This window comes from Episyrphus balteatus, chromosome X (assembly GCF_945859705.1).
Source record: "Episyrphus balteatus chromosome X, idEpiBalt1.1, whole genome shotgun sequence".
Classification (NCBI taxonomy): Eukaryota; Metazoa; Arthropoda; class Insecta; order Diptera; family Syrphidae; genus Episyrphus; species Episyrphus balteatus.
In genome coordinates, this window is record NC_079138.1 from 1862399 (window position 1) to 1934487 (window position 72089).

Here is a 72089-nt window from a genome sequence, read left to right on the forward strand (position 1 = left end):
TTCTGACTGTCCGTTTGTTTGTTTTTCTGTCTGTCTGCCATGCCATCCATCAGGATTACTTATAATATTTTTTAATCATTAATTAAATTACTATCATTAATTAAATTAACCAACACTGTCCGCAAACAACAAAGAATAATTAAAAAGGTATGTGTGTATTTAATTAAAACAATAAAAAAAGCTTTAAGTAATAAGAATTTGGCATCACTGATTACAGAAGTTAATTAAATGCAAATTTGTTGCGTAAACCAAAAATGTATACCTCGCATAGTTTTTGAATTATTGAAGTTAGCGGACAAAATCTGAAATGATTAAAATTAATGAATTAAGTTGACCTCCAAATTTGTAGCTTTTTAAATGCTTTTCAATTCCCTAAACTTGGTTTTTGTAGCCTCAACTGTTTTAAAAAGATACCTCAAAAGTAATCTTACAAAATCAAAAAAAAAAAATTCGAAATTAAAAAATTCAAAATTTTGTTTTGCAAATCTTAAATTTCTAGAAAAGGAAAAAATTAAAAAATTCAACTTTTTTGAAATTTTTTACCGTTACATGTGAAATTGAATATTGAATAATAAAAAAACTATTCGAGCTTCCAAATCGAGGTTTTTGGATTTCGTCTAAGTTTAGGTTATACTTCAAATTTCTGCAAAAAAAAAATTGAATTTCGCATTTTTTTGGATTTTGAAAATTTAGAAGATGAAAAAAAAAAAACGAATGTAGCTTTTACATGCTTTTTGTTTTGTCATAATACAATAATTTTTACTTGCGATATAGGTACTATACAGGGTGTCCCAAAAGTAATGGATCAAACGAAATATGCTGATTGGGGAACTTAAGGGCTCTCAGAATTTGGTAACTTGTTCATCCCAAATCCTTACGGTTTTCGATTTAATGCAATTCTTGTGAAATTTCGAAAAATCCCTACTTGGCAACAGTACTTTGCTTCCTGCGCCCATTATTGATTTTTGTTTTTTAAAATTCTTTTACGAAAACATTGCCATATAATTAGAAACAATTAATTAATCAAAATATTTTGTATTCCATACGCCATTTCGCTGCAAATTAACTAACAGTTTCAAGTTTTATAAAAAATCTATTTCTAACTTTTATTTGAGAGCAACACCACAAAAAAAATTTGTACGGTGTGAGAATGGTTTATTATTTTAAAAAGTTGCCCTGTTATTGTGGTTTTCAAAAAAGTATAAAAGTTTCCAAAGTTGCAGTTAGATCGCAAAATATTACAATTTTAATTCAACAAAACAGGGTTTTTCAGAGCAGAAATACGAACAAAAATAGAGACTTTTGTTCAAAGAAAAATAAACAAATAACAGTTCGAGAAAATGTATTTATTTTTGGTTGTTTTTTGTTCTGAAAAACCCTGTTTTGTTGAATTAAAATTGTAATATTTTGCGATCTAACTGCAACTTTGGAAACTTTTATACTTTTTTGAAAACCACAATAACAGGGCAACTTTTTAAAATAATAAACCATTCTCACACGGTACAAATTTTTTTTGCGGTGTTGCTCTCAAATAAAAGTTAGAAATAGATTTTTTATAAAACTTGAAACTGTTAGTTTATTTGCAGCGAAATGGCGTATGGAATAAAAAATATTTTGATTAATTAATTGTTCCTTATTATTTGGCAATGTTTTCGTAAAAGAATTTAAAAAAACAAAAATCAATAATGGGCGCAGGAAGCAAAATACTGTTGCCAAGTAGTGATTTTTCGAAATTTCACAAGAATTGCATTAAATCGAAAACCGTAAGGATTTGGGATGAACAAGTTACCAAATTCTGAGAGCCCTTAAGTTCCCCAATCAGCATATTTCGTTTGATCCATTACTTTTGGGACACCCTGTATATCAAGTTATGCATTCGTACAAAAAAAAAAAGTTGAGATAACATTTTTCCATGACATTACGATGGTAGAGAATGCCAAAAAAGTGGGTCCCGGAAGTCCGTCTGTCTGTCTGTCTGTCTGTCTGTCTGTCTGTCAGTCTGTCTGTCTGTCTGTCTGTCTGTATAAGGAGCTACAGCCTAAACGGATGGACCGATTAATGTCATACTTGGTATGTAGCGTTATTTGGCGACTCTCCAGAGGGGTTTTTAGAATTAATTTTTTGGACCAAAAATAACGGTACTTGTCATATACCGATTTTAGTAAAATTGAAATGTCTCAAAAACGGCTCCAACGATTTTGTTTAAAAAATTCAAATGTAAGTTTTAAGCTAAGGCCTATCTTTCAATGAAAAAATTTTTTTTGAAAATCATTATTAACGGTACCTGCCATAGAACGGTTTTTTTCAAATCCGATTATCTCCGAAACTACTTTTTCGATTTCAACAAAACTTTTTGTGAAGAAGCATTTATATCATTTAAATATAAACCAAAAATAAAATTTCCAAAAAAATAATTTTTGGATTTTTAAAAAAAATTTGAAAATTTGTTTTTGAAAAATCAAATTTTCGAAAACGGGACATTCAATTTTTTTGAAATTTTGTTTTTAGATGTTGATTAGTGATTTCTACAAAATGGCATACTAATTTTATTTTAAAACTTTTTTTCCAAAAAATTATTTATAAAAAATTAGTTTTTTTAAAAACGGCTCTAACGATTTTGAAAATTTTTTTTCTAAAAATGCATGTTAATATATCAAACAAAACTGCATACTTGTTTTGGAGGGCAATTCAATTTTAGATTTTATTTAATTTTTTTAAAAAACGAATTTTATTTTTTTTTTCCAAATTTCTATATAAAAAGTCTTAAAAAATTAAGCAACTTTAACTCTAAGAGCAAGTTCGTGCGACCCAGTCGTGCATTTTATTTTATTGAGATACAGCCTATCGAAAATCACGAATTTTTTGTGTTCCTTTAATTTTTTTTGGGGTTAGTGTATTATTGTATGGGTCGTCAAAATATCAACTCAAACAAAAAATGCATTTGAAATAAAAAAAAAATAAATATAAATATAAAATAAAAAAAAAATTTCGTTGAATTTTTTACCATTTTTTACCATTATTTGACCATATATTGAAACTTATAGGCGTTTTTTTTTTTTGGTATGAAAAATATTTTTTATTGCAATAAAAAATTTTGTATGGATTTTACTTGCAATACATATTTTTTTTAAATTTATAATAAATAACACAAAAAAAAAGGAAATCGAAAATTCTCATTTTGTCAACTAAGTATCTACCAAGTGCTATTAAATTCTTTTATACTTGGGTAGTTAGTTTATATCGACTATTGATGAAACGATTTGATCTAAAAATCCTAAATTAAGGTTCAATGTCAAACAATAAACGTTAAAATTGAAGAATAAACAGAAAAAAAAAATACCTCTTAAATAAATGTGCGGACGTAATTCAGCTTAATTATCCTACGTTATCCAAGGAAAACTGTTGACCAAAAAAAAAAGAAATGTACACACACACAAATAATTCAACCGGAATAAATTTGTCCGGGAAATCTATCACTTACACACACTTATCACAAATTTGTCTCATTAATTAAAATATACAAAAAAAAAAAAAAAAACATGTCCAAAAGGAAATTGAGAACATAGTGATGAAGGATATTTACTCGATTTTGATTTTTACCATTAACAAATAATATACAAATATAGGTATGCAATTTATAAAAATTAAGATGTAGTAGAATTTGTAAAAAAAAAAAAAATAAAGGATAATCACAATTTTATAACACTTCACCTTCAGAATTATAACTTGAAAAATATTTAAAAACAAATAGCTAACTGGTTGGACAGAATTGAACACAACGAGATCCGACAAACTATGGTGGTATTCTCTCCTTTAAGAATCATTTGCTTATGAACGTTTGGGCTGCAGTTTGGGTTGTTTGGAAACGAACGTTAAGATTCATTTTTATTATCATTACGCTGTAGCACACATGGCGCCCATCGGTATGGACACTAAACCAATCTATTTTTAACAAAAAAAAAAAAAAAAAGAATATAATTTTTTTTATTACCACAAAGCATTGGGTCTTTTTGAAATTAATTTATTAGTTTGTGACACATATTTTGTGTGGTTTTTGTCAAATCATAAAAAATTCCCCTTTCACTAAGTTTGGGTAAAATTTAGTGGCGTATGTTGAGTTGTCGGGGCCCCGGGGCAAGACTAAATTCTGGGGTCCCTTTGGTACTTGGGTCCCATTTGATATAGAAATTAAGAACAAATAAAAAAGTACGTATACGCCCTACTCTTTTTTTTTGGGTCCTTGATGTATGTATCATTCGTTGGCCGCTAAGATTATTTAAGTAATATTTGATTCATCTTAAACATCTTATCTTTTTGCTTCGTTCATGTATAAAAATTTGCCTTCAATGCATTGTCTCCATTCATGGCCCTGGGGCGTGACGGGGGCCCCGGGGGACCACCCCGCTTGCAACAATGGTGTGTACGCCCCTGATAAAATTTAATGTATTTAGCCTTGTAAATGCTTTAACTTTTGTTTAAAGCAAATGATGGAATACTAAGCAGTATGATAATAATGATTATAATGAATACGATTTAAAATACAAATTATGTACATTACTTTTGAAGATCTGAGTTCTTAAATGGGAGGAAACAGAGCAGAGGCAAGTAAGGTAGTTCTATATCCGCGTACCGCGTAGTGCGGTTAGAAAAAGAATTCGCGTCCGAGATTGGATTGTTTGTTGGAAGTATAGCTTATTTTCAAATCACTTTTTCTTTAAAGGCGCGATTAAGAAAATTTGTTCATAAAGACAAACAAATTTTATCTTCTCCTTTATATGTTAAATATTTATAATGGTTTATTTTTAACCCTCTGTCGGCAAACGGGTGCGAATTTGGCACGACAAAAATAAAAAAAAAAAAATTTTTAAAAAAAGTAGGTGCAAAAAAGTCTCTTTATAATAGTGTAAATAATTTTTTTTTTAAATGTGAATAAAATATTCGAATTCGTTGGAAAATTCTTCATCAATTTCATATACGTTTTCTCCATAAAATATGAGACATAAAAAAGTTCTACATACATGAAGCCAAATTTGCACCCGTGTGCCTATCAGGTCACAAAAAAAGAGGTGAGTTGGACTTTTTTTTTTTTTACAAAAATGTAAAGATGAAAGTGACTTTTAAAATTAAAAAAATTAAATCGCAACCTAAATCCTTAAAGATTATTTTTTAAAGGAGAATAAAAAAAAAAACCATCACCCCTTGAGTGTGATGCGCCTTAATAATAATTATACAACGCACAATTAGGGAACATCCAGATATAATATGTAAGTACATAGATACATTACATACATAGATATTTTATTTAGAATCACTTCAATTAGAATTGTTTGCCAGATATACAAACATTGTGACACCTTTTGAGGGTCATTTGTTATTTTTCTTCCTTCTGCGAAATAACTTGCTTTCATTCTATCATATTATCTATTTGGATTCTGATTTTTTTCCTCTTCAATGAACAATTTACAGCAATACTGCCATGATTTATCGACTAAATCACCTCCGGGATTATTAATAAAATTATTTTGCCCTAACGAGGAGAGCAATCAGACACCATAATTGGCCAGCAACAATACAGTCAATGACTTCCGTCAAGTTTCAATTATTATGTACATTGATATAAATAAAAGTACGATAGTAAGAACAGTCTGCGTTGGGATCGCAGATTCAGATTTTTGTAAAAATCGATTTTTATGGTCTAGGTTTGTGGTAGGTCTACGCAAGTATTGCACTTTTAACTTTGAAGAATTTTTTTTGTCGAATTAGTGGCATTTAAAAATTTTTTTGTTTGACTTAATTTTTTAAAGAAATTTCACAAAAAGTATATCTTTGGATTTGGAAATAAATATTGTTTAAATTAAAAATAAAATGGGTAAAGAAATAGAAAAAAAAATTTACTTTTAAGGTTTTTGCGTATGTTAACACATGACACAAACAAGCAAGATTTGAAAAATAAGGGCAAATGTCCCGTTTTTGAAAAATTGATATATTTTTTTCAATCTAAAAAATTCATTCTTCAATATATTTTATTGTTGTTTAATTTTAGATAAAACAAAGAAGAATTTAAAATTTCAAAATAAAGAAAATTTGTATCCAAGTTTTTTTTTTTTTTGCAAAATTTAACTTTATTTGAAAACTTAAAATTTTTCTTTTGTTTATATCTAAAATTTAAACGTTGCTAATAAATAAAATGCTCAAATAAACTAAAAAAAAAATTGACTTTGCTCATAATGTAATAGTGATTAGGAGCACTTTATTTTTTTCAACTGCAAAAAATATGATGTTTTATGAATAAATCTGTATATTTGCAGACTTATTTCAGGTACATTATAAGCTTACAAAATTAAGCCTCATTTTAATCCTAAGGCCATAGTATAAGAAGGTGGTAGATACAATAGACTTTATTCATTTGTAGAGAACTAAATGGAAATAATATTTATAAAAGTTGCCTTGATTTTTTTGTAAAGTGATCCGTTGATGGGTCAAAAATATGGTTTTTAATTTGATGACTAATAATGCAGTCTAAGAAAATCGAAGAAATAACATAAAAAGAAATTTGAAGCTTGACAAAATAATAAATCATTGAATCAAAAAAAAAAAAAAAAAAAAAAATACTTTTTTAATTAAGGAAATATATTGTTGGAAATTTTGTTTTTAGAATATTTTCTAAAAATTACACTGATCTGCAAGGAATTCCTCCCTTTCTAAAGGATTTTTGTATGCTGATTCCGAATTCGAAGTCAGAATTGACCTAGCACGTCACGTTTTTTTAAATATTTCCGTTAGAAAATCTCAAAAACCCATTTTTTTGCTGTTTTCGAAGAAATATTTTTGCGAATATCTTAAAATCTGAATTCTAACTCAGCACATCAAGAACTATAAGAAAGTATACTTTTGTGTCTAGGAGAATAAAATCTGCAGCTTTACAAGGCAGTTTATCGAATGGTTTATTACAAATAACATATTTCTAAATAAAAAAATAGTACATAAAATTACAAAACACGTAAAAATTTTGTTTAATGTTTTTCATTTTGGTTTTCTTTACATATTTGACTTTTTAAATATAGTGGGCATTGATATTTTACATTTTCCTTAATTAAGGTGCTTTTGTTCTTGTAGGATTTACTAAAAAGTGAAGGATTTCGAAATGTCTGCTTTTTTTGTCAATCAGTATTCTAAAAAATGAGTAAACATGAATGTAAAAGAACATATTTGGTGTCAATCGATAGGTCATATTATGAAGAATAAGTCCTTAAAATTTGAGCTCAATGCGACAAATAGTTTTAATTATATACAAGTTCAAATGAATCTAAAAGGTTGATTTTTTAGAAACTACTCACATTTTTCAAAAATCATTTTTACAAAAACGGTACCTGATAGAATTTTTCTGAAACCAGATTTAGATTCATAATATCAAAAAATTATTTGAAGGAGAAAAAAAAGTTACATTTTGCAGACCAGTGTTATACTAAAATCGTAGAAATAGAAGAATGTAGCTTTCACATATATTCTTTTTTATCAGTCCAAATATTTTTGTCCATATGAGTCTAAGACTAAAATCATCTAATATAAGCTATGTAGCTTAAATGACACTTCATACATATGTGTCTATAAAAAAATGCTAATTTCTAATGTTTGTCAACGTCAATGTACCCCTCCTCCCCCTTTACCTATTTCAAATAAGAACAAATTGACTATCTCTTATTGAGGTGACGACAATATATTTTCTTATTTTTGGTTGGCCGTTGTGAGCTGTTGTTGGTGGACCATTTTTTGGATGTCATCATCAATCATGGGGGTAGGGCATTGTGTCGTTTAATGCACATTCAAGTTTGTACATAAAAACATTTTTGTTGCTACTTATTGGCTAGCTATGATAAAACACTAAGAATATTAAAATATGGGGTGGTAAATATCTGTATATATAAAAAGGCCCACGAGTTCAAATTTGGCCCTCAGCCAGAATCAGAACGTTGGGTTGAGTGAAGGGGTGCGCCCGCCGCACGCTGCGCATAGCTAAATTAAATTTGAAATTTCGTTCATACAGAAAAAAAAAATAAATAAAAGGTCTGTTATGGCTTAGAGAAATTTAATTAAATTTTGTAATCATTCAGAATAAAGAAGTTAACAAATAAAGGTTTTCTGATTAAAAAAAAATAGGATCGAACCAATTATGAGGACGCACGCCTCATTATCACCATCTGGATATTTCCAAAACATCTTAAACATGCCGCAATACAACTTAAAAAGACCGGCCGCAACTTAACCAGTGCCAGATAAATGCCCTAGTATTTATAAATTTGTTTTTGAAAACCATAAAAGGTTAACCAATATTGTCATAAATATTTTCTTCTTCTAAATACCCACTTGTTCGATCCAGCAATCGTTAATCGCTCAACAAGTATTATGTGTAGTGTACCAAAACCAAAAGGCCTGCGTTTAAAGTGTTTCAGTATCGGCTGGCTTCGGCACATGCATGCATAAATCAAGCATTGTAATTGTGATCCCTTTTCTTTTGTCACCATTTGAAGTGAAACTAATTGGTCCCATTATTATGAACACTCAGTTTTTCCTAAATGCTTGTCGTTAGTCGAGCTAACTTTTAGCTGGTTTCTGTTTGTTTATCGATGGTAATAAAAAAAAAAATAAAATCCAAGACTGGTTGTAAGTACTTGAATGTATGATCTGCGACACCACCATACGCCAACACCGATTGCATAACGCTCAACGTAACACATTTCTTCTCAATAATAATTCTGGGATACTGAGAATTTGTTATGAAGTATGACGACTGGACTTCAAGTGTGGTCTCTGTGTTTACTTAAATTTTGGTTTCAAATTTATTTTTTTATTACTTTTCGAGATGAGAAATATTATACACATGTGGATGATCTTAAAAAAATGCAATAAAATACAATAATTATTGACTGATACAAAAATTCTCTATAATAGTTCCTTTTTCCTACAGCCGAAACAACAAAAAGTATTTATTTTCATCAGCGTAAATTCAGATAAGTGTGATATATTTTCTTAGCATGGCTTTCATGAAGAGTTGTCTCATTTTACGATTATAAGAAAACCACAATAGCTATACTTGACTTAAATCAAACAGTGTCCGGCAATTCTTTGGCAAAGGACTTTGGCGGGCCATCCCGCAACCAATCTGAGCCAAAGGATATCATTGGCAAAGAAATTGATGTTTTGGGTGACAGATATGAGCTCACAATGAATAGGCCTATCCATTTATATAAAAAAATTGGAAATTTATTTTTTAAGGATTTTCGAGAAAAAATTGTATTTTCAAAAAAGTTCTCCAAATCCATCGAGTGATACATCAAAAGAAAATCCTCTTTCATCTCTATTCATAACCGAAACCCAAAAGTTTCTACTACGTCTGGTTGCTGAATTATTTATAGGTAATCGAAATAATTTTTTTTCTTACATTTGGAAGCAGATATTTTCGGATCAAGGTCTCGAAAAATGTTTTGGTTAGCAGATATGAGCTCACAATGAATAGGCCTATCCATTTCTGTAAAAAAAATACAAATTTATTTTTTAAGGATTTTCGAGAAAAAATCAAGGTTAACCCCTTGCCTAAAAAAATTGTATTTTTAAAAAATTTCTCCGAATCCATCGAGTGATACATCAAAAGAAAGGCCTCTTTAAACTCTATTCATAACCGAAAACGAAAAGTTTCTTGGACGTCTGGTTGCTGAATTATTTGCAATCGAAATATTTTTTTTTTTTTTTTCTTACATTTGGAAGCAGATATTTTCGGATCAAGGTCTCGAAAAATGTTTTCGTTAACAGATATGAGCTCACAATGAATAGGCCTATCCATTTATGTAAAAAAATTGGAAATTTATTTTTTTAGGATTTTCGAGAAAAAATCAAGGTTAACCCCTTGCCTAAAAAAATTGTATTTTTAAAAAATTTCTCCGAATCCAACGAGTGATACATCAAAAGAAAGGCCTCTTTAAACTCTATTCATAACCGAAAACCAAAAGTTTCTTGGACGTCTGGTTGCTGAATTATTTGCAATCGAAATATTTTTTTTTTTTTTTTTTTTCTTACATTTGGAAGCAGATATTTTCGGATCAAGGTCTCGAAAAATGTTTTCGTTAACAGATATGAGCTCACAATGAATAGGCCTATCCATTTATGTAAAAAAAATTGGAAATTTATTTTTTTAGGATTTTCGAGAAAAAATCAAGGTTGCCTAAAAAAATTGTATTTTTTAAAAATCCATCGAGTGATACATCAAAAGAAAGGCCTATTTAAACTCTATTCATAACCGAAAACCAAAAGTTTCTTGGACGCCTGGTTGCTGAATTATTTGCAATCGAAATATTTATTTTTCTTACATTTGGAAGCAGATATTTTCGGATCAAAGTCTCGAAAAATGTTTTCGTTAACAGATATGAGCTCACAATGAATAGGCCTATCCATTTATGTAAAAAAATTGGAAATTTATTTTTTTAGGATTTTCGAGAAAAAATCAAGGTTAACCCCTTGCCTAAAAAAATTGTATTTTCAAAAAAGTTCTCCAAATCCATCGAGAGATACATCAAAAGAAAGGCCTCTTTAAACTCTATTCATAACCGAAAACGAAAAGTTTCTTGGACGTCTGGTTGCTGAATTATTTGCAATCGAAATATTTTTTTTTTTTTTTTCTTACATTTGGAAGCAGATATTTTCGGATCAAGGTCTCGAAAAATGTTTTCGTTAACAGATATGAGCTCACAATGAATAGGCCTATCCATTTCTGTAAAAAAAATACAAATTTATTTTTTAAGGATTTTCGAGAAAAAATCAAGGTTAACCCCTTGCCTAAAAAAATTGTATTTTTAAAAAATTTCTCCGAATCCATCGAGTGATACATCAAAAGAAAGGCCTCTTTAAACTCTATTCATAACCGAAAACGAAAAGTTTCTTGGACGTCTGGTTGCTGAATTATTTGCAATCGAAATATTTTTTTTTTTTTTTTCTTACATTTGGAAGCAGATATTTTCGGATCAAATCTCGAAAAATGTTTTCGTTAACAGATATGAGCTCACAATGAATAGGCCTATCCATTTATGTAAAAAAATTGGAAATTTATTTTTTTAGGATTTTCGAGAAAAAATCAAGGTTAACCCCTTGCCTAAAAAAATTGTATTTTTAAAAAATTTCTCCGAATCCAACGAGTGATACATCAAAAGAAAGGCCTCTTTAAACTCTATTCATAACCGAAAACCAAAAGTTTCTTGGACGTCTGGTTGCTGAATTATTTGCAATCGAAATATTTTTTTTTTTTTTTTCTTACATTTGGAAGCAGATATTTTCGGATCAAGGTCTCGAAAAATGTTTTCGTTAACAGATATGAGCTCACAATGAATAGGCCTATCCATTTATGTAAAAAAAATTGGAAATTTATTTTTTTAGGATTTTCGAGAAAAAATCAAGGTTGCCTAAAAAAATTGTATTTTTTAAAAATCCATCGAGTGATACATCAAAAGAAAGGCCTATTTAAACTCTATTCATAACCGAAAACCAAAAGTTTCTTGGACGTCTGGTTGCTGAATTATTTGCAATCGAAATATTTATTTTTCTTACATTTGGAAGCAGATATTTTCGGATCAAAGTCTCGAAAAATGTTTTCGTTAACAGATATGAGCTCACAATGAATAGGCCTATCCATTTATGTAAAAAAATTGGAAATTTATTTTTTTAGGATTTTCGAGAAAAAATCAAGGTTAACCCCTTGCCTAAAAAAATTGTATTTTCAAAAAAGTTCTCCAAATCAATCGAGTGATACATCAAAAGAAAGGCCTCTTTAAGCTCTATTCATAACCGAAAACCAAAAGTTTCTTGGACGTCTGGTTGCTGAATTATTTGCAATCGAAATATTTTTTTTTTCTTACATTTGGAAGCAGATATTTTCGGATCAAGGTCTCGAAAAATGTTTTGGTTAACAGATATGAGCTCACAATGAATAGGCCTATCCATTTATGTAAAAAAATTGGAAATTTATTTTTTTAGGATTTTCGAGAAAAAATCAAGGTTAACTTAACCCCTGCCTAAAAAAATTGTATTTTCAAAAAAGTTCTCCAAATCCATCGAGTGATACATCAAAAGAAAGGCCTCTTTAAGCTCTATTCATAACCGAAAACCAAAAGTTTCTTCGACGTCTGGTTGCTGAATTATTTGCAATCGAAATATTTTTATTTTTTTTTCCTTACTTTCATGTAAAAAATTACTCATACGCCACACTTTTTTTTTCTTTTTTAAAAAATAATTTTGGTTAGGTCCTTGATGCAAATTACTCTTACCACACATAAGTGCATTGTTGTCGTTGTCCAAAAACATCAAAGACTTACCTTTGTCTAAGAATTTCAATCCAATAGTTCTTAAACTGCCATTTTGAAAAATAAAAACAGTAATTTTTAATAATAATTCATAAATATTTTTTATTAACATAAATTAAAAAAATAATAGAAAAACTAGGAAACATAAATATCTTCACTTTTTTTTTTTAAACAAAAAATACTTAAATACTAATACAAATATTAATTTTAATTATTATTAGTATTAACATAAAATTGAATAATTCATTTGATTGTATTTAAAAAAAAAAATAAAAAAATAATAAAGTTGTATTAACTTTAAAACTTATTTTAAATAAATTTGTTTATTATTTTTAATTTAAACATTTTATAATATAGAAAATAAATAATTTTCGATTATTTTGAAATTTATTTTCTGAAATAAATTTTTGTTTTATAAGTTTTATAAACATGCAGAAATAAGTATATTTTTTTTTTGTTTTGTTGTTGTTATTTTTCACAGTTACTTTGGTAAGATATTTTCAGTTAATTAAATGCTTTTATATAAAATTATTATAAATAGAAAATAAATAATTTTTCATTATTTTGAAATTTTGTAGAAATACACATTTTTTTGTTTTGTTGTTGTTGTTACTTTGGTAAGACATTTTCATTTAATTGTTTAAAATGCTTTTATATAAAATTAAATTTACATACACAGATTTTATTGTTATATAGGTTGATTATGCATTCTTTTTAAAATTTTTTAATTAATTAATAAATAAAATAATTAACTTCAGAATCAGTTTCATTTAATGTTCAAATTTAAATTTTAATCCATATTGAAACATACAAATATCACAAACATATTAATTTTAAGTAAAAATTGATACCGTTAATATTGCGGTTAAATACAGTCTCTTGTAATTTTGTATTTACAAATTATTGCACGTTTGATTAAAAATTTATCGTTTTTTTTTTTTAAACAAATTACATTCACAATTGATTTTCAGGTATAGTTTAATTGATATAAAATTGAATTAAAATGTAATAATATTTAATAAAACTTTTGATCTCAGTGTAATTTATTTTTTATAATATTAAGGCATATTCGGGAAAGATCATGTTTTAAGGTTATTAGTATTAAATTTAATATTTATTTCAAATAAAATTAGTACATAAGAAACAAACAAATTGAAATGGATATGAAAACAGTAAATACACCCTACCAATCATCAGAATCATCTGATGAATCATATTGTGGATTTTTTTTATCAGGACCCCTTATTTTTTTATTTGGAACTTCACAGTCGGGCATATTAGGAGCTGGACGCTTTCTTGTCGTGCGTCCACCGCTAACAATGCCCGTACTGGTACTTGGGCCATCGATGTCAAATCCTTGTGATTTTTTGTTCCATCGGAAATCTTGACTATGTAAAAGGGAATTTTTTTCTTTTTTTCCCAGTTTAAGTAACTCAAAAAGACTTGTTGAAAAAACTTCATTGCTATTTTATTGCATTTGGTGGTAAAAATGTTAGTTAGTTAGTTTAACTAATAAGTTAGATAGTTATTGGAGAAATAAGTGATTTTAATTGTTTTAGATTTAGAAGAATGACTTAACACCTTGTAGCCACATGCGACATTTTCGTAACGAACTTAAATAAGATCCCACAAAAACCGAAATTTGTTGAAGCTTTAACATCATTTTTAAATAATAAATTATATATCGAAATAGTACCATCATATTTTCGGCTTACAGAGCTACCTTCAAAATATAATATTTTTGAATTTTTAAATAAATCCAAAACAACAGAGTTTTTCTTTGGATTCTTTGGATTGATTTTGAAAAATGTTCAATTTTTGAAATCATTTTTTTTGTGGAGTTAGCAGGTTTATTTGATATTACACAAATTAATGGCTCTAAATGTGTTACTTCCAATTAATTTTGAAAGTTTGTGTGTTTTAAAAATAAGTAAACGTGTGAAAAAAAACGACTAAAATCTTAAAGAGAAATGTTTTTCTCAACTTATCGCTGCAAAACTAATCATAGGTCAAAGTCATCATAAATAGCCTATCACAGTGAACATTTCATCAAGAGAAATAATAAGAAAAAAGTTTTATTTCCTTTGATGATGTGTTTTCATTTTTGGATTTTTGAAAAGTTCCCAACAATAAAAATATTGGAGCGTGTTTTTTTGTTTTAAATGAATGAATTTTTTGCAATTATATATATTGACAAAAAATAAGTGAACAGTGAAAATATTGATTTTGAATAAAATCCAATACATATTTTAGATTTTGTTAATTTTAAAATTTACGATCTTGGGTAACTAGAGGAAATATATAAAAATTAAACATTATTTAACCTCGTAGTTAAGATTGAATCTTTTAGCACAAAGAAAACTTTTAAGGCAAATTGTTCGTTCTCGTTGTTCTCAACAGCAATGGCAGCAAAAAAGGTTATGCAGGAAAAACAAGTCCTGCCTGAAGGAAACCAGAAATAATACAGAAACGATTATTCAAAATTTAGGGAAATTGTGGCTGGGGTACCACAAGGTAGTGTTTTAAGGCCCATTTTGTACCAGTGGTATATTAGAAACGACACCTAAAATACTTTTTCTTTCGAGTAACACTTTCAAGTTCTAACTAAGCCAAGAAAAAAAATCTTAGAATCCCCATGGGTCGCGGAGAAATAAAAAACTCCGGACAACACAATCAAAGAAAAAAAATACTAATACGAAATTTTAAAAACAAAATGATGGAAGCATTGCAGCGCCCAAGTCCAGATTCCGTCGATGATAAAAATCGAAACGTTTTTGACAATACAAAATAGAAGATCGTGTTATTTTGCGTAAGGTAGACAATCAAGCATAATGGGAAAAAGCATATCAGCATTATAAAATTGATGTCAGCATTAGCATTGAGAATATGTAAGAAAGCAACAAACTTGGTAGTATGGAAAATAGCATAAAGTCCTACTAGGTTCCTGGACAAATTGGAGTTTAGGATAACGAAGTAGAGGAATTTTAAAAAATGGCAAGTATTTCAGCACATTTTATTAGTCTTGAAATATATTGTGGTATTTGAGATATTAACATCAAACAAAAATTAAATCTCTGGAGGAAAAAGGTCGAGACCTAATTAAAGAGAACGCTGATTTGAGCCATAATCGTTGGCTTCAACTCAGCGCCTTACAATAATGGACTCATCGAGTGAAGATAGTGAAAGCAATAGCTCCAGCAACAGTAGCAAAAGCTTATCATCGTCAAGAAGAACATGAATCGTCAGATCACAGTATACAAATGCAAAACAAAATGCACTTGAAAAAGAAAGAAAAAACAAACAAGACAATTTTAAACAAGTTCAAAAAATATGAGGAAACCATCAAAATTAGTTCTTGGGAACTGCAAAAAAAAATATAGCTGAGTTCTTTACAGGATGAAATGCCTACATTAGGCAATGCCAAAGAAAACATCGAAGATACTGTACAAATGTTAAATATCAGGAAGTGTCTTACAAATTACAAAAAAAAAAAAAAAAAAACAAGGTAAAATAAAACAAAAGGAAAAGAAAAAAGAAAAAGAGAAAAAAAAACTTCCAACTGACTTTTTTTCGAGAAACACTTCTCTAAGTTCTAACCACTGAGCCATAGTTATCAGAATGAGGAATAATTTCCAATTCAAATTAAATCATGAAAAAAAAGAAAAAAATACATATTTCCTTAGAAAGCAAAGCAAACAGGGGGAAAGATTCCGCGACAGAAAAGGAAACCACGAACAGAGAAAATGTAAAAAAAAAGACAACAGGACAGCAAACTTCAAAAAAAGAAGGACATTCATCTATTTTCAAAGTATGCTCGAATGTGTAAAGCCGATCAGGAATGTGTTGCAAGCTTGTAAATAGCCCAAGCGGCAATCAACTACGCAGGAATGACCCAAGGAGTTTCACCATCTAAGCCCGCAAAAGCAAAGCAAAATCAAAACAAACACAAAGACTTTATCCTACCAAAAAGTCACAAACATGAAAAATACTTCTAGTGGTAATAAGCAAAAGAGCTACAATTTTAAACAGGATAGTCTGGAAATTACAGGGATTAAATTAGATACAATAACAAGTGGAAATATAATGAAAACGAAGAGGACAACTGGGATTCCATGTGCGATGGATAGTTTTGGAACTAACCGCCTCCGCAGTACCTAAAGTCAAAAATCGAAATGCCAAAAATTTATTTTTCGGCCTACCTTACAAAACAATCGATTCTAAACTATGAAGAATTCCCGCATGTATTAAAAGTCTGAAATTAAATAGAAAAAAAAAAGTTATTCTTAAAAAAATAAAACGTATACGCCACAGTGAACACAATAGTAAATTTTTGGTAAAAAAGAAGATAAAAAAAAAGTGATTCAAACATTTTTAAGCAAAAAATAGAAGTAAAAAAAAAATAAAAAAAATAGTATATGGCTGTCTTGGGATTCAAATCTCAGACAACACCCAAAGGAAGATACGATCTTGACTGAGTTAAACAATTTTACTCAGTTTCTCAACAGGAATAAAAGTGGAGAGACAGAAGCATCTTCCATTCCTCTAACAGATGAAGATCTTTGGTTACGACTCATTAGTTTGGAAGGCCGACTTTCCTTATATCGATAAAAAAAACAAGGTTATATTGAAGGTAATCAGAGACGTTTATTTCAGCACGATCGGGGAACACCCGAGAAGCCAGGAAGAGTTGTCACTCTTATACCCTCAAATGACAGTCAATCAAGGGTTAATGGTGTTGCATATAGAATAGCTAGAGACCAGAAGAAAGATGTTCTAGTACATTTAGATTATCGTGAAAAGAATGGCTATGAAAAAAAAAAAAACACTCTGGACATGAATATTATGACAAGGAAATGAGATAAAGAGTTTATCTTGAATTCACGTGAGCTAAGTAAAATGACTTCTTTATTTTTTTTTTTTTTAAAGGAAATCAAAAATATATCATACATGTTTTGAAAACCCATTTTGCCGGGAAAAAGCGTATCAAGAAAGAAATCTGTTTAAACTTTCGGTCGTACTGAAAATAAATTAAATCGAAATAGAGAACTAAAATTATCATTTTTTGACCTTAGGTAGGAGTTTTGTTTGACCAAATCAATTGGTATCTCAATCAAGTGAAACAGTTTTTGAATGCAAGCTTTCAAAGCATTTTAGAAATTCGAAGAGAATAGCTGGTTATATGATAAAAATTTCTCGATCGATTTGTCAGATAATGATTTTACAGGAAAAAAGGTTTCTTTCAATGAACATTTAAAGCCTTTTTAAAGTGAAAATTTTCTTGAAAAAAATAAACGATTTTTTTCTTCGGGAAGCCACCATTTTGTCAAAATTTTGACTATTCCATTGGTCATCATCTGTATAGCAGATAATTTAGATCAGATACCTATATCTTCCTCATCACCAAATACCTTTTTACCCAATAAAGGCTTTTATTCTCCCATGAAGATGGAAGATGGAACAGAAATGTCTGTAACGTTGCTTTGGGAAACTCATCAAACTTTGATTTTGGAAATGAAGACATAAAAAAACTAAGCAAATTAAATTCTTAACCTTTTCTGCTGAACAAATCCATACCAAATGAGAATGAAGTACAATGCTATAAAAGAAAAAAAAAAATTTTTAAGTTTATGTATGTATATACATTAGACCGGGCCAAAAAAAAAAATATTTTTTTTTTGAAAGTTACTTCGACAATCTTGTTCAGGATGATGAAAAAAAAAAATTTGGTGGAAATTTGATCCGTTAAAAAAAATTTAAAGAGGTCTATCATCGGTGTTTTTTATTTTTATACATGATATGATGTTTTACAACAGAACTGCTAGACGATCAAAGTAAAAAAAATTTCTGTTCATTTTTTCTTATATAAAATTAAATTTCCTACAAAAAAGATCTTATTGAAAATTTTCGTCAGACGAGCCGTATTCGAGTAATTAAGCTTTTTAAATCTAAGTGGTTTTTCAAGTTGACTGTTTCACTTTGGAATTTTGTGATGAGCAAATAAGTGAATAGAAAAATAAAACCACGACAGATTCTTATAGGAAATTTAATTCTCTACAAAAAAGGTCTCATAGTAATTTTCCCTAAATTGAGTTCTAAAGAAGTTATTCACGATTTAAATCGAGGTAAAAATTAAAAATCAATTTTCAATTTCAAAATTTTCTAATTCACTGAAAATTCAATATTTTCAAATTAGCAAGATGTTTTCTTGTAGGGACTTAAACGTTCTATAAAAAGTTCCTTGGCAGCAAATTAATTGCTTTAACCGTTTAGAAGATAATCGTATTCAAATCGCAATGCATACTTGTCATAAGAAAACTATTGAAATCAGTGGGCATTGGTTTTGATACGAATATCTTTTTAACGGTTAAAGCAATTAATTTGCTGCCAAGGAACTTTTTATAGAACGTTTAATTCCCTACAAGAAAACATCTTGCTAATTTGAAAATATTGAATTTTCAGTGAATTAGAAAATTTTGAAATTGAAAATTGATTTTTAATTTTTTTCTCGATTTAAATCGGGAATAACTTCTTTAGAACTCAATTTAGGGAAAATTACTATGAGACCTTTTTTGTAGAGAATTAAATTTGCTATAAGAATCTGTCGTGGTTTTATTTTTCTATTCACTTATTTGCTCATCACAAAATTCCAAAGTGAAACAGTCAACTTGAAAAAACACTTAGATTTAAAAAGCTTAATTACTCGAATACGGCTCGTCTGACGAAAATTTTCAATAAGATCTTTTTTGTAGGAAATTTAATTTTATATAAGAAAAAATGAACAGAAATTTTTTTTACTTTGATCGTCTAGCAGTTCTGTTGTAAAACATCATATCATGTATAAAAATAAAAAACACCGATGATAGACCTCTTTAAATTTTTTTTAACGGCTCAAATTTTCACCAAATTTTTTTTTCATCATCGTGAACAAGATTTTCGAAGTAACTTTCAAAAAAAAAATATTTTTTTTTTGGCCCAGTCTAATATACATAAGGGTGGCTCTTATCCGTCCGAGATAATTGATTGATATAAACAAAAAGATAAAAAAAATAAGAACAAAAAAACGATCAAAAACATATGACAAAAACACTACTGCGAAAATAATAGTATTCGTTAAACAAAGGTTTATTCCAAAAAATATAAAAGACCATATGAAATCGATTAGAATAAATAGAAAACCAATAAAAATTTCGAACAAATGCACAAATACTATTTATTGAAAACCTTGGATATTTTAAAATTCCATCCACAAAGAGAAAAAAAGGGTTACAGATACCATGACAAATTGTAGCATGTTACTAAAAAACACTCATTCTAAGTCATTGTCTTTATGTCCATTTAAGAATCTCGACCACGTGTTGCTGGAAAGTAAAGACAAAAGGATGTTGGATAAGGAAGAGTTGCGGCAAGGAAGCAAAACTACCTTACCGTGACAGATAAAAAATGAACCATGGAATAGGGTCCACAATTGAGCCTCTCCACAGAAAGTATTGATAAGTAGTTTTTTGGATTAGAAAATGTAAATACATATGTTTTTTCACCAAAGGCATGGTACATCGTGATCTCAAGCCAGAAAATGAATCTCGAAGAATATAATTTTACTTTTTTTCCGCAAATTGGACAAGGCTGAGGAATTAATTAAGAACAAAGCCAAGAAGGGAAAGAAATGGTACAGCAACTTGATTGGTGATGAACAAGGATCAAAAGTTAACGATTTGCACATTTTCCTTACTGCTTTTGTTGGTGGTGTTGCAATATTGGCATAGAAACTGCTTGATTTTTACCCCCAAAGTAAATATTTTGAACGATGCCCAAAAAAAACAAAAATTGAACAAAATAATACAAAAAAATGATACAAAACGAAAGAAAAAGTCATTATTTTTATGTTTAATTTATTAAAAAAAATGTTTACCTGAAAATGTACAATTAACTTCCTTTCAATTTATTTTGAGGTTGAATAAAAAAAAAAATTGAAAATATGAATGTTTTAAAAAAAATTAAAGAAAACCTTTTCTAATTTCGTGTATTTTTAGCTAAACAATTCTTTGTAATATGTTCTGTTAAACAATATGTATTTTGTATTTATTAAAATAAAAATTAATAAATAAACTCCAGGCCAAATTGGAGTCGGAAATTGGAGCCAGAGACCAAGAAGAGAACTCGGTGTTGGAAAAGATTAAAAAGAGTTTCCGGGTTGACGAAAGACAATAACGAACTTCAAAAAGAGAGGTTCAATAAAACGGAAGTTTGCTTTTTTTTTCAAATGAAAAGAAGAAGAGTTCAATTGACAAAAAAAAAAAAACAGTTAAATAATTTCTTGTTTAATAAATTGCGAAAGCAAAATGAATCAATAAGGAAGTGATTTTAAGATTAATATCATTTTTTTCCTCTTGTTTTTGAATAACGAACTGTTTTATTGTAAATAAAACCATGAACGTTGAAGAAAAAACAACTATTTTTTTGTGAAAGTCACTTTTCAAAAGAATTCATTGGGAGTTGTCAGAGTTGAAGAAGAAATGGTACCGACGATGCAGGCAAAAACGTTTGCGTTCATAAAGTGTGTGTATCAAATGTCGATAAAAAAAAAAAAAAATCATAAAAAAAAATAGGAAAAAATGTGATAAAAGTAAATAAATGCAAATCCACACTAAAAACATCGCTTTATTACATCGAATTAAATGAAAGTAAAACTTGCCGTTTGTGTATTGCTGAGAAATAATTCCCACCTGTAATTCAGACTCAGTTTTTTTAAAACTTTTATCAAAGTTAAGGAAATACAAATTTCAGTGTGCAATGGTGCAGTGGATGTATTGCTTGACTGATCCGTGGGATTAAAACGGTTCAGGTCTGTCTTAAGGTTCTAAATAAATTGATATACTTCTCTGTTAAGTTCTCACAGGAAAAAACAATGAGATTAACGAAGGAAATATGAACCGAATGTATAAAATCACATCTAAAAATAGTATGCAAATAACAATAGAAAGTGAAATACATTCCAAATAACAGAAATAAATTCGATAACAGACAATTTTCAACGATGTCTCCTCCACTGTGCCACGTAGTTGTCTGTTATACTTTCCTTTGTTTGTTTTCCTCTTAAATAATAGTAGTGGTAGTAGCAGTTGTAGTAACTAATTTAAAACCACCTATAATTATTCGCCAAGAGGATTTGGTTTTACCGTACATAGGATATGAATTTTTTATGGAGACACTGATTTTTATAGGCTTGCCACCAATTTCTGAGGTTAACCCGGCGAACCCCACAGGCATTCAGTAGTGCGAGAGTTATAATCTGCTCGCTGTAAGGCGTCAAAACATTCGAAAATCGTAAGTCCCAACTTCTTAAGTGAATACAATTTTTTAGAAAAACTTGAAGATTTGGAATACAGAAATGACAGTGATGAAAATAACATATGTCATGAAGAAGCTAAAAGCAATCGACCAATAAACTTCCACATCAAAGTTAAAAGCTACGAAAGGTAGTCTTAAGAAATAATAGTGATGAAAACAACACAGGTAACGAAGAAGCTGAAGACAATGGATCAATAAACGTCCACAGTAACTAAAGCCAGTCAAAAACATTTACTTCGGGATACGTCCGAATTGGGTGCTCGGGCACAGGTCGGAGGAACCTATTTTTATTGATTGTTCAAAAGTGAAAAAAAAAAAAATATAATAAAAAAATACGATTCAGAATGCAAAAGTGATAGAGATGAAAACAACATAGGTAACGAAGAAGCTGACGCAATGGATCAATAAACGTCCACAGTAACTAAAGCTGGTTAAAAACATTTTCTTCGGAATACGTCCGAATTGGGTGCTCGGGCACAGGTCGGAGGAACCTATTTTTATTGATTGTTCAAAAGTGAAAAAAAAAAAAATATAATAAAAAAATACGATTCAGAATGCAAAAGTGATAGAGATGAAAACAACATAGGTAACGAAGAAGCTGACGCAATGGATCAATAAACGTCCACAGTAACTAAAGCTGGTTAAAAACATTTTCTTCGGAATACGTCCGAATTGGGTGCTCGGGCACAGGTCGGAGGAACCTATTTTTATTGATTGTTCAAAAGTGAAAAAAAAAAAATATAATAAAAAAATACGATTCAGAATGCAAAAGTGATAGAGATGAAAACAACATAGGTAACGAAGAAGCTGACGCAATGGATCAATAAACGTCCACAGTAACTAAAGCTGGTTAAAAACATTTTCTTCGGGATACGTCCGAATTTGGTGCTCGGGCACAGGTCGGAGGAACCTATTTCTATTGATTCAATACAAACAGTTTTCGAAAGTGAAAAAAAAAATATAATAAAAAAAAAATTAAAAGGGGTCAAAAACATTCTCTTCGGTATACGATTCAGAATGCAAAAGTGATGAAAAACAAGTTACCAGTTACTAAAGCCAGTCAAAAACAATTTCTTCGGTATCGAATATGAAAAGGAAAGTGATGAAAACAACATACGTAACGAAGAAGCTGAAGGCAATGGATCAATAAACGTCCACAGTAACTAAAGCTAGTTAAAAACATTTTCTTCGGAATACATCCGAATTCGGTGCTCGGGCACAGGTCGGAGGAACCTATTTCTATTGATTCAATACAAACAATTTTCGAAAGTGAAAAAAAAAATATAATAAAAAAAAAATTAAAAGGGGTCAAAAACATTCTCTTCGGTATACGATTCAGAATGCAAAAGTGATGAAAAACAAGTTACCAGTTACTAAAGCCAGTCAAAAACAATTTCTTCGGTATCGAATATGAAAAGGAAAGTGATGAAAACAACATACGTAACGAAGAAGCTGAAGGCAATGGATCAATAAACGTTCACAGTAACTAAAGCTAGTGAAAAACATTTTCTTAGGAATACATCCGAATTGGGTGCTCGGGCACAGGTCGGAGGAACTTATTTCTATTGATTGTTCAAAAGTGAAAAAAAAACAAAAATTATAATAAAAAAAAAATTAAAAGGGGTCAAAAACATTCTCTTCGGTATACGATTCAGAATGCAAATGTGATGAAAAACAAGTTACCAGTTACTAAAGCCAGTCAAAAACAATTTCTTCGGTATCGAATATAAAAAGGATGCTGATGAAAACAACATACGTAACGAAGAAGCTGAAGGCAATGGACCAACAAACTTTCACATCGAAGAAGTTAAGAGTAACTCAAGATTTGGAATACAGAAATGACAGTGATGAAAATAACATATGTCACGAGGAAGCTGAAAGCAATCTACGAATAAACTTCCACATCAAAGTTAAAAGCTACGAAAGGTAGTCTTAAGAAATAATAGTGATGAAAACAACATAGGTAACGAAGAAGCTGAACGCAATGGATCAATAAACGTCCACAGTAACTAAAGCCAGTCAATAACATTTACTTCGGAATACGTCCGAATTGGGTGCTCGGGCACAGGTCGGAGGAACCTATTTCTATTGATTCAATACAAACAATTTTCGAAAGTGAAAAAAAAAATATAATAAAAAAAAAAATTAAAAGGGGTCAAAAACATTCTCTTCGGTATACGATTCAGAATGCAAAAGTGATGAAAAACAAGTTACCAGTTACTAAAGCCAGTCAAAAACAATTTCTTCGGTATCGAATATTAAAAAGGATAGTGATGAAAACAACATACGTAACGAAGAAGCTTCGAAAGGAAAGTAACAATCTGGTGTACAGAGTGTTTCTTTTGATATGAATCGGATGATGCTCGGGCAATAATTCTCAACCAAAGTCAGTCAGTCTCAAAGTCACTGGATAAAGGTAACCACACACAGGTCGCGCTGCCTATTTTTCTTTGAAAACTATTCTGATAAATATGATAAAACCAGATTTCAAAATTGAGGATCTTGGGACTCAATCGTAACCTTTGTGCAATGTAATTAACAGCGTGGGAAGAAATTTTTATGTGATGACATAGAATTGATTATTTGAAACAATAAATAACAAATAAATCAATATCAAGTTTAGGTTAGCGACAGAAAGTAACATAGTGTAACGCATAACATAATGTTGGTTTTTCTATGAATTTCGATGTTAAAAACCAAAATAATTATATTTGGCTTATCTAAGAATTTCAGTGGTTTAAATGGAAGACTGCGCAGTTTTATATTAAAAAATGGCGCTCTTAATAAGTTGAATTGATAGAAAGTTGAAGTGATTATATCTCAAAAAGACTTTAATTCATTCAAAAATAAAAAAAAAAAAAAAAAACAGTAGCAATATTAACCAAAAATCATAGAAACATAAAGCTTAGAGCACTTAAATTATCTTCTGTTGTTTCGTATTAGAACTGACTTCTATGGAAGATTTACTTCATGAGAAGCTTGACACTTGATAGTAAATATAAAAAATCACTGAAATCATTGCGAAAAAAGCTACTTAAAAACGTCTTTCATATTCCAAAATCCAGTGACCTTTTGATGTCTCTAAAACAGGTGATAAAAAGAAAGGTGTGGAATATATTCAGTGCATATTCTCCCGTGTTTAGTATTTTAAGAAATAATTTTATATTATTTTAATGAAGCAAATCTTATATACATGGAAAAATATATTTGTTAATATAATAATATACATAGAAATATAAAAATGTAGTAACTTTTGTAAACTAAATTTATATTTAAAGTAAAAAAAAAAAAATAACAATCAAGTATAGTGTATCAAATCCATAGTAACTCATTTTGAGAAAAATGGAAAGAAAAATATTTTCCTGGTGAGTGGAGTGAAGTGATTATTTAGAAAGCCTATTACAAAAAAAAAACAAAAAAAAATAATACTAAAATTCAATAGATAGGAAGGGTGATAAACCAGCCAAGACATTCTGACCAGCAAAGCTTCGGAACTTTTGGATATAAAAAATATTTGGAAACGATTGCAGAATCACTTTAATCATTGCGAAAAAAGCTACTTAAAAACGTCTTTCATATTCCGAAATCCAGTGACCTTTTGATGTCTCTAAAACAGGTGATACAAAGAAAGGTGTGGAATATATTCAGTGCATATTCTCCCGTGTTTTTAAGAAATAATTTTAAATTATTTTAATGAAGCAAATCTTATATACATGGAAAAATATATTTGTTAATATAAAAATGTAATAACTTTTGGAAACTAAATTTATATTTAAAGTAAAAAAAAAAAACAAAATTTAAATTAAATCAGTGAAAACGAAAAAAAAAATAAGTGACAAAAACTAGTTAAAAAGTAAAATAATAGACATAAAATGTGAGCTGAACATGGGGACAAATTGTATATCCCAATCTAACAACATTCCCTTATTGGGCTATACCGACAAATGCGACAAAAAAAAAATGTCGAAAATTATTTAATATCTCCATTTTTACTAATTCTAACGAAAACTGAACAAGGACTGACAGAGCTAAACGAATTCTGTAAATTGATTAAACTCGTCCTGGTTTGAATCACAAGGTGATATTTTCTGGCTATCTACACAAGAAACGCAAATGAAGCAAAATAAATTCTGGAAGATAGAAGAAAGGAACGAAAATAACAACACTATCAAAAACCGATGTTCTTGAATGTGATGAGCACTTAATTGAAATCTAAACAGAATCTTATCAAGAAATCATACTAGATAAAGACGATGATATATCGAATCTGAAAGTAGACGAATGAAACATCGTTTTGTTAAAAACTCTGCTCCTGAAACACCGCTAAATCAGAAAATATTATCATAATCCTATGTGCGGGTCACCGTATGGATTTGATCGCTAAGAGCAGTAGTTTTTTTTTTTTGAACTACATGCGTTTTAATAGTGAATTCCAATGTCTGGCAACTTTAATTTTGAGCTTTATATTGGGCTTATTTAACCCGAAAATCATAGTTTTCCAATTTATGAAAAAAGGCTAAATTGAAACTATTAAACATTCTAATGAAAAGAACTGAAGCATGATGTACAGAAAACATCGTTTGAAGAAGACCCTACAAAACTATAGAAACAAGTGTGTCTTGTCAAAATAAGAATCGTCAACCAAATGATATTCTAGTTTTTCAAGCGTGTTCTCAAAAACTGCCATTTTCAAAAAATTGATACAGAAAACAAATTTTCGGACAAAAAGATGGCTGACGTTTTTATTTTCGAGATGATACGGGAAATTAAAAAAAAAATCGTTCTCTCTGCAAACGCTTAAGAGTCCATCACGAAAAATTCACATAATTTCATCAGAAAAATAACAAAACCAACAATTTGAAGATGAAAAAACGAAATTAACATTTTGTGCTCTATTCCGATACTTGGGACATCAAGATAAAGTGCCGAATTAAAGGAAGACGAAGTGCTTCATTGCCATCAAGAAAGTTGTGGACAGTAAATAATCCTCATTAATAAATTATTTCTGAAAATAACCCAGTTAAATGGGAACAAAATTAACTTAAAATACGTAGCTTTTGTGAATTTTCAAAATTTTCTTTACTAGATTAACCAGAAAGAAAACTCCTATCAGTTGAATAAAAAAAAAGCTGAAAACGCATTGCGCTACTTAAAAAATTACTTAAAATTTTTTCAAAATTTTCTTTACTAGATTAACCAGAAAGAAAACTCCTATCAGTTGAATAAAAAAAAAGCTGAAAACGCATTGCGCTACTTAAAAAATTACTAAAAAAAATTTCAAAATTTTCTGTACTAGATTAACCAGAAAGAAAACTCCTATCAGTTGAATAAAAAAAAAGCTGAAAACGCATTGCGTTACTTTAAAAAATTACAAAAATATTAAATATTAAATAATATTTTTATAGCAAAAATCTACCAATGAAGTGAACAAACACAAGCAATTTGCATACATTTTTTCATTTTTACGTATGACAAATTTAGTAAATGAGCGTGAAAACCAGAATTATGGATAAAATTAAAAACAAATAATTAAACTTGATAAGCAAAAGTTATCTGAAAATTAAAAAATCAAAAATCTCATACCACAAAAGTTTTTAGACAAGGCGAAGCGCTGCCACTTTTTTAACATCATCCTTAAAAGAATTATAAAGAACTCTAACGTCAACACCAGGCACCATTTTTCATAAGTTCGTCGAAACTTCGTTTACCATTAGGTAGTTTAAAATCAAAGCAGAAAAATTAATGTTTAAAATTGACAAATTATGAGTTCAATAATTCAGAATTTGAGTACCCCACTGTTTTTTATAGTACAACAGAAAGAAAAAAGTATAATTTTATTAAGTTAGCATGGTATGAACAAATGAGTGGCACGTAATAAGCCAATAGTATAAGAGAATAATCGTCTTTTAAGATCTGCTAAAGAACATGTTCGAAAAGCACAAAAAATGCTTGAAATTTTTTTGGACTCCAAGGACACTTCGGAAATAAAAATTCCTCAACTACAAACAGCAATAAAAGAAGCCCAGTGATTAACGGCCTACAGTAATTTATCTTATTATTAATCATCGGCAGATTGCATTTCGCCAATCATAAACTTTAAACTGGCTTACAGAGTCAAAGCTGTAATTTTGTGCTCGTATATTCTATAAATCAATTGCTCGTTCCAGTGACTGGGATTTTAAGTTGGCGTTTTTAATTTGATTTTGATTAGTAGTGATAAAGTAATTTCGGTTTTTGATACGGATTTTGATTTTTCCTCAAAACTTCCTCAAACACCAAAATCGACTACCGAAAATAACGGCAAACGATATTGTCACAACCACTATCCGAGGTAGCTGAATAACGCATAGAGATTTCATGAAATTTATATGGAGAACAAGGAATCTATTGCGTTCTAATGTCGTCTGAAGTGTCATGCAGTGTCATGATGCATTTATAAAAAACAAACATGTCCAAGATCCGAAACAAATTATGGCTTTGGTCGCATCCGATTGTTAACCAAAAATTGAGACAAATAAATTGATGTGGTAGGTTATTCCAAGACTTAAGACACGGAATCGAAAAAAAAACAAAAATATTAATAAAATTTATCATCAACTACGTACATTCAATAGCTTTGAAGGTTTCAGTTGCAATGTAGTGCAGAGTATGCATTCCCCAACATATAGAGATTCCAACCAAAGGCTTTTGAGACTACGAAAAAGAAGAATTTGACGATACTTTAAATGCATTCGAATAATTGAAAGAAGCAGGAATTTGCATTGTTTCTGGAAGTGGAACCAAACCAAATAACAATCAAGTGTAGTGTATCAAATCCATAGTATCTCATTTTGAGAAAAATGGAAAGAAAAATATTTCCCTGGTGAGTAGAGTCAAGTGAACTTGATCCATTATTATTTAGAAAGCCAATTACATATTACAAAAAAAAAAAAAAAAAAAAAAAAAACAAAAAAAAAAAAAACAAAAAACAAAAAAAAAAAAAAAAACAAAAAAAAAAACAAAAAAAAAACAAAAAAAAAACAAAAAAAAACAAAAAAAAAAAAAAACACAAAAAAAACAAAAAAAAAAAAAAAAAAAAAAAACAAAAAAACACAAAAAAAAAACAAAAAAACACAAAAAAAAAAAAAACACAAAAACACAAAAAAAAAAAAAATAATACTAAAATTCAATAGATATCTCATCCAATCACTCACACGAACCCAATAAATAGGAAGATGATAAACCAGCCTAGACATCATGACCAGCAAAGGTACCTAGAAGCTTCGAAACTTTTGGATGAGGATATGATAAATTAAGCAACATCCCCTTCATTTAAACTTAGTTGCACTTGCACTCTCAATAAAAAAGCAGAATTGTTGAGGAAGAGTTTTTCGTACCTCATAGACTTTTAAAAAAAATCCTTTTTGGAGGGACTTTTCGTTGAGATTGTCCAAAAGCGAGTTGATGCTGTCATTTTTCCATCCAAAATGTGTGGAATTGCCTTTTGAAAAAGGCGACTTGTGATCACATCAAGCAAATTAAGTTTATACTATTTTAAAAGATATTGTATCTTATTGTATCAATCTATTCAAATAAATATATAAAATATGACTGGTGTCAGGTCAATTTGTTTCAATGGCAGTGATTTCTGATGGAAGCTATGGTGCTCCCTCAATGATGTTTCTTCTGATTCCATGTCGAAATCAAGAACAGGCAATGAAATATCGCGGGTAAAGGGAGTGGTGAGAGTAACTATAACTACCACTAGCTGATTTCGAGGATAATCGATCTTTACTGAAGGAGTTTTGTGACTGTCACCATAAATAACAGAATCGCATAGTCCTTCCCACAGTAAGAATTTATTTATTTATTCTTTTTTGTGTCCAATTTTTCTTTTTTACTATTAATGTGATTATTGTCACACAATATTCGAGGTTTTTGATTTAAATGAAACATTTGTGATTTCGGTTTTGGCATAAATAAAGGACATAATGAAGGAAAAATAAAGAAAATAATAACCGAGCTATGTTTAAGCTCGGGAAAATCATTGTAATAAAGAAAATAAATTAATAAAAAAAAAAAATGCCTAGAGCCTGATCTTTTCCAAAAAAAGCAACACCGATAATCAACAAAAAAGAAATTCAAGCATGTATTTTGCAAAAATGATCAATAATACAATAACTAGATTCTTACTGGCGACATTTACTCAGTTCTACAGTTGTTTTCATAGTGAACGAGAAATAAAATAAAAAATATAACCGAGCTTTAATTAAGCTCGGGAAACTCATTGTAATGAAGAAAATAAATTGTACCAAGAAAAAGTCTAGAACATGACAATAAAAAACAGCAAACACCGAGTATCGAAAAAATGGTATACCGGTACCAAGGGCTTCTGCTGCTGCAACAAACCGAAAAAAAAAAAAAATGCTTGGTATAAAAAAAGAAGTCTGGGAAAAGCCAGTTGAAGCTCAGGTAAAAATAGAAAGTGGAATATAGGTTCCAATTAACTATGAGTACCGGGGGGTGTTGTGAAGCCCACGTGTCAGCTACTTAATGCTGGCATAGACAACATGAAGAAGGCACGTTTGGAGCATCGAATTCAGTATTAAAAAAAAAAACACTAAATAAAAAAAAAAAAAAAAAAAACAGTTTAAAAATCCAAACAAAGGTAAGATTACTAAAGCAAAGAAAAACCCGAAAAAAAGAAAATACTTATGCACAATAATACGCTGAAGAATTGTTTTATTTTGTGAATACAGCAAAAGAACATTAACACAAACAAATTACAAATTGTACACAAAAGGAGAAACATCCGAGAAAATGAATTTTTCACGATTAAATTAACAAAAAAAAAGAATCAAAAGACTCTCCCGAAGATTTTCTGGGTGAGCTTTATAAGATAAAATTATTCAAGTTTACGTTACAGATTAGTGTAAAGAGATAAGTGAAAAAGGTGTAAAGGGCAAAAAAAAAATAAGTGTAAAAGAAATACATTTCAGGTGACCATTAGCAAATTGATAGTATTGCCAAAAAAAGGAGACAACACGATCCATGGCCAACGTATAAGCCAGGCAGAAATTTTGCCAGAAATAATTAAATGAAAAGCAGAAAGATAATATCAATCAACTATTCGTAGCATAGGTATTTCATAGTGAACGAAAAAAAAAAAAAATAAAAAAATAGCCGGGCTTTATTTAAACTCAGGGAACTTATTGTAATACAAATAAATTGATCCTAAAAAAGTCTTGTTTGCTGCGTTTTTTTTTTGGAAAAGGTCAGGTTCTAGACTTTTTTAGGATCAATTTATCGAAAATCGAAAAAAAGGAAATTCAACTATGCATAAGCAAAAATGATCAATAATACAATACAGTCGGCATTTACTCACTTCTACAGTAGCTTTCAAGTGAAAGGAAAAATACAGTAGACAAAAAGTACTTTTAAAAGTTCAAACGGACAAATGCAAAAAGATGATAAAAGGTAAGTTAAAAAAATAAGTGTAAAGTGTAAATAAATAAGTGTAAAAAAAATAAATTTCAGGTTACCATAATAGGTATGTGGAAGGAATTAGCAAATTGATAGTATTGCCAAAAAAGGGGGCAACACGATCCATGGCCAACGTATAAAAAAATATATTTTTAGGACGTTTGGACTTTGAAAGCCAGACAGAAATTTTGCCAGAACTAATTAAATGAAAAGCAGAAAGATAATATCAATCAATTTTGCCGAACTATTTGTAGCATAGGTATCTTGCACCTTATTTAATTTACTTAAATGGAAACCCGATACCCGTAACAATTTACTAGAGAACGATGCAGGAAAACGATGTAAAACCAGATATGTAAGTAGCAAGAATAATTTGATTAAAAAAAAAGCCTAGAGCCTGACCTTTAAAAAAAAACAGCAGCAAACACCGAGAAGGTATTTTGCAAAAATGATCAATAATACAATAACTAGATTCCTACTGTCAGCAACTACTCATTTCTGCAATAGCTTTCATAGTGAACAGAAAAAAAAATTAAAAAAATAACCGGGCTTTATTTAAGCTCGGGGAACTTATTGTAATACAAATAAATTGATCCTAAAAAAGTCTAGAACCTGATCTTTTCCAAAAAAAAACGCAGCAAACACATCAAAAATCCAAAAAAAAAGGAAATTCAACTGTGCATATCAATAATGCAATAACTAAACTCCTACAGTCGACATTTACTTACTTCTACAAAAGCTTCCATAGTGAACGAAAAATAAAAAAATAACTGAGCTTTAACCTCGGAAAAATCATACTAATAAAAATAAATTGATCCCAAAATAAAAGTCTAGAATCTGACCTTTTCCAAAAAAAAACTCCTACAGTCGACATTTACTCACTTCGACAGTAGCTTTCATTCAAGTGAAAGGAAAAATAGTTTTGAAAGCCCAAACGGACAAATGCAAAAAGATGATAAAAGGTAAGTTAAAAAAATAAGTGTAAAGTGCAAATAAATAAGTGTAAAAAAAATAAATTTCAGGTTACCATAATAGGTATGTGGAAGGAATTAGCAAATTGATAGTATTGCCAAAAAAGGGGGCAACACGATCCATGGCCAACGTATAAAAAAATATATTTTTAGGACGTTTGGACTTTGAAAGCCAGACAGAAATTTTGCCAGAACTAATTAAATGAAAAGCAGAAAGATAATATCAATCAATTTTGCCGAACTATTTGTAGCATAGGTATCTTGCACCTTATTTAATTTACTTAAATGGAAACCCGATACCCGTAACAATTTACTAGAGAACGATGCAGGAAAACGATGTAAAACCAGATATGTAAGTAGCAAGAATAATTTGATTAAAAAAAAAGCCTAGAGCCTGACCTTTAAAAAAAAACAGCAGCAAACACCGAGAAGGTATTTTGCAAAAATGATCAATAATACAATAACTAGATTCCTACTGTCAGCAACTACTCATTTCTGCAATAGCTTTCATAGTGAACAGAAAAAAAATTAAAAAAACAACCGGGCTTTATTTAAGCTCGGGGAGCTTATTGTAATACAAATAAATTGATCCTAAAAAAGTCTAGAACCTGACCTTTTCCAAAAAAAAAAAAAGCAGCAAACACATCGAAAATCGAAAAAAAGGAAATTCAACTATGCATATCAATAATGCAATAACTAAACTTCTACAGTCGACATTTACTCACTTCTACAGAAGCTTCCATAGTGAACGAAAAATAAAAAAAAAATAACTGAGCTAACTCGGGAAAATCATACTAATAAAAATAAATTGATCCCAAAATAAAAGTCTAGAATCTGACCTTTTCCAAAAAAAAAGCAGCAAACATCAAGAATCGAAAGAAGGAAATTCAATTATGCATTAAGCAAAAATGATCAATAATACAATAACTAGACTCCTACAGTCGACATTTACTCACTTCGACAGTAGCTTTCAAGTGAAAGGAAAAATACAGTAGACAAAAAGTAGTTTTGAAAGCCCAAACGGACAAAGTGACATTGGTGATTGATATGATGAGTGGGTGAGTGAGGTGAGGGCTATCTGAAAATCGGTATTGAGCTAGATTTGAAGTGAAAAAATGGTGTAAAGTGAAAAAAAAGGTGTAAAGTGAAAAAAAAGGTGTAAAGTGAAAAAAAACAAAAAAAAAATAAGTGTAAAAGAAATTAATTTCAGGTGACCATAAAAGGTACATATGTGATAGAATTAGCAAATTGACTGTATTGCCAAAAAAAGGAGACAACACGATCCATGGCCAACGTGTATAAGAAAAAAAAAAAATATTTTTGGAAGCCAGGCAGAAATTTTGCCAGAACTAATTAAATGAAAAACAGAAAGATAATATCAATCAACTATTCGTAGCATAGGTATTTCATAGTGAACAGAAAAAAAAATTAAAACAATAACCGGGCTTTATTTAAGCTCGGGGAACTTATTGTAATACAAATAAATTGATCCTAAAAAAGTCTAGAACCTGACCTTTTCCAAAAAAAAAGCAGCAAACATCAAGAATCGAAAGAAGGAAATTCAACTATGCATTGAGCAAAAATGATGAATAATACAATAACAGCCGACATTTACTCACTTCTACAGTAGCTTTCAAGTGAAAGGAAAAATACAGTAGACAAAAAGTAGTTTTGAAAGCCCAAACGGACAAAGTGACATTGATGATTGATGTGATGAGAGGGTGAGTGAGGTGAGGTGAGGGCTATCCGAAAATCGGTATTGAGCTGGATTTGAAGTGAAAAAATGGTGTAAAGTGAAAAAAAAAGGTGTAAAGTGAAAAAAAAGGTGTAAAGTGAAAAAAAAACAAAAAAAAAAATAAGTGTAAAAGAAATTAATTTCAGGTGACCATAAAAGGTACATATGTGATAGAATTAGCAAATTGATTGTATTGCCAAAAAAAGGAGACAACACGATCCATGGCCAACGTTTATAAGAAAAAAAAAAAAAAATTTTTGAAGCCAGGCAGAAATTTTGCCAGAACTAATTAAATGAAAAGCAGAAAGATAATATCAATCAACTATTCGTAGCATAGGTATTTCATAGTGAACGGAAAAAAAAACTAAAAAAAATAGCCGGGCTTTATTTAAGCTCGGGGAACTTATTGTAATACAAATAAATTGATCCTAAAAAAGTCTAGAACCTGACCTTTTCCAAAAAAAAAAAAAAGCAGCAAACATCAAGAATCGAAAGAAGGAAATTCAATTATGCATTAAGCAAAAATGATCAATAATACAATAACTAGACTCCTACAGTCGACATTTACTCACTTCGACAGTAGCTTTTAAGTGAAAGGAAAAATACAGTAGACAAAAAGTACTTTTGAAAGCCCAAACGGACAAAGTAACATTGATGATTGAGAGATGATGAGAGGGTGAGTGAGGTGAGGGCTATCCGAATATCGGTATTGAGCTGGATTTGAAGAGCTGGAATTTAAACAATGTCGACTGGGCGCTATTCAAAGAAAGGCCCATGCAAAAAGATATGTGTAAAAAAATAAATTTCAACACCACCCATGCATTCATTTTGGCCAAAGTATAAAAAAAAAAAATATTTTCAGGAGGTTTGGACTTTGAATATAAGGCAGATGAAATTGTGTTCTGGCACAAATTGAATAAACAACAATAAGATAATATCAATCTGTTTTTCAGAAACTTCTCAAAAATTATTTTTTATAAATCTATCAGACCGATCATCAAAGCGGGAGATTCGCAGGTTACAGATATTAAATGCCTTAATTTAGAGGGCTGAAAGGATGAGTGAGTGAGAGCTGCCTCTGCTTAAATTTCGAACTGTGCAATGAAATACAGGACAAGCATCTGTGTAATGGGAGAGCTTTTGGAGTCGTAAAACTTGTCCCTGCTCATTCAGGTCAAAATCTTTAAAATTTCTAAAGCTTTGGAAATCAAAAGCTTAGCGGAGGCAATGGAAACGTACATATCTTTGGTGCCAAGCCATTTAAACAAATATTCCACAGCGGATTTTTGGGGAACAAAAAAAAAAAAAACAAAACAAAACAAAACAAAATTTTAAGAAAGACAATGAAAGCAAAAGCCCTCGCTAGAAATATCATACATTTATTAATTCCATAATAATTATTTTTTTTTCTCCCTTTCATTTATTGATGAATTGTATAAATAATTTACTATATTTAAAGCTTAAAGGATATTTCGTATAAACCACTTTAATTTATTTTATTGATAATGAAATTATTATTATTGAAGACAACCATAATGAAGACAATGGAAGAAAAAAAAAAATAAACTGCTTTCAATAATGTTATTAGAGATTTACGATTGAAACAAAGTCATGCTCTGGTAAAAGTTGCAAATGATGAAAAATGAAAAGGAAAAAGGCGCCGAATTTTTTGTTCCAATTTACCATTTGAAATCAAAAATAGTCGAACGAAATGTACGTTCCAGGCGATGTTGTTTGATTCTCAAAAAGCTTGCAGTCAATTATACAAATGATAAAAAGTTATCAAACAATGATCTTGGTTGATGACATTGAAATCCTCGATCAAATAATATTTCAAAAACATTTCTATAATAAACATTTTAACCATGAAGGCAATATTCCCAGATCATTCATTGAACAAGACTTAATCTTGCTAATCGTTTAACGTGTGAACAGGCTCTCCAAAAAACTGGACGGAGTGTTGAATCCACTTCATAAATTAATAACCTACCACCAGTTTAACATTTACACACATTTATGTGTAATGTTTTTAGTTGTTGATTTTAAATTATTAAGAAAATAAAAAGACGGAAAGGCTTTTTGCTAAAACTCATAATTCAGTTTTACCACAACAGAATACCATTCATAAGGCAGCTCCATAGAGCATATTTTTTTTCTTTTCTTATACTAACTTCTTATTAAAAAAAACAATTTTTTTGTAAATTTGATTTTTTTAGTTAAATAAGAGTTTTTTTAAACCAATAAAAACTATCCCCCGTAACCGAATGATGTATTGCTATATGAAAAAATCAAACATTTCAATAACTTGCTATTAAGTTAGGGGTCGGTTATAGCGATCAGGAAAATGATCAATTGATTAAAAAAGCGATATCAAGAACTGTTCTTTAATATTTTATCGTAATTTTAGAAAAGTTCAGCTGCGACATTCCTTCCAGTGAGCGAATGATGATGAGAAAGAAAACGAATATCTCGAATGTTTTTTGGTGGATTTTCAAGTGCTACAGCTTTACTAATAACTCATCCTTTGGATTTTATAAAACTCAATATCCAAGCGAAAACATGGAAGGCGAGAGAAGTCATAAGATATTATTATTTTTATAAAAAAGGTATTGAAATGTATTTTTAAATCCATGTCTCTATCCATGGTTAATTGCACCTTTAGATTCGAATTGTACGAAGAGGCAAGAAGACGTGTTTTGTTGAACTCGATGGAGAGAAAAGTTCTTGCAGTGCTGTAGGTGAATTTTTTGTGACTCCAATAGCAAAGGTTCACATACGAACACACTGCCACTTGATAAAAGAAGATAACGAATAATGGACTTGAACGAATATACCGCGAAGTAGGTATTACCAAGATGTTCGCTGGAGCTGGAATATCCGCAATAAGAGGTGCAATGAATTCAATAGGACAGATTGCTCTTTATGATCAAACAAAATTTCAACTTCTAAAACATCCAAATGTGTTCGAAGAGAATTTCTCAACAATGTTCATTTCATCGGTAGCTGCAGGTTGCAACAACCTTTTGAAGTTGTTCAAACAAAGCTAATGAGTGCAGTAAAGTACAGAAAAGAAAAAGGAATAATAGAATGAGTGGATTTTATAAAGGAATAATTACTGGATTTGTTCGTATAATCAAACTGTAATAACTTATCTAGTTTGGGAACAATTACGTATAAACTATGGCAAACTTGTAAAAACAAGACATTTTGGAAGTAGGAAAATTCTAAATAAGATATTATTATTTATTTAAATTAATATCTTTTAATTTAAAAGTTTCATTGGCCAACTGGTTGAATGCAATTTTCAATCAGGTTTTGGTCACACAGGAAGTTGCAGACAAATGGACCAAATCCGAGATGATCCTCATACATAAAAAGGGTAATAAAGACGATATAAATAACTACTAATTAGTATAATATGATCAATCTTCAAAGTTTTCACAAAATGTTTATCCCAGCGAATGAAGTCTATTCTTAATTTCGAACAGAATTTCATTTGGAAAGCTATACTTAAGCAGGGCATAAACGGAAAAATTGTAAGGATCTTAAAAAACATATACGACAGGAACACAGCTCATGTATAAAAACTGATTGTTTTGGTCCTGAATTCAAAGTATCAAAGGGTGTCAGACAAGGAAATCCTCTTAAAAAAAAAAAATGGGGCTGGTACAAATGCTAGGCCGAATTATAAATGTGCTGGACTATAATACCCACATGACCAAAATGATCGCCTTATCTCTGAATTTAACTCATTTTAGCTTTCATAGCTTATTCAAGAATACATAAAAACAACCTATGAATAGTTTTAAATGAAAAGCGCTAACGAGTTGAATGTATGAATAAGCTATAAAATGAATGAACTTAAACAAGAAATAAAAACACCAACAATCGACCAAAACAACAAAATAATTTATTGAAGTCGGGTGATATAGTCAAATTTAATCCTGCATTGCAGAAGATCAGGAATCAGCATTATGTCTGTCAATTTTAACCAAACTAAAAAATGCATGATAATCGCTATTAAACATCTTTCACCAAAAAGAGTGTATCAGTGCAATGACAAATTCTTAGTATTTGTCGGAATTGAAACGACCCATGGAAAAAAATATTTTTAGAAGATTTGGACTTTGAGTGAAAAAATTGAACTAACAACAGTTAGATACTATCAGTCCGTTTTGCAGAAAAAAGGAGAAAGAAATAATGATTAAAGAATTGCAGGTGACCATGGCATAATATCACCGCAGAGAGAAGCGAATGTAAATCCTTTGAAAATTAGTATAAGATCTTTATTAGAAAACTCTATAGCTTAACCATCAAAGCAATATAAGGAGATAAAAATTTTGAAACAATTAGTTCCAAAAGGTTATCGCAGCTTTTATGACAAATAAAGGAACAGGGAAATGTAAGTGAAACAACAAAAGGTTTCAACAATCTATCCATTTAAGAAAATCCCTGATTATAAAATAGTTGATTTTTATTCTGAAAAAGATTGTAGTCAAGTATACAAAATGTTAAATTATCAAACAATGATCTGAGTGAAGTGATTGAAAACCTCGATCAGTAACATTCATTAGCTTTTTCTATCAACATAGTCCTAAATTATTTGACCAAATTCTCGAAGAAATTGAAAACTTAAATTGAATTTCGATGTAAATCTGATTGATTTACAAATACTATGAAGAAAATCGAGTTGTGAGTGAGATATAAAAAAAATAAATGTATAATAGTAAAAATAATAATAACAAAAAAATACAATAAATGTATTAAGAACGGTAACCAATAATTGACCTAGGTTTAAGAAAAACACTGGATCCTACATAAGTTTAATTAATGAAGACGTAGGTATAGATGTAATTTTAGATCAAAGCGTAGAAATAAACATAAATAGTATTAGGATCTATTGAACCCATTTGAAGCTCTGCTGCCCATGATGCTGTTGAAGTTTCAGGAGCATTGAATACCATTGCTGTAAATCTTATGAAAATCGAAAAATGTATCAATACCGCATTTGGCGAATTTACTTATTGAGTGATCAGTCTTAATAAGAAATGGTCAATTGTTTACACACGTGCCAGACTTACACGTGATAGGATATTTATTAAGATTAATTTCTCGAATCGTCGATACTTTTTTTTTCATTGGAATTCATTTAAGGAAAAAGTATAGCGACTGCAAGTCAACAGCAGACCGATTTTTAAGTTATACTTCTTACATACAGAAATTCACTCAGTATGTTTATACCATAACACAACTTTTTTGCAAATATGAGCACAAGATGGGGCTACAAGCTAATCAGTTTGGCATTTCTTTTCAAAAAGTAAAATTTTCATACCCAAAAGCCGCAAAAGAAGTGTAATTTCAAAAACAAACAAAGACCCCGAAAAATCTTAGAACAAAGAAGTAATAAAATGCCACCAAAGCAACGATGCAATAATTCAAAACTAAATCAAACAAAATTACTGAATCGCACAATAAAGTTTCTAAGAATATAAAAGATTTTTATGAAATAATTCACAAAAAAAATATTTTTAATTTAATTTCATAAGAAACTTAATGCAAATTAAAAAAAAAGGAAGGTTTAGTTATGAAAAAAGAAAATTCAAAAATTTTTCGAGCGGGCGAGGGAATCTCTAGTTTATAAATAAAAAAAAAAACATTCAACAAAAATAATAATAAAAAAAAAAACATAATTGATAATGATGGTTATATATCAAACGGTGAATGTATATCGAGATGAAGATCTCCTCTTTCGGATTGGTCAACTCTGATGCTATGCGCAATATGTTGTAAAATGTCGATAAAAATGTCAAAAGAATATTAATATAGTTCGAATACGGGTTTTGTAGGATCATTTTAAGAATGTTGTAAAAAAAATCACATGAAGCTTTAAAAAGGGTTTAACTATAAATGAATAGAGTGAGTCAAGAATTTTATGACAACTAAACTAAGGTTTTAGGATTCTAGCTCCATAATTCTAAATTAAATTCACTTCTTAATTTTTTTTCGATAGCTTTAGCAAAGTAGATTTTAATAAAATTTGTGGAGAGTTTGTTAATTTATTTTACCCCTTTATTAAAAAAAAAAAAATTAATTACTTTGTATTCTTTCCTAAGCTCTGCAATATTATAAAAATAAATGTAAAGCAATGCAATGCAAAAAAAGGTGTTAGTAGCAACAACAAACAAAATGTAATAAACCTATACATCTTAACATAGTTGGTTAATACTAAATATGTCCTCTTCGAAGGATTCCATGGTTGGTTTGAGATGATAAAAAATATTAGCATGCTGGTCATCGATGCTTCTTATTAGACCATCTTCATAATCACTTTAGAAGATGGTAAAAGAACTGCTTACAATTTCTGTATTATTATTTTTAATATATTTAGTATTTTTTTTAATTTTAAATATAATATTTTTTCTAAGCAGTTTTTTACCTGTGTCAAGGAGTGAGTTGTGAGCAGTAATTTTTCCATCCCACGTGTATAGATTATATTTGGTTTCAATTGGAAGAGGAAACCGAATCATCAAATCCACGCATTTCACTGTGGTGATCAATTGTTTTAAGTTAGAAAAATTGTAACATTTAAATGAAAAAAAAAAAAAATTAAGTAATTTAGGAAGAAAAATTGATTTACTTCCAAAAACATGTTCAAAAAAGTTATTGAAAGTTAAATTTCAAAAGTACCGGTGTTTGTTATGTAAAAGTGTAAAAAGTTATTTCTAAGAAACGCAGAACACCAAAAAAATTAATTTAAAAAATTTTGGACTTTCTTTACCAACGGCAATCGCTTTATGGTATCAAAATCTAGGGGTGATAAAATTCACCAAAAAAATTAAATTTGAATCTAAATTTTTGCCAAAACAAACATTCCCGGTTAATAAAAAAAAAAAAACAATTCCTTAATCGAAAAGATAACGTAAACGCTATAGCATTTTGTCGAATCTTGTTTCTTATTACATACAAAAATGTAAGAAAAATTTAATATGCAGGTACAAATGTTTGTAGAGGCGAAACATTTTCTTTTTTGTTTGAACATATTTGAAACTTTGAAAAGGGAAATATATATTATTCTAGCAAAACCGCGAAAGAAGACAAATTCTAAGTTCAATCACCTTTGGTGTTAATATTTAAAACAAAACAAAAAAAAAAAACTGTTCTCTTACCTTCCTCCCAACTTTGATTCAGCCTGTTTCCCTCCTGATGTACTTGGTTGCATTGGAACGCTGAAAAAAAAAATTAAATAAAGGAACTGTAATTATTACGAAAATTTGAAATTTTTCTATAATTATTTTCTATTTTTCTATAATTTATAATTCTAAGAGTTGTTGTAAAAATGTTCTCAACTTCACTTAGGAAGTTTTTATTAGATAATACATTTGCAGTCTTATGTGTTTGTTAAAAAAGTAACTTTAAACTTTGTCAAAAATGAAGCTTTAAGGCAATAAAATAAATAGTAAATAAATATAGCTTTCAAACGATAAAAAACTATGAATCGAAAATTATATCAAAGCAAAACTTGTGTCATAAAATTCTCAACAAAATTTGTTTCGGCACTTTGACTCCTCCGAATGATCGTTCAGAACATATTTTTATCAAAAAACATACCTTCGAAAATATCCGTTTTATGCGTATAGCTAAATAAACCGTTTAGGACATTAATACGTATGTCATTTGTCAATACGATATTTGAAAAAATATCAAAAAATTTAATGAACTGAAACCGGTTTGAAAAACCTTGGAATTTGAGAACTATTGTAAATAGTGCAATTGAAAGACTTGGTATTATTGTTGTTTTAAATGTATAATAATAAATCAAGTCTTACCTTGGCGAAGAGTAGGAATCTAGAATAGCATCTAGTTCTGCGATCACTAACCTGAAAGTATAAAAAATGATCATGTTTTTATTACAAAAAAAAAAAAAATTGTATAAGACTTGAATAAGTTTACAAAAAATTAAATTTTGAGGTCAAAAAAGTAGTTTGAACAAAATTACTAAGCGTAGCTTTTACATCCAGTGTTGTAAAAATCATTTTTTTTTTTTTTTTTTCAAAAATGCATTTGCTTTTCAATTACAAATACAAAAAAAAAAATAGCAATAGCCTTTTATTAGCTATAACTTTAAAACATATGTAATGCAAAATATTTTTAGATTACAAAAAATTTAATTTTTAATGAAAATATTATTCTATATTAACTAGCCCCAATAATTTCGTTCTGAGAAAAGTGGGTTTAATGAAACAAATCAATCCACTGATTTGTATTTTTATAATTTTAGGTACAATGACGCTGGATTTCATTAAACAAAAAAAAAAAAAACTGTCAAAAAAGTTAAATTAAATTTTATCTTACTCCCCTAAAGACTCAGAATAGAAAAAAACTATTACAAAATCAATCGTGAAATCCATTCCTAACATAATTCCTTAATCTAATCAAATAACTAATTATATATTATAGTTTCTACTTACATCTCTCTTCCAACATCTTCCTCTTCATCCATTGCAACCTTTCCTTGGCTTGGTTTTAAACTATAAATAAAAAGTAAAAAAAAAAAAACATTAATATTATATAATTTTAAATAAAATATATTATTGTAATGAAATCTCTTTTTTAATCCTTCCTTCTTTATATAAAGCTCACACAATGTTAATTCATAACTAAGAATAGCAGAAGTTAGTTACTACAAAATGTAGTAACATCTTGTTGTTTTGTGGGTAAAATATATGTACCTAAAACAAAAAAAAAAAGAGCAAAACTTCGAATTCCGTCGACCTTCATCTGATTCCAAATGATTAACGCATAACATGAAAAAAAGAAAACAACCTTTTTCACTCAGAACTATTATTTGACTAATAAAAATGGTAAAAACTATTGAATTTGTTCTTATAGATTGATGTGTAGTACACATGATATTTCTAAAAGATTGAATAGATCTCAATAAACTGCGACAAATAAAAACTCAGGGATGCCAAAAAAGACAATCCCAGTGGAAGACGGTGCTGTTCCTTAATGGACATCGCGGTTCAAAACTTCGGTGGGTCTTAAAAACCAGCTCGAGCTACAGGAAAATTAAAATGAAAGTTATTTCGCGAAAAAAGGCTCTTGTAAGCTGAACTTAGAGTACCTACTCAAGGCGGTGATAAAACCAATTTTCCAAAAATAGTCAGAGAAAAGCGATTGGTCTATGCTTATAAACAATGTTATTTTTTCCGAGAGATCAAAGTATGAAATTGTAAGTATAAACTTATTTGTATTTAAATATGAAAGACTAATACCTATCAATTTAAAAGCTGAAAAGTATGTACTTCGAAGAAAATGATTTCGATGTATTAAGCAGTTCAGATCTCAATCTAATTGAAAATATCTAGTCAACTTTGAAACTTAAGATTGCCAAGAAGCCTTAAAAACTTTACTTATCTGGACCTGGAACAACGATACCTGTTTCGACATGGAAAAACCACTCAAAGTCAATTTCCCTGTTCTGTGCAGCTGTAATAAAAGCCAGAGGTGGTCAATTAAAGTACTAATTAAAGTACGTTGCTGAAGAAGCAATATAAAAAAAACCCTAACATAAATTATTTTTCTCTAATCCTAAAAACATGAGGCAGGTACTAAAAAAATACACTTGACCACGTATCAAGAAACGATTAAAACCACATAAGAAACAAATTCTCACTAAAAAATATAGGTGTATTTGACAAAAGTCGAAACAAATCATTAAAAAAAAATTCAAACTGTAAATTAAGGTGCTTCAAAAAAAAAAGTGATTGAGATAAAAAAATCCTCCCGAAAACTTAACTCAAAAGGGTCTCTATTTTTTAGTTTCTTTATCATTTGCCATAGGAAAATATAATAAACTATTTATTTACAATTGTTTGTAGGTATTCACATTGTTTACTTACCCCATCGATTCAACCTCCATTTTTGAAGCATTTCCATTTGTAATGGAAGAACTGGGCTGGCCCGTTGAAGGTCCCCTAAAAATAAAACAAAAAAGATTAAGGAAAAGTGAAAATAAAGATTATGTAAGAAAAAACTAAACTAAGAAGCGCTAAAAAGAAAACACATGCTTATTAATGAACCTCCATCAATTTTACAAAACACATGCTTATTAATAAACCTCCATCAATTTTACAAAGCACATTTTACTGTGTAACACTAAAAAAAATACATCGGTCAGAGATTTATTACGTTTATTACGTATTGCGAATTTTAACTATCATATGGTATTGAATAATATATATAAAGTTCAAAATATCTTCTTTCTAAAATACATTTATATGTCACACACATATTTTTTTACATTAATGGAAAGGTACATTAAATTTTTTGCAATAACTGAAGGTCAATAAAATAAAGCAGATTTTAGGGGTTCAGAAGTTCAGAATTTAAAAGGTTTCTTAGCCGAGTATTTTTTGAGTGTTACAGAGTTTTATTATTATTATAATATTAGTTTAATATGAATAGATGAAAATAATTAATTACCCCATCCATCCAATTATGCTTTGATCTTTATCAGCCTCAGCTCTATTTTGAAAATGAAAAATAACCATTATTTAAAATTTTTTGTCTGACAGTTCATTAAATTATTTAAAATGAATTAAATTTTTATATTTTAAGCAAAGCATCTTTTTATTAAAACTTTTTTTTTTGCAACTACTAATACCGATAAATTATTTCGTGATATTGTTCTATTTAATTCAAAGGGATAAAAATGGATTGAAATTTAAGTGAGCAGTAGATTTCTGCTTAAGTTGACATATTATTTATTTCTTCAAAGCTGAAAATATGGAAATCTAGGAGTAATATCAATGAAAACGAAACTATTCAGTGTTTGTTTATTCTTTTTGTTAGAAAGATTAAATTAGAAGGACTCAATTAAAGAAATAACAATGCAAATGATTTTTGACATCCTAAAGCACAAAAATCACAAATAAAAGTCATAACAAGTTTCGATTCGAATGAACCCATTTTGTGTTAATATTATTTGAGTGTTCTTTCTTTGGAAATGGACACCTATTGGTGTTTTTTTTTTTTTAATAAATTATCAATATTCGGTATTTTTACTAAGATAGTTTTCTTGTAACTTAAAAAAAAAATTGTAGATAATAAAAATAACAAATTATTGTTACAGCTAAAAAATTAAAATAACAAAACTATTATTTACCCCATTGCGTCTGCTAGAAGATATTCCCCTTCGATTTTAGGAGATGAGCTTCGTGATTTCGATCTCGTTTTCGATCGGGATCTTGATTTTTCTGACCTAATAAAAAAAAAATATATTATTTATTAATGAAATATAAGAACATTAACTTAAACTTTTATTAAACTAGTTGAATTAAGTGACTTATCAAATACTACTCGTATAGAGTAGTATTATAACATTATTTTTCTATAATTTAATATGAATACTATTACAAAACATTACTTACCCCATTATGTCCACCGAGGCTGATGTATTTTCGCTGCTTCCCTCAGGACATTCACGGGATCTATTTTGAAAAAAAAAAAAAAAAACAAAATCAATTAAATCTTCAAATTTAAATTAAGAATAGAGAATGCAATAAAACTGCTTTGAAATTAGTATGAGATATGGATCTACTCAAGTCGATAAAAAGAGGTAAAAAAAATACATCTTGTTTAGTACTATGATGAATTTGTTCTCTTTTATCTGCCCACATTCTAAAGGGCCTATTGTATTTTTTATTTGTCCTAGCTATCTGCATATTCTGTAGGAATATAACAATTTAATAATTGGACAAGAAAATTTTGAACTATACCTAGTCAACAATTAACTATAATTTAATTTTCAGAAAGGAAAGCATGGAAATTTTTAAATTTAAGAATTTCCTTTTTTTGCACAATTCATTTTCCTAACCAAAGATAAAAATTCTATTGTAAAAGGCACGAGCTTTAATGATTTGAGTTCAGTTCCACAAAGATAAAATACAATTGGCACTAAACTATTGTAAAATAAAAGCGTTAAATTTTTCTGAACCATTTTGTGACCCAAATTTTAACAAATTTAGTAGTATTTTGAGCTAAATTTAAAAAAAAATACATCAAGTATTATTTCAATGCTCCATGCATTTCTTATGCGATAAAAACAATTGCTGCATTAAAACTTTTCACTTCTATTTGAAATGATAAGAAAATAAATTTGCCCAAAAAATGCAAAAGGACGATAATAATTATCTGGCAAAAAATTTCAAACGATTAAGTAAATTGTTAAATCGATTTATTATTTAAAGCCCAGTAAGATTAGACTTTTTATTTCGATTAATTCAGACAAAGCTGGAAATGATTTTAATTTATTTTGAAAATCTCTAATAAAAAAAACGAATTCTGAGATTCGCATAACTTTTGAGGGACAAAAAACCGTTACATTTTAGCACTTTTTTCATCTTTGGGTCATAACTCCTGAAAAATAACTCGCACAGAAAATTATTGTTTACCGAATTTAAAGAATATTAACTTTGAAAGTAGAAAAATTCGAAAAAAAAATATTAGGTACTAATGAAAAAAAAAACAGCAAATTCAGAGCTAAATTTGGTATTTTGAGTTTACCAATATTGTTCTGAACATTTTTCAGAAATGACAAAATTCAAAAACTCGTTAAAAAAATCCAATCAAATGAAAAATGTTCATAAAAAAATTTAAATTAAAATTTAATACAAATGTTATTTGTTGTTTATTAGAAATTTCAATTTAACGAGCTTCTGCTTTGGCTTATTTAAAGAAAAAAAAAAAATATATAAAAATCGATTTAAAAGCTATTTTTTGTTCAACAAAAATCATGATCGACACGTAAGTAAATCGCATCGAGATCGATTTTAATTCGATTTTTTTCTAGCTTCGTAAGAGAACAAGAAATTATCATAAACAATCAAAATATTGAAAAAGTAACTGAAATAAAATATTTACATGTAATCAATTCGACGAAAATTAAGCCTCGATGCACAAATTAATGACTTATGTAAAAAATATCAAAAAAAAAAAACTTAGTTTCTTTTTTTAAAAAGGCAAATAATGCCAAATAAATGATATTAAAAAAAAGTTGAAAAAAAATCACAATTTTTAACACACATGACACAGTCAGTCCAAGGAATCACAGAAAACTATCTTAAATCTTTGCACCTATTCAGCGGAGACACAATGGACAAGATTGGAAAGAACATAACAATACCATGTTATGAAAAAATAAAAAAGTGTGTGTAAAGGGAACTTAGGTATACAAATCAATATGCCACGAAATTCTCTTTTGTTTTAGATACAGATCACATATTTGTATGTGTTTGAAATTGGATATTGGATATATTTCTATAGAATTCCAGTCTATTGTCATAGAGAGTGGGATCGTGGAAGTTAAGAGAGTGGCATTGATGTAGAGTTTTGAAAGTAAAACAGAAATGAAGAGAGTGGCATTGATGTATTTCATCATTTTTCTTAGAGGAAGCGAATTATTGAAAACACTTGTGAGAAGGAATGGATCGAAAAACGGTGAGAAGTGAAAAGGTAGGGTTGGCGTTTCCAAGAATTTTATATGTTCAGTTTTGGATATATGTATGTTTTTTAAACAAAATCATGCCGTTTTGAGGAAGAGAGTGGGCAAAGGGATGAATTCTTTGGAATGGAAGGGTTAATGTCGTTGACTCATCAGAAAATATAAAAAAGGAATAATATGGTATACCTACATATATAAGAAAGAATTTTTATTGCTGGAAAAAGATTGGAAATCGTGGAAATGAACGATGTTTTGGCTTTCTTAACTCGAATGATCATTTAAAAGAAATCTTTATTTAAAAATCGTTGAAAAATATTAGGTTTTTGTGTCTAATTTACAACTTACAGTAATTTGATGCAAAGATTTGTATAGATAGCTTTTCTACAAATAAATACCAACGTTTAATTCTTGTGAGAAATCGATAGTTTTTAAGATATAAATTAAAAACCGAAGAAATATAGGTAAATTCAAAATCAAAATTCTACAATCAGAGGCTAATCGTCATTATAAATGCATGTGTTAGTATGTAGGTAGTTAGTAAAAAATAACTGAGTCTTACTGCACAGGAATATTGTAACAACGAGGGTTGTAAGAAATCAATTTCTTTTTAATGCATTTGCCAAATAGTCAAAATTATACGAAATTGGCCTAATAATTAAAAAAAAAATAATAAATGCAGTAGGTATGTTTTTATTTGCAATATTTTTAGGGTAGGTATTCAATATTCATGTAACGATATAATTTTCCACTTTGTAGAAAAATATGTATATGTATATGCTTTGTATGACAGCAGGAGTAACAAAGCTTGATAGAATTAGAAGTACGAAGATCCGAGGAAGCCTTCATGTTAAAAACACCATCTCCCAAAAAATTGAACACGACCGACTCAGTTGGTATTGCCATGTTCAAAGGAGAGATCCTGAGAACCCCGTCAAAAAAGCAATATCATACAACGTTCCAACACGAAATAGAAAGAAAGGTAGGCCTAAAAACTCCTGGTACAAGCAAATGCAAAACCACCAGCATTCAGTTGGCCTTAGAAATGGAACAATACAAAACCGGGAGGCTTGCCGCCGATTTCTGAGGTCAACCCGGCGAACCCCACAGGCGGATCACTAGTGTGAAGCAGTTACGTGGGATAGTTATGATCCCCTCGACATCGAGATCATAACAGCGCCGAGAAAAAGAAAGAAGAAAAATATGTATAAATTTCCGCAAATGATTTACATGAACACCCCACAAGAAATATTTGCGTAAACGTGGAAAAAACAGCTGATGTTTGTTAAGCATCAAATTGAACTTATAAAATTTTCCAATTTACAAAATAAAGTCAAATCGATTTTGATGATAGAGAATGCGAAAAAAGTGGGCCTCGCAATTCTATCTATCTATATCTATCTTGATGTAGATACCTAAAGCCTACACTACAAGAACGATTTTCTTCAAACTTGGTAGTTAAGAGTTAAATAATGGGGCTTTCGATTGGTTAATTTATATTTTAATCTATAAATTGAATATTTTCGTGGCGAATCGAATACATTTTCAGATAGATTTGCTATACCTTTATAATATAGTATTGGTATATATTTGCGACTGTAAACCAGGCAGCGGCCGCAGTTGCCAAATAATATTGACTCGAATGTTTATTTTATTTTGTCGGAAGATGATCTGGACTAATAAATTAATTCACTTAAAGTCCAGATATGGAAAATTGATCTAAGATCAAAAAATAAATCTTTTTTTTTACCAATCGAAGGCAAAAACGTGTCAAAATCAGTACTTTTAGTACTTTTTGTACTAAACGAAAACCCATAAGATTCTCTAGATGCAAAACTATTTTGATCAAAAAAATATGTGAACATATGAAGTTTTACTTTTGATATAGAAAAAATATTTTTGAAGACCGTTCTTAAAAAAAAAGTACCTACTATAAAACCGTTTTTTTGATATCTGACCAATTAACTGATTTCAACGAATTTTTTATAATTTTACTTTAAAAAATAAAATATAAGAAAAAAAATAATTTTCCAATTTTTTTTAATATTTATAATTTTTTTAATCAATAGATATTAATACTAAAAATTATTACTCACCCCATAAAATCATGCAGCAAATTTTCTTGACATGTGCTCTCATCGGACGATCTATTTTGAAAAAAAAGACAAACAATTAATTGTTTATTATTAATTCAATTTAGGTAATTCTGTTGCTAAGTTAAAAGCAAATAAACTTGTATATTCAATCATTTTAACCTGCTATATAGGGCAAGAACATATGTACATTATGTACTATGTATTTGTACTAGTTAAAAGTGTTAAAAAATAGATATTTTAATAAAATTCATTACGATGGTGGAGAAGTAAAAAAAAATGAATTTTTTTCACTGTATATCGAGCTAGGGCCCAAACATATAGATGGATTTGCTTGAAACTTGGTACAGAAGATTTTTTATTTTGATTTTTAAGACCCGAAATGTCAAGAAATCACTTGACGTAATAGCTAGTACTAAACCTTATTGACTGTTCAAGGAGTTAGTGAAGAAGCGCTAAGAAATTGGAATTTATCCGTTCTTGTCACAATGAAGAACCTACATACCTGATTATAATGCCATAAATTATAATTAGACAAGAAACCCAATAATAAAACAAAAGGTCTTCTAAACAAAAGTTTTGCGGTTTTCTTCAAGATATAACTCGATTCCCTCTCGTCATTGATACAAATTAACTGTGGAAAACCCTAAAAGGCTACCTACCTGACAAAACAAAACCGCATGCCGCACTCAAACAAAAACACCCTAATTTTAATTGTATTTAAACCAAAGATCCTCAACAAAGAATACACTTTTAGCATCGTAATACAGATCCCTTTATAAAAAAAAACTGTTTACATAATAGTAAACACCCTAAGAACTGGACAGCAACAAGCGAAGCCACCAGCATTGCAGGTCATTCGTGTCGATGAGTTGTTATGCAATGTTCTTATATTTACGTATATACTTTACATTAGATTCTTAGATAAAATACTCGACTAGAAATACAGCATTTAAATTATATCCATTACTTGTTTCAATTTTTCTTGTCCATGCTGAACTTTTTTAAAGTTCCTGCAGCCTAATTACTCTGATATAAAATCTTTTGATTTCTGCAAACGACTGAAAAATAATTTACACCAGAACCAGATTTTTTTTTTGTATTAAAAAAAACTACCTGCTTGAGAAATCACGATGTCTATTCAAATATAAACGGTGACAGCAACAAACTAAATACAAAAATAAGTACATATTGTACCCATAAATTTTCATGATCCATAAACAACTTGCATTTCCTTTGGAATTAATTGTTTTCTTATTATTGATTTTTAAAAACAGACGACGAGTTAAATGCGTTAAACAATAATTAACATAGGGACACTCATTCTAAGAAATTAAAAAAATACATAATTCCACACAATGAGCGCCAACTGATTACAGATTACAGAGCCTTCCCATCAGTGAATAAAAAATAAATACATAAGATCCAAAGTCCACGATACAGGTAAAATATTGTAGGTATACCAAAAATAGATGACCAAAAAATTTCATTAAATTCTTTGCATTAAATCCTTTTTCAATTGCAAGAACTAGTTTTGTGAATTCAGGATGTTTTCAATATAATTTTGAATCTTTTTGAGTATCTTTTTGGGTAGTGTTCATTGACAAATAGCGTCATCTTTATCCCAATCAGTACTTTGCATTTGGACAATAATTTTTTTTAAATATTCCCACGCCTCTTTCCCCCCCAGATACCGCACGCGCTGGGGTCCATTTCCACCGAGTACGAAGTCATTTGCGGATGATTTATCGTATCGGCACTTTTTAGTGTTTTTTGAAGGCAAACACAAATTCAAAAGAATTAATAAGTAAAGAGAATGGTGATACGAATATCAAAGCAAGGTCAAAGATTGGGACTGCTTAGTAAAAGCATTTATTATATCGATGCAAAAAATGTTATGTTTAATTTTCAGAAAGTAACATTTTTAAACAAATATGTTTTAATAGTCAGTGTTGAGAAAATATAATTCAATATACAAAAAAAAAAAATACATAAAAGGTACCTAAAAGAAAATATAGGCACATGTATGTATCAATTGTTATAATATAAGAGTAGTTCCTTATATTGTTTTTACTTTTTTAAGAAATTACTAGAAAAACAAAATCAATTTCATATCTCAGCATAATTTTGCAGTAATTTAAAGAAGAAACTAACTGAGCTCCTTATAAAAGAAAAAGCTGAATTAAAATTACAGTTAAATCAACCTTTAATAACGGATAGGTACACACATTTATTTAAAACTTTATAACATAAAATGGCAGTAAATATTCAAATATATTAATATAAATAAATAATACATAATATCTTATTCAGAATTTTCTTACTTCCAAAATGTCTTGTTTGTTTACACAAGTTTGCCATATTTTATACGCAAATGTTCCCAAACTAGATAACTTATTACAGTTTGAGAGATTATAAGAAACAAATCCAGGAATTATTCCTTCATATAAAATTCACTCATTCCGTTATTCCTTTTTTTTTTTTGCTCTAATAACTTCTTAGCTTTGCTTGAACAACTTCAAAAGTTTGTTGCAGCAAGCCTGCAGCTACCGATGAAATGAACATTGTGAAATTTTCTTTGAACATATCTGGATGTTTTAAAAGATGATATTTTGTTTCATCATTAAAATCAATCTGTCATTCATCGCACCTCTTAGCTCAGATATTCCAGCTCCAGCGAATATCCTAATATCTCCTTTGCGGTGCATGCGTTCAAGTCCATTATTCAGACTTGTATAACTTGAAAACAAAATTGAAGAAAATACTTTTAAGAGAATTATCTTAATCAACTTACTGTCTTCTTTTAGGTGGCAGGACATTATCAGTTTATGTCCGTATGTGAACTTTTCCTATTGGAGTCACAAAAAATCCAACTACAGCGCTACTCAAGGAGGGTGCAAGAACTTTTCTCTACATCGAGTTCAATAGACCACGTCTTCTTGATTCTTCGTACAACTCAAATCTTAAGTTGCAATTAACCATAACCATGGACCGAGACATGGAACTAAAATTACCCTTGTACAATGTACATGTCTAAGAAGATACATTTAAATAGAGAAGCTGTTAATTTATAAGAATGAAAAATACCTTTTTTTTTTTTAAAAATAATAATATCTTAAAACCTCTCCCGGCTTCCATGTTCTCGCTTGGACATTGAGTTTTAGACAATCCAATTGATGAATTATTAGAAAAGCTGTAGCACTCGAAAATCCACCAAAAAATATTCAAGATATTCGAGACTCTTCATTTTCTTTGTCATCCATTTAAAAACTCTTGGATTCAGATAAAATAAAATGACCTGAGTCATTTTGACAACAATTGATCTGTGATAAGAAGTGATATTAGGCTTGAGTTTTGTTGTCCAATAAGTGTGTGTTTTATTTAAAATAATGTAAATTTCAAAATTCAAAAAAATAATAAATATTAACCCCTGAAGAAGCTGGAAAAGATCAGCGAAACGTTGGGTAAAATATGAATTATTTTTTATTTAATAAATAGCGTCTACGAAACTGATCATTTAAGCCCAAACATCAAATAATATACGGTCAATTTATATAATCGCGAAGCAAGCGATCCTTAAAATAGTATTTAACTTTAATTTCGAATACAAAATTAGATAGATAAACGAGATATTGAAGATTTTCTGTTGAAAAATGTTCAGTTGCTTGACTTGCTTCGATTCGAAAAAACCTAGAACACTAAATTTAGCAGCATAGTGTATGCAAAAATCACTGGCCATCTTTTCCCTTTCAACCAATCATTAAAAATATTGGTCCTCCAGTTTTTTAGTTGGATACATAATACCGCTGATTCCATTTGGGACCGTTTTTTGGCTTAAAAAGATCAAGAATTTGTTGAAACGCGTTTAACAAATAGCCGATTTGCAAATACATGCCTTATACGATTTCGATTTAACTTTAGTTATATCGATGGGACAAAACTATTCATTTTTCTTGAAATTTTCAAAAAGCAAAGAACACTCGAAGGGGCCCAATAGACCTTAAAGGTCACAGCGCAACTTCCCCCCACATAGATTCATTCATTCAAGTTCTTGAAAAGAAATTTTGTTTCACAGAAGAAGTATTTTCATTTGCGAGTTTTCATGACAACGGCAACCATATCGCACAGTAGACTCAAAAACAAAACCAAATTTATTATGTTTTGAAGTTTCAAAAAGTATGTAGGTACCTAGATCGACACAAACTGCTATTTTTCAAAGTAGGTATTTTAAATCGCAGTGTCATAGAGAGAAAAATATTTGTTTACCTGTCCTTTTTTTAATTCAACTGACGGTGAATTGGTCGACTATTTTGGATATTGTATAGGGGTCGGGCATCGCTTGTTTTCATTTCATTCAGGTATATTAATTTTCTTATTTTTTCGAGCACTCTTATTGGCCAGCTGTGTTAAAACGAACTAATGATAATAAAACTGAACAGTTTACCGTTTGTAAATGTTTATTTAATGAATGGTTTTTTTGGGCCTAAGCCAAAAACAGAACCATTTTCAATATCACAAGTAGCAAACCACCAAAAGGTAGGGATGGTTCTATCTTGATAAATATTTATTTCTTTTGAGTACACAAGACATACATCTTCGTCTTTATTTAATCAAATGTGCTACACCACATCTCTTTGAAACCATTTTAAAACGAAGCATAATATTATTTATAAACAAAAAGAAAAACACTCAGCCCTATTCTGAATGAAAATTCCCGGGGAAATGATTTTGGGGGATGGCCTTAAAATCGTAAATATTGATGCGTAGATATTAATTCTGTTCAATATTTTTGGAAAATCCTACTGCAAATAGCTTTGCCAAAAAAAAAAAAAAAAAAACAACACACGTATTGACAGCGAGTACATAATATGAAGCCCGGATAAAAGCTTCTTAGCAGTATTATTTGCGAAAAATTTAAAGTTTACTGTTATGTTTCAAGACAAGTTCCGATTGTTTCAATAAATTTCATTCCTAATATTTCTAAATACCTATGCACAAATTGCACAGGTCTAAAATACAATCAGTGTCTTTTAAGAACCAAAACCCAATCCTTTTTTGTAATTTCTGATTTTCAGCCAAACGACTATTCCAATTTCAAGTCCTTTTTTTAATACAAACCTCAATAATCTAAGAACTACTCAACTGACATTTTTTTAATTTAAGGTAACAATATTCTTTGGTTCTTAGATTCTTGAAAATGAAAAAAAGCATGTGTTTGCTTTGCTCTTATTATATGATATGTGAAAATTTTTTTTCGCACAAGGATCAGATCAATTTGCATTTCTTTTCTTTGGATTTTCTCAAACTGCTAAATTTTAGATCTTGTAGTAAATCCAGAACCATGATTTCATGTTGGCTTCATTAAGACGAGGTTCGGAATCGCTTTTCCCAAAAGTTGATAAGTATTCCAAAACCACGAAGTGTTAAAACAAGGAATAGTTGCGTCACAAGCGTGAATTTTAGAAAAGATGAAGTAATTCAACGAACTTGTCTCATAAGTTTCGTGTTCGAGCAAATTTATCCTCTACTGTAAAACGAATTAAACTGAATTTCTAACTCGTTGGTTTTGTATCTTTGAAAAACCAATTCTATTTGCATAGAAATAAAAAATTGATTTGAAATAATTTGCTGCATATGTATAAAAACCAGCATGAAACAAAACACCAAATTTGAGATTGTCGCGGAGACTTGTGTGTTTTCGAATATTATTTTTGCAACATAAAATAAAAAAAGCATTAGATATACATCAACTAAAAATTCTAAGCGAGTGTAACTAATAAATTAAACCATAATGTAAATTGTAAATGGCTTAACCAAAAGGATTCAACGGTTTTATGAGCATATTTTTTCTTACGCTTGCATTCGTATCTATTTGAAATAACGCACTCTTAATTTCCGCCCTCTAACAAATTCATTGCTAGTATGTAGCCGAAACAAAGGTTCGAAAACGACCCATTCAAGCCAAAAATTCCCAAAATCAGTAGATTATAATAGTCCTATTAACAATTTCCTGAAAAACGGGTTAAATAATCTTAAAACTATTTAAAATATTTTGTCTTGAAGACCGATTTGAGTTTAAAACGACTTTCACTGTAGGTTTACGGTTAAATAAAATAAAAGTATTTTTTGTATTAAATCGTAAAAAGGAAAAATATGTTCATAGAACTAAAACCATAATAATATATGCTTAAAAAAAAAAAATTGCTGAGGCCCGTAACACACGAACTTGTGCTAAAATAATTGTATTATGTATTTTGTAGTCACTTACTACTTTTTGGTACCTTTTAAAATTCAATTTTGATTTGAATACGACGATAAAACCCTATTACACATAAATGTAATACTCAAGTTTCAAACCATATGTTTTCACTTAATGCTTAATTACTAGTTCCAAAAACCAGTGAACAATAATATCCTACATTATAAACTTATGTCACTGCAAAAAAGTTTAATGTTTAAAATACAACCTTGTTTATACAAATAGCAATGATTTTTTGCTCTCGTAAAGTTTTTCGATCTGATTTTTTTCCAATAATTCACAAAATCTTAACAGACATATACAAACACAAGCATATTAGTCATCTCGATAACGTTGTGTAATTTGAGTATGTTTCTAGCTAAAGCGTGAGAAGATAAACTGATCTAAGATGCGGAAAGGGATGTTTACATAATTAAGTTGTCTTTTAAACAAAAGAGATTTTATTTATCTTTACTTAAATCATAAAATCAAAAAAAAAAATTATCTTGGCAGTTTCAATTTTAGAACCAAAAGCTCGTAAACTGGTTTAAAGTGTTTACGTAAATCCGTAAGTTTGTTTATTTTTTTGAAATTATGATGATATTGATTTCTTTTCAAAGAACATCGATTTGGCGGGATTGAAATCCAGTATAAGTCAGACTTTGTCGCTTATATTTAAAAGCTGACTGTACAAAATAATAGGTTTTGTATCATACTGATAATACAAAAAAGCATTTTGACAGTTTCAGTTTTGGAACTAAACATTCAATTCTTGAAATTGTGACATTGATATTATTGTGTTAAGAAATTTCATCTCATATTTGGGTTTAGATTATATTCGTCATTGTTGTTACCTACAAAATTTTGCCTCGTTGCAATGCGTTAAATAATTTAAATGTAGGAAGATACAACGTGCTAAACTATAAACATGAACAACCCTAAGGTATTATAATATATTTCATCCCTTTTTCTTGGAAACAACAACGTACTACAACTGAATTTCTATTTTTAGTGTAAATAGTTGCTTATGTTCCGCGAAGCACCCAGCCAATCCGATGTTGACCCTTATAAAAAGGGATTTACCCTTCGTGATGTCCCTGTGGTCGCAAAAACATTCCTTCCCTTGATTCTTATATGTTTACTTTTGTAGATGTATATATTATTACAAAAAGTACCTTTTATGGTATATAATTGTATAGACCTGCAGTCAATCCAACTGAACTGAATGGTTTATAACACAAAAACATTTACATTAATTTCGTGTTTAGAAATTCATTGGTTTTCATTTCCTTACAATAAAGGTATTCATGAAATCGTTTAAACATTAATACATAGAAAAATGGAAAAGTTTACCAGACACGACTTTCTCAAAAAGATGATTTTATACTTAGGTGAAATTGGCATTTCGAATATTTCCAGTCATTACCATATTTGAAAATAGTCATTCCTATAGGCACAAGAACATACGTTAAACTAAATCATTTTTCAATTCTTCGTTTGGATTTGGAAAAAAAACCACCGATATTTGTATGGAGCATTAAAGTACACAAACAAACTCTTGACAAACAAAATAAAATCTTCAATCACAAACTATCGCTCTGAAAAAGTAGTTAATTTTCCAAAAGTAGATTGGATACAAACTTAAATTAGTTACCATTATAATAACTTAGACAACTTGCAATTGAAACTCTATGAACTACATAGATGATGCATGATGATGAGAATTTCAGGAGTCTCACCATATCGTTTTCTAAATCCTTAACAAATCCTATGGAGTTCGAACAATTTTGCTTTCCGCAGACGATACCTATATAAATCAACAATTTTCCTTGGATGTGAAATAATTTTTCAAAACAAACAAAAATGATAAAGAATTTGCTTTCTCAATAAATACAAATCAATAACGATCGTAAAAAATGTTGTTGATTAAGTTGTGATACTTTTGTGGCGTCAAAGAACACAAAATCTTCAAAAGTGCAAAAATGATTACTAAAAGGGTACTCTCGTTGGAGTGAAAGAAAACGACATTAACTAATGAATCTTTCAGTTCTGAGATAGAATCATTGATTCGCGTTGATTGATGTCATTCCTGCCATTGCAAGAAGTTAAGAAACAGATAAGGGAACAAGAAACACCTTTGGTTGTTGAGGCTTAACGGAAAGCTACCAAGCTAAAAAGCTTGACAACGTCAAATGGAATAACGCTAGAATTAAAAAAAAAAAACCAAGATGTATTCTTCATGAAATCCGAATGCTTCAATCGATCACTGAAGAAATTTTCATTGCAAAATTAGTAATTGGAAGTTTAAAATCAGTTTTCAATGTTAACAAATCTTAAAACAAAATCAAATCCACAAGTTTCTCTCATGGATGGATTTTATAGAAAGTCCACAAACCTGATGAAAAAATGCGAAAAATAGTAGGTATTCTGTGTTAGTACACTATTCGCAAAGACAGCAAAGTGGATTGCATCAAAATAGAAACTATTTGTTGATTTTGAAGGACACATAGTAAAAAAATTACTTTTCATTATAAGATAGGGAAAAAATGTATGTATGTATGAATTTTTGCAAGTAAAATTAACTTCAAACTCAAAAATTAGGGTAAGAAAAACAGGAAGCCCTTAATTATTAATATATGACTAACCAATAAGAGGGTACCATTTATTTTTAAAATAAATTCCTTAACGAAGTTTCTACCATTAGTATTAATAGATAAATTATCATTAATTTTAAGGTATACCAAATTAAGCGTTTTCTTATAAATATAAATCCTTATATTTTTTTTTAGAATCGCCTTCATACCTAGAAGAAAGTACCATGCATCCTTTGATGTATTCAGGACTCAATCTCTTCAACAGCCTGTCAAATGTTTGAAAAACGAATCAAGATTTTTAAAAACAAAATTAAAATCTTTTTGCAAAATAGTTAAAACCTAACTAAAACTTCCAACTTCTTGCCTAAAATCAACTAGGTACATAAATGTTTTTACTTAACCATGGTTCCTCCCTGAAAAAATGGACAGAAAAATTAATAAGTTCATTGCCAAGAAAAAATCTTTCTCAAATATGGAAAGGACTCTTTGTCAGGTAGATGGCAGAATGGATAAATTCTCCTACCTTTACATAATTAAGAACCATATTCTTTGCCAATGGATGTAAACGGATGACATGACAAGCATACAAAAAATAGTAAATGATTTTACTTGAAAAATTGTAAAGTATGAACGTTTTTTATCCACATTTTGTGCATATCAAACCTAGTTTATACTTATTTTATTAATTTCATATTGCTAATAGGTATTTACTATTTTTTATGCATACGGCCCAATGACCCCAAACTTGCATTAAAAAAATATAAGATTAGTTTTTCGGAGGAATGAAATCAATATTTGCACTTGGCCAGCTCAAAGAAACAGTCTTTAACCCATAGGACATTTTTATGGAATGATATCAAGGTAAAAGTTGGCAAACGAATTTCAAAAAAACAAATGATCTTTTGGCCGGAATCAAAGAAGATGCCAGAAGTTAGTTGAAAGTTTACAAAAGTAGTGCTAAGCAACTTAAAACAATCGTGGTCTACTTAAAAAGTACTAACTTGTACTGAATTTATTTGAAATTATAAGAATTTTGTTTAGTTCATTTTTTTACCTATAATTTTTAAAATTGGAATAAAATTTTATGAATCCTCATAAGCAAATTCATATATTGAAATAAATATTATAATATTCAAGTTGATAGGTCCAAAATAAATTAAATTTTTGTAAGAAAAATCAAGTGTGCTGTAAATGCACTGGTTAAAAAAAAACAAGTCACCACTATTCTGAATAAAAATTTTCAAGGATTTGTGTTCGAGAAAATAGTTACCAGTCGAAAAATGCCTAGAATATCTTTCATTTTCAGCTTTATTTGTATTCTTTCGTTTATAATGGTAAAAAACAAATAAAAAGTGGACAAATTTGTTGGCAGCTTTTTTGATTGAGAGTAGAGTTTTCATTTAATATGTTCTTTTACAGTAAACTAAGCACTGAGTATTGAGCACCTTTTTCTCAGCACAAGTGCCCATTAAAAAACAGTCGATAAACCAGGCTTGTAAAAGAATCCAATCTTTTTAGAATGAAAATGCACTTACACAATTGAATAAAAAGATTGCATTAATTGACTTTTGAGGTTTGAGACTTATGTGGATTTCCATTCGAAACAGGGATTTTTGTAGCAAATCCAATGATCTCATGTGGCAAATGATTTATTTTTATTCATAACTGTGTGCCAGCAGTTTTTTCAATAAAAAAAAAACCTGGTAAAAAAATTTACGAAAAACAAATGTTCACAAAACTAGTCAATTAATTCGGTATGTGCGAAAGTGCGTGTGCAAATAGGTGTTGTAAATCTCTTCAAAAATCGAGATCTGGAAAATTTGATCTGAGATCAATTAAAAAATTATCTCTTTTTGCAAATAGAATTTGAGATATCAGTATTTCGCAGTATTTTTTTGACATTAGATCAAAAATAATTGAAAATAATTGATTTTTTGTGGCAAAAGAAAATTCACATTGGTCACGTTCAAAGAGCTAACATAAAGCTATCGGATAGCTTTTTGTTGTTGTCAAAAAATAATCTAAAGGTATCCGAGAATTTCTGATATACCTCAGGTATCCGAGTGATCAGCTGATAAGCATTTGGCTATTTTTTGTTTTGCTTTCTATTCGCGCGACTATTCAGCTTGAAAATAAAATAAATTTGCAAGAAATAAAGTTAAATCGATTGTGCAAGTACTCTGCAACAATAAAAAAAGGGGAATTTGCTCAAAAGAAACAAATTTCTTTTTTCAATATTTACATTTTTGTTGTTGTGCTGCTTTGGCAAGCTATCTGGATAGCTTTTCGTTCAAAGAGATATTCCAGATGCGGGTATCCCAGATAGCCTATCCGATAGGTGTTTGAACGTGCCCAATGGACTTCAAATTTTTCAATTACCAATCATTTTTCGGTAAATTCTTTTTTTTAACTATTCATTTGACTGCATTCAAATGCAGTGTTTGCATTCTTTTTGCACTCTTTTGTATTTATTTGCAATCATTTGCATTCATTGGCAGTCTTTGCATTCATTGGCAGTCTATGCATTCTTTTTGCATTCTTTTACTCTTTATAGACCAGCACCTATTATACCAAACGTATTGGATTTTACAAAATTTTTAACATTTTTTTTTTTCAGTTCAAGAATGAATTTGAGAAAGGGATTTAGGTATAACTCTTAAATTCATCATTGAACTTAATTAAATATTCCAAATTTTATGAAATCCATTCCTTTAATGAAGAAGCTGATCCATAAAAAGTAACAGAATGTAAAAGAATTCAAAAGAATGCAAAATGAATTCTTAGAATGCAAAAAGAAGGCAAAAAGAATGCAAAAAAGAATACAAAAAAAATGCAAAGACTGCCAAAAAAATGCAAATGATTGCAAAGGAATGCAAAAGCTGCATTCATTTGAATGCAGTCAAATGAATGGTTTAAAAAAAATAGGTATTGCCATCATTTTACGAAAAATCACGAATGGTGATTGCAAATTTTGAAGTCTAATTCTTACATAATGTAAAATTAATTGAAAGCAATTTATTTAATTAAAGTCATTAAAGATTACATTCAAAAAATATTGCAATAGCATTTTTCATAAAAAAAAACTTAAAAATAGTAATTTTTCGGGTGGAAATTTAAATTTAACCTTTTTCTTTTTATGTAAATTCAATACTTTATCAAAACGACTTACTTGGGTATTCTCTTTGTGGGTAATTTTATTAAAGTAGGGTTAAAAGCAATGGAAATTTAAATTTTGATAAACTCTTTTGCATAAATACCCATACAATGATTGCTTTAATTTTTCCACGTGTAAAATTCAAACTGTACCAAAACCACATTCATATAGAAATAATATATAAATGTGTTTGTGTAGTGTATTTCAGTTTTGGTACACTAAGTTAGAAAGTGACGGAAATTAAATTCGTGTCATGGCGTCTCTAATGGCGGATTTCTAAGAAAAATCGAATGATCTTGAAGGAAATTTGAATTCAAGGTAGAAAATAACGGAAATTCGGTTGGCAACATGGCGTCTTAGTCAAATTCTAATGAAAAAAAAAGTGATTTTGTTTTGTAATAAAACACACAAATTAAATATTAAAAACAAAATCACTTTAAACTCGATATTTTATTGAAATTAATTCAAAGTTATATGGAAATTAGAAAGAAAAATTGTACAAAAAATTTTTGGGTAGTTTTGGTGCAGCAATGGCGTCATGGCGTCTCATATTACCCCTTTGTTATAATGAAATTGCGGTATTAAATTAATACAGTGGAAGTGGAGCGCCACAAATTATTTAAATACAAATACAAAATGATACATAAATTATATTTAAGGTACTCACACAGGTGCTGATGAAGGTTGTGGTTGATTTTGATTGTCCATGGCGTTGATTTGATAATTTTTGTAATTGTTAAAATTTAATTTATTACGATATTTCAACAGATTGAACCTGAAACAATAAAATATTATATATTAACACAATTTTATACATATTTTTGTAATAGGAATAAATTAATTCTGAGAATTCGATAAGTGTATGAAAAAATTACCTTTAATTTATTGTAGCGTCGCTTAAGCGTTTCGTTGGTGACAAAAACACATTTTTACAAAAAATTTACAACAAAAGGACAAAAAACTTTGAAATTATTACAAACATTTTAAACAATCACACATAAGACAGAAATATACAAATTATTTATAACAAATTAAAACATTTATAGAAATAAAAATAAATTCTTTGAGCAGCAAATGCAACCTGCTCAAACCTCTTCATCAATTCAACCGATCACTTGCACAGAAAAATCAAATTTGAATGAAAGCAGTTAACAAAAGCTAAATCAAAGCAAGCCTTTTTGTATTTCCACCACAGACCAATTGACGACCAATGAGAACGAGAGCATAAACAAAAAATACCAAGACTGGAAACTCGGCGGTCAACTGACGTTTGCCTACAAGCTGCGAGGTGTGGTGAAAGTCGTGAACTTATCGTTGTGTTCGTGTCCGATGTGTGGGGAATGTCGTGAATCTATAAATGTGTGCGTGTTAACGTCATTTACCAACGTGGTGGCTTTCACATATATTCACAGACAGCACTGTACACAAAAGGGTTTTGGGGGGAAAGACGTACGAAAGTTTCCAGTCTTGGTATTTTTTGTTTATGAACGAGAGTACAAGACAAAAAAATCAGTGTTAATATTGGAAATGGGGAAATGAAACGAGAAGAATTGGAATTTGGAATATATTCCAGAGTTAGCTATCTCTGTCGCTTCTCTTTCTATTTTCGTTTGATTACTTATTAAAAGCTCTCTAGATGTCAGAATTCAGGATCATGTTGAATTTATTTGATGTGAATGGATATTTTGCGCAGATATTTTGTTAGAATGATCTCTATTTACACAATCTTCACAGAGTAAGGATTTTTAGTTGCGATATGAATACAGGGTGTACCGTAATAAGATGACGAAAATTTGAGGGTTGATTTTTAGTTGTAGTAGCTCTGTTCCATTGGAGATGAGAGTTTAGGCCGTTTGTGAATTGGGTTAAATATTTAACCTCTTGCAACTATATATTTATATTTAACCTTTGACACTATTAAGGTGAATACAAAATTTTCACCTGTATATGGCTATTGTTTAATATATTTCTCCGCCTCATTTCTGCCAAAAAAAAAAAATTAACCTAAATTTAACTGGGTCCCAGAGCCCATTAAATTTTTATTCACCTCAATAGTGTGACCAAACGTCAAATTTTAACCATAATTAAAAAAAAATTAAAGCCAGAACTATAATTGGCGGATGGAGTCGGAAGCTACTGTCAATTGTTGTTGTTTTCTTTGTATTTTCGATAAGTTTTCATCCGACAATAGGTCTGTTTGGGTACTGCCTAAAACAGAAATATTTCAACTTTTTTCAACATTTCCAGCCCAATTCCTGTTTGGGTACTCTGAAATTGTGCATTTTTTCACAAAAAAGATGGCCGCGAGAGAGAAAAAAATTTCCCCTTCGTGCGAATTTCTGCCCCAAAAATTTCTTAGGACAAAAATCTGAAATCTGTCAAAAGGTAGTGCTTTCTCTTTTTTTCGTATTTGGTCTTGTCGCACAACAAAAATAAAACAAACTACAAACATGGCAGTGTGGATTTGTGTTGTTTTTATTTTTATTTATCGCGTTTTTGTGGTGTAATAATCAAAATTAATAAGTGTTTTTATGAAAAAAATAATAAAAAAACTGTTTCAAAAATAATACAAAGTTGTTTTAAATTTTGTGTTTCTTTATTTATTTTTTTCAATTGGTGTTGTTGTTTACATTTGTTGTTGTTAAAAAAAGCAGAAAATTTTGTCAAAAAGTGTTTGGGTGCTTTTGCTCAATTTTTTTTTCTCTGAGAGAATTTCATCCCCACTCCTCAAAATTTGACAGGTTTCATATTTTTGTCCAGACCTAATTATAGTTCTGGCTTAAAAAATTTACAAACGTCAAAATATACACTTGCTTTTAGGAATTACGAAATTGTATTTAAAATGATAAACAGAAAACAAGGTATATGATTGATGGTTTTTTGACAGCTCGCTGTCACGTCATCGCCATATCTTACTCAGAGTTAAGACTTATATGGTGTTTTCGTTTGGTAAAAAAAATCAATTTATTTTTTTTATCTAGATCTGTCAAAAAAACAATTTTTGATCTGTTCAACTACAATTAATTAAACGCAACAACAGTTTTTTTTGACAGATTTAGACCAAAAAATAAGCTTTCTGCATCATTTTTTTTTTAATTTTGTGGTCGGAAAAACTGTCACAAAATGAGTTTGAAAATTTTCACTTTTTGACTTTTTGCAAAAAGTGGCACTTTTTAGGTCATTGTTGGTCATTGGCTCAAAACGTGAAAAAAGAAAAAGTACAAAAGTGAACATTTTCAAAAAGTGATGTATGTAGTTAGGCAGTACCCAAACAGACCAAAAATTGTATTTAACATGATAAACAGAAAACAAGGTATGACAGATGGATTTTTGACAGATCGCTTTCACGTCAACGCCATATCTTACTCAAAGTTAAGGTCTGACTCGAAAAGTGAAAATGGAACAAAAGTGAGTTTTTATAGTTTTATCGAATGGAAAACTTAAAAATGATGCAGAAAGTTTAGTTTGTGATCTAAAACACTAAAGGGGTATTCACAATTCGATGCAAATGGTCTTGTAGTAAGTGCAAAAGTGTGACATTTTCTTAAAATAAAACAACCAAATATATAGACCACAAAATTTTTTTTTACACTTTTACAGCCGTATTTATTAGATTTGCTTAAATTGGTTCTCAAAGGTTGTTTAGTTAATCTTGCTTAAATATTTAATTCATTTTTAAGCAACGTTGCTTAAATTCCCTACTAACAATTTTGCTTCTATAATCCTTTACAGAAGCAACAATTGCATCTGTAAAGCTTTATAGAACCAAAATTGTTTGTCGGGTTTATATTTATAATCGAATTCAACAAATAATAATTAAATAAACGATAGTTGTATCAAAAAAGTAAGAAGAATTAACTAATCTAGTACAAAATACTATTACATCTCAGAAACATCACGTTTCATTGGAGGGTGGTAGATTACTCGTGTGTAGAAATCTAGTACAACAACTACACATTCCTATCTCCTCGAGTATGAGCTAATGTGTTAATTATAGTACTAGATCTACTACCACCTCCAATTAATGAGGATTTTGATGATAATTCGAGCTGACGTTTAATTTTCAAAATTTTGCGCCATTTTTTTTTTATTTTTTGATATGAGAAATCAAGTTAAGCACACCCTCAAAAAAAAAAAACATCAGTGTATTTTTGGTATGGCTTCGGCAACAGGTACCCGCAGGTGTGTCCATGAATCAGCCAGAATAGATGGAGAAAGAAGAAGGTGTTTAAATTATTGTCTATGTGTAAGATGTTAAGTTATTCAAAAAACCAGTTTGACAGCAGATATATACGAACACTGTGCATGAAATTCTCATTGATACGTGGTTGCTATTGGATAGCCAGCTCTGAAGAGTAAACATTTGTGTTGGCATGACAAGCTATTGTTGTTGTAAGGTGTATTTGATAAATTTATTCGCACATGCTGTCACAAATAGTGGGGCAGTGAAAATTTTAATAATGAAGTTTTTCAATAATTTAATCATTGATTGAATTTATTAGCTTTTAAGCGTTTGCATTAAAAACAACAACAATTCGAGAAACTTTATGATCCATTTACACGACTGACAACTTGCCAATAATTTTGACACACAACTGTCAAATGTCTTTGCCATAGTATTGGCAAAGAATGAGCATGTTAATTTGTTATGGCGTCTTGCCATTATTAACAAAAATGGCGAAACGAGCACGGAAATAAAAATGGTCAAAATATGGTTAAAATACTACCGGCAAGTTTGGCTCAAATTGAAGCACTCTGTTGTAATCAGTTCATGATAGCCTTCATGATAGTACTAGAAACCCTACTAACAATTTTGCTTCTATAATGCTTTACAGAAGCAACAACTGCATCTGTAAAGCTTTATAGAACCAAAATTGTTTGTCGGGTATAGAAATATAATAAACAATGGTCGGCACACCGCAAAAACCACGAATCTGCATTTTTGGCAGTTTTTTTCTTTAATGCGTCATTTTACTTGTTATCGGTCCATCAATTGACTGAGTTGAGTTTCCAAAACTTTGAAGCCGTTTTTTTTTCTCCAAAACTACAATTTTAAAGATTCGTTGTTTTGGCTATATGTGCCCACAATGTCATCTTCAATTTGAGCAACAAAATTGTAATAATTTGTAGGGAATCTTTCTAGTGTTTTATTGAGATTAGTGTAGATTAGTGTTTGGCCTGTCATACATTTTTATGATTTATCTATGTTTATATGAGCGCATTTAAAGATCGAATTCGATCCACCTCACCTTGTTGGATCCAATTCATTTCAATTCGATGTATTTAAGCAAGGAGCTGGATCCTTATTCAATTATCCTTATAAATGAGATAATAGAGATAATGGTTGCAGAAGTTTTATTGCACAAAAGTGGTCAAGAAACATTGTGAATTGAAACGACGACGGTTTATGAAATTCTCAGAAATTTACAAACAAAATACGTTTATATGACTGGATTTAAAGATCCAATTCATATAGAGTGGGGAAAATGCCGCCTTTTTTGTCGGGAATAAGAACGAAACTCGAGTTCAACGATTTGACGAATTTTTTTTTTCTGTTGGAAAAGAGAGTGAGAGAGAAGTTATGGGCGAGAACATAAGTGAGAGAGATGAGAATGAAGAAAGAAAGACAAAAATGTTTGCGCCTGGAAAATTTGCTCAATATTTCCAGTTCTTTCCCCTACTTTGATTTTTTTTTTGATATTCTTTTTCTTTTCCTTTTCGTTTATCGTTTGTTGATTTGTAGCAGCGTTGCCACATCGTAATTTTAATGGATGGTATATTTTTTTCTTGAAATTATCTTCATAAAAAGCGAAAAATTAACAACTTACAAAATAAAAAGAGAAAAATGTTATATCTTATCAAAAGTCCAACACAAAGTAAAACTTCAATGGCCACTTTTTGCAAAAAGTGGGAAAATTACAAAAAAAAATATTTCGATTGCAAATAATTCAGCAACCAGACGTCCAAGAATCTTTTGGTTTTCGGTTATGAATAGAGCTTAAACAGGCCTTTCTTTTGATGTATCACTCGATGGATTTGGAGAACTTTTTTGAAAATACAATTTTTTTAGGCAAGGGGTTAACCTTGTTTTTTTTCTCGAAAATCCTTAAAAAATAAATTTGTAATTTTTTTACATAAATGGATAGGCCTATTCATTGTGAGCTCATATCTGCTAACCAAAACATTTTTCGAGACCTTGATCCGAAAATATCTGCTTCCGAATGTAAGAAAAAAATAAAAATATTTCGATTGCAAATAATTCAGCAACCAGACGTCCAAGAATCTTTTGGTTTTCGGTTATGAATAGAGCTTAAAGAGGCCTTTCTTTTGATGTATCACTCGATGGATTTGGAGAACTTTTTTGAAAATACAATTTTTTTAGGCAAGAGGTTAACCTTGATTTTTTCTCGAAAATCCTTAAAAAATAAATTTGTAATTTTTTTACATAAATGGATAGGCCTATTCATTGTGAGCTCATATCTGTTAACCAAATCTTGTTTCGAGACCTTGTTCCGAAAATATCTGCTTCCAAATGTACGAAAAAAAAATATTTCGATTGCAAATAATTCAGCAACCAGACGTCCAAGAAACTTTTCGTTTTCGGTTATAAATAGAGCTTAAAGAAGCCTTTGCCGAAGCAATTTCATAAATAAAACACTCAAATTAAAATTTCTTGAAATACATATCACTTTTTTATTTATTTTTATTCTCAGTGACGTTTATAATATTTACTTTCATCCCAATCGACAAAATCTGAAATAATCCAGCCCAGATATAAGCCTACAGCTATCATGATGATTACAAACAATCCCAATAGCATTGCCACAGCTTGTGATGGTTCATTGTTGTTGCGCCTTCTTTGATTTTGAACAAAATTACGAGGACGATATCTCTGGGAGATTTGAAAGTTCTTCCTAGTTGTAACTCGTGAATACATTATTCTTTTACTGTTTTTTTCTTTCCTTTGCAATGCAAAAAATAATTTAAATTTAAAGTTCAAGAATTAAGTCCCGAATGCTTTCTCAAGTACTCGCTGATGATTACTAACTGCCAGATTGAATACAAAATTTCTATAACATCTATAAAATAATCCAACAGGAAAAACGATTGTTTAAAATAAAGACAATCTTGAAAGACTGTCAGTTTTTTCTATAAACAACATATCGATTTCATTTTATAGAATACCTATAGATACCCTGCTTATTCAAAAGTTGAATATAAACAATTTAATGCAGCACTGGGTTGCATGAGCTTGTTTATAAAGATTTATTGTTTTAGATTTGCTTAGTGATATGGATACCGTCATAATATAATTTTAATTTTGATCCTAAAAAAAAGGTTTAAATTTTGATTCTGGGAAATCCAATAAAACTCATAACTAAAAAAAAATTTTAAAAAATTGTTTGTTGTTGCTGTTCTAGTTTTTAAGTAGTTTTAATTAAAAAAAAAAAAAACAATAAGATGCCAAGTTTTTTGTAAAATATCTTGGTAAAAAATTAAGTTTAGTATTAAGAAAATTGAAGTACATATAATTTAGAGAGTCTCCAGTCTTAACTGATTTTGGGAAAGTTCAATTCTCTAAAAAACGGCTGCAACGATTTTGTTAAAAAAAAATTAAATGTTATCTAGTTTTTAGACAAGGTCTGTGTTTTGATGAAAAAATTTTTTTTTTCAAAAATCATTATTAATTAATAATTATTAACCGTTTTTTTTCAAATCTGATTTTCTGCCAAACTACTAATTTCATTTCAACGAAATTTTTTATACAAAAGTATTTACCTATATAACACTGGTCAACAAGGTTTTTGCCACAACAACCAAAATATACCTTTATAGTAGTTTTTGATGTGCTGAACTCGAATCTGAAGTCAAAAAATTGTTATTGGTCTCCATTTTTGAAATATTACCGTTAGAAAATGTCAAAAACGTCATATTGGCTGTTTTCGAGGCTATTTTTTTTTTTGTTGGGTAGTTCATTATGAACTAATTTGTAACGGTTCCTATAAGAACTGGTTTTATTCTTTTCTTCGATATCTCTTTTACTGCCCGAGATATTTAAAATTTAAGTAGCGGTCTTTGAATCAGAAACAACACTGGCCAACCAAATTAAACTTTTTTTGCCACAAGAACCAAAATATACTTTTCTGAAGGTTTTTGGGTTGCTGAACTCGAATCCGCAATCAGAAAAATTCTATTAGCCTTCGTTTTTGAAATATTACCGTTAGAAAATGCAAAAAAAAACGTTTTTTTGACTACTTCGGACCTTATTCTTTAATATAAGGAAAATTGTTAAAAAAAGAAGGAAAACAGTTCTTATAGAAACCGTTACTAAATTTATGTTCTTTCAATTTTCCTTATATAAAATAATAAGGTCCGAAGTAGGATTTTCTAACGGCAATATTTCAAAGATTGGAGCTGATTAACTTTTTCTGACTACGGATTCGAGTTCAGCACACCAAAAACCTTCAGAAAAGTATATTTTTGTTCTGGCAACAAAAAAAAAAAAGTTTAATTTTGTCAACCAGTGTAATTATATGAAAGTTATTAAAAATTTTAAAAAACTTTTAATAAGATTTCTTGCTTGGATGCAAACCATAGGGAAATCTTATTATTTTGTTCTATTTTATGTGATCTATTTTTCTGTGTACTTTTTTCTGTTTTTTTAATTTTTTGTTAAGTGAAAAAATTGTTTTAAAACAAATAAAGGAGGTCAAAGTAAGTAATATTTTTTTATATTTTACACAAGTTATTTGCATGAAGGGTAAATGTGCACACTTAAATGGGGTAATTGTAAACTTAATATATTTGTAATCGAAAAGATGCTATGTACATCAATCTACACATCTTAAGACATTATTCGGGCAGTCGAAGATGTTTCTAACAAAAATAAAAATTTTCGCCAAGCTGCCACAAAAAAAAACAGGGTAATCTGGTCTATAATCGAATTGGTGGCAGTAAAAACCGCCTTTCTATCTAAATGTACGCCGCTGTAACTAGGTATATCTCTTACGATCGATCATCAATATGGAAAATATGAGATTGACCAATATTGATTATTCCTTAACACATATACAGAAGAAAAAAATATGTATCTTTTTAGACATTCAAATTAGATACGCATGCATCAGATTACTATTTGAGATATAGTGAAGAGAATTTATTTTATTCCAGCTTTTTTATTTTTTTTTGTGGTGAGAATTAAGAGATGAAATCTCAACTATTTGTGGTGGGAAGTTGACTATAAAATTTTAAGTTTTTTTACAGGAAGTTAGTATAAAAAGCTCGGTCTATTCGAAAACACTTAGAACGTAGGTAGTTTCTCTACTACGAATATTATTCTTGAATTCATTTTTACTCTAACTGTATTTTTTTAAAATTATTATTTTAAAGATTTCTTTTAAAAATTGATTGTGTTTACCTATTAGGTACCTACCTACCTGGCATTTTTAATAAATATAGTATTCTAAGACATATGTTTAAAAGGACCGAATAGAAAAGCACAAAGTGTATACCTATACATACGAACATGTTTATTTAAGCCTTTTCTTGTTATTCTTGACAAAAAAAAAAAAAAAAAAAAAAAAAATAATCCCTCTGTGTCACTCTTTGTCCAAATGTGTTAAAGTTTAAAAAATAATGCGATTTCTTTAATTCTTGTCTATATATGACTAGACTATGTTCCGTGTTTAACTTCTGTATCAAGAGATCTTTTTTATTAATTTATTTATTATTTACCCGGAATTCCATATACTCCATTCAAAGCGTCGGAAAAAAGGGCCTCACCTTGCGCAGAGAGGCACTGTCAGTTTTTATTTCATGGATCGATAGGGGTTTATTAAAAAGGCTTAAACCCAATTTCTCACCACCTGATCATTCTTTTTAGCGGAATTATTGACAAAAATGCATTTTTTTTTGGATATTTTACTTCTAAGCTAATATCTTTGCTCCAGATTGTCGTAGACTAAAAAATAAACATACATTCTCTTCCTTATAGTATTTTCTATCGTTGTTTGTAATTTCATTGTATTTGAGTGAGTAAATACAAAATGGCAGCCATGCATTTTAAAGAAAAAATGAGCCCATTTATCACCAAAGATGGCCATGCAAAAACCGGTGCAAAAACACCCAAAAATATCGTTTTTTGGGAATAACTCGGCTTCAGGATGTCCTACAGCAAAAAATAAAGCTTTTGATTGTTTGTCACAACATTTTCTATCGATTTAATGCACATTATATTTGTTGAAACAAATAAAAAATAAGTAATATTAAGTCAAAGTCGTTTTTTTGTTTAGCAAACTCTTGCCTTATTATTTTGTAAACGATGCAAGTATTGGCTAGTCCCTTAAATTATCTACAATTTAAAAAAAAAATTAGCTCTCTACGACCCACACGAGCCGAGTTATTATAATTTTAAGAAAGCATCATTCCGTAAGAAAATTTAAAAAAATTTCCCTTGTTTAAAAGTTCTCAGTGAGAGGGGTTGTTTTCATTGTTTCTTGTTACAAGTCTCATGTGTTTCGTTGGTCATTTGGAACTTTTTTTAAAAACTAATTTCTCGGCTCGTGTGGGTCGTAGAGAGCTAAATTTTTTTTTTAATTGTAGATAATTTAAAGGACTACCACAGTGTTTTATTTTTTTAGCCAATACTT

General features: G+C 29.4%; 2 protein-coding genes across 4 annotated transcripts in view; one reads left to right on the forward strand and one right to left on the reverse strand.

Annotated features, from left to right (window-relative positions):
- Nucleotides 1–13383: 13383 nt before the first annotated feature.
- LOC129920666 (uncharacterized) lies at nt 13384–44055 on the reverse strand. Of its 3 annotated transcripts, none has more exons than XR_008773286.1 (6): nt 43763–44042; nt 42329–42388; nt 41687–41737; nt 41027–41086; nt 40297–40404; nt 39940–40208 (listed from the first exon to the last, which is right to left on the reverse strand). XR_008773286.1 is itself a non-coding variant. In XM_056002121.1 (5 exons), exons 1-5 carry the CDS (start codon nt 43780–43782, stop codon nt 13528–13530), a joined length of 471 nt encoding a protein of 156 aa, XP_055858096.1. In that variant the 5' UTR covers nt 43783–44055; the 3' UTR covers nt 13384–13527. The 3 variants fall into 3 exon arrangements, 1 of the variants encoding a protein (XP_055858096.1); XR_008773285.1 differs by having other exon boundaries at nt 39940–40221; nt 43763–44037; XM_056002121.1 differs by lacking the exons at nt 39940–40208; nt 40297–40404 and adding an exon at nt 13384–13807 and having other exon boundaries at nt 43763–44055.
- Nucleotides 44056–70731: 26676 nt separating this feature from the next.
- Nucleotides 70732–72089, forward strand: part of LOC129920495 (uncharacterized) — a 2857-nt gene continuing 1499 nt past the window's right edge. The window contains exon 1 of the mRNA XM_056001755.1: nt 70732–70748. The gene's annotated coding sequence lies outside the window, so the exon portion shown is untranslated. The remainder of the gene's footprint in view (nt 70749–72089) is intronic.

Bases quoted from the DNA above. Each gene is read 5' to 3' on its own strand.
- LOC129920666 (XM_056002121.1), bottom strand. From the start codon at position 43,782: ATGGAGGTTGAATCGATGGG. The intron at 41,738-42,328 runs GTAAGTAGAAAC...TTATACTTTCAG, and splicing joins GAAGATGTTGGAAGAGAGAT to GTTAGTGATCGCAGAACTAG. The intron at 13,808-41,026 runs GTAAGAGAACAG...GCAATAAAATAG, and splicing joins GAATCAAAGTTGGGAGGAAG to CAATGAAGTTTTTTCAACAA.